The sequence below is a fragment of the Bos indicus genome, chromosome 24, assembly GCF_029378745.1.
Source record: "Bos indicus isolate NIAB-ARS_2022 breed Sahiwal x Tharparkar chromosome 24, NIAB-ARS_B.indTharparkar_mat_pri_1.0, whole genome shotgun sequence".
Taxonomy (NCBI): domain Eukaryota; kingdom Metazoa; phylum Chordata; class Mammalia; order Artiodactyla; family Bovidae; genus Bos; species Bos indicus.
In genome coordinates this window covers 4,399,425-4,469,024 of record NC_091783.1, presented here as the reverse complement: position 1 = coordinate 4,469,024, position 69,600 = coordinate 4,399,425, and the positions used below count along the sequence as shown (strand labels likewise).

Sequence of the window (69,600 nt, the reverse complement as noted above, 5' to 3'; positions counted from 1 at the left end):
GGAGGAGCCTGGTGCGCTGCAGTCCATGGGGTCGCTGGGAGTCAGACATGACTGAGCGACTTCACTTTCACTTTTCACTTTCATGCATTGGAGAAGGAAATGGCAACCCACTCCAGTGTTTTTGCCTGGAGAATCCCAGGGACGGGGGAGCCTGGTGGGCTGCCGTCTATAGGGTCGCACAGAGTCGGACACAACTGACTCAACTTAGCAGCAGCAGCAGCGTATTTAGTTATGAGGCTTCCCTGGTGGCTCAGTGGTAAAGAATCCACCTACCAATGCTGGCGACATGGGTTCGATCCCTGGGTCGGGAAGATCACACGCAGAAGGAAATAGCCACCCACTCCAGTAGTCTTGCCTGAAGAATCCCATGTACAGAAGAGGCTGTTGGGCTACAGTCCATGGGGACGCAGTGTCAGACATGACTGAGCAACTAAATAACAAATAACAACCTATTTAGGTGTGTAGTCTACTTGTCCCCACAAAATAAGACAGGTTAATTACTTCAGAAAACCACAGAACAATTTTTTTTAAAAGGCAATATCAGAAGTAAAGTCAAATTTCATCCAGGCAAAATATTTGAGTATAAACAATGCCTTGAATTTTAAAGCATTTCAAGAATGATCATTTCAAATGATGCAGTTTTCTCTCAAACTCCAAACCTAGCCTAGCATAGATGCTGTGTTTATGTGGGGTCGTCTTCATAAATATAAATGCTAAGTTTCATAAAGCATGAAATCAAACCCCTTGCATAAAAAAACATATCCACACCCCCTATATTATTCAAAGACAGGGAGCTCATATTTTGAGTGTGAGAACAGAGCTGCTTTGCATCCTAACTCACAGAACTATTCTGTACTAGGGATAGGAGCAAAAATAACCTTGATTTTTATAGACTTGTATTTTTTTCCAAGGCCTTGGCCCATAATCTTATTAAATGTAACAGTTCAAAATAAGCTTCCCTGGGAAACTTTGAAAACTGACTCTTAGAAAACTTTGAAAACCTTGACATATATGTTATTAATGTTTAACTATCAAAAATGATCATTACCCCAAAGTCAGAAATAATGCAGAAGGATATAAGAAGTGAATGCATGCATATTAAGTTATGTCTGAGTCTTTGTGACCCCGTGGACCCCTTTGTGAGCCCTGTCAGGCTCGTCTGTCCATGGGATTTTCCAGGCAAGGATATTGGAGTGGGTAGCCATTTCCTTCTCCAGGGGATCTTCCCCACTCAGAGATAGAACCCGCATCTCCTATGTCTTCTGCATTGGCAGGTGGATTCTTTACCACTGAGCCATCAGGGGAGCCCAAGAAGTGAATATATAAACATATATACATATGTATATATATAATGTATTTGGTTGCTCCAGGTCTTCATTGCAACATGCAGGATCTTTAGTGGCAGCATGAGCGATCTTTTTAGTTGTGGCCTGTAGGATGTAGTTCCTTGACCAGGGATCGAACCCCAGCCCCCTGCATTGGGAGTTTGGGGGTCTTAGACACTGGACCACCAGAGAAGCCCCAAGAAGTGAATACCTATCCTTCCTACCCTCTGTTGGAGATCATCACAATCTGTAGTTTTGTGTGTATATTTTCAGTTTTAGATAGATACATTTGTATACACACACACACACACACACATATATATACATGCACAAATATACATGTATACCCACATGTACACAGAGGTGCTTTTTTTTCTTTGGCAGAATTTGTTTGGTAAGAGACTAGATGTCAATTGTTCCCACCACAAAAAAGAAATGGTAACTATGTAATATGATGGAAGTGTTAGCTAGCACTATGATGGCGATCATAATGCAGTACATGCAAGCATCGAATCAACAAGTGGTATACCTTAAACGTGCCCATTGCTCTATGCCAGTTACATTTCAATTTTTCTTAAGTGAAAAGCAACTGGGGTGTAATATACCAACTGTTCTGCTGCTTGCTGTTGTCATGTAAGGGCCTGTCAAAGTGTCTCTCCCGGTTGGTGGTTGGCAGAAAGGTGATTCATATGGGCTGTGTGCTCTGTCCCCGGCTGTGTGCTCTGATGGGGCTGTGTGCTCTGTCTGGGGCTGTGTGCTCTGTTTGGGGCTGTGTGCTCTGATGGGGCTGTGTGCTCTGTATGGGGCTGTGTGCTCTGTCCGGGGCTGTGTGCTCTGTCCGGGGCTGTGTGTTCTGATGGGGCTGTGTGCTCTGATGGGGCTGTGTGCTCTGATGGGGCTGTGTGCTCTGTATGGGGCTGTGTGCTCTGATGGGGCTGTGTCCTCTGATGGGGCTGTGTGCTCTGTCTGGGGCTGTGTGCTCTGTTTGGGGCTGTGTGTTCTGATGGGGCTGTGTGCTCTGTATGAGGCTGTGTGCTCTAATGGGGCTGTGTGCTCTGATGGGGCTGTGTGCTCTGTCTGGGGCTGTGTGCTCTGTTTGGGGCTGTGTGTTCTGATGGGGCTGTGTGCTCTGTATGAAGCTGTGTGCTCTGATGGGGCTGTGTGCTCTATCTGGGGCTGTGTGCTCTGATGGGGCTGTGTGCTCTGTATGAGGCTGTGTGCTCTGTCCGGGACTGTGTGCTCTGTTTGGGGCTGTGTGTTCTGATCAGGCTGTGTGCTCTCTTTGGGGCTGTGTGCTTTGTTTGGGGCAGTGTGCTCTGTATGAGGCTCTGTCCTGCAATCTGAGCTCCCAGGCTGCAGTCCCGTCATCCTGACCTGGCATCCGGATCAGGGCACCCAACTGTGTCCTGTCCTTCCTGATCTCTCTCTGGACCAGGTTGTAGGTTCAGAGGCAACTGGTCCGCACTGGTGAGAGGGGCTGTGGCGGACAGCAGCAACATGAGAACCCCAGCCTCCAAACCACTCAGGGAGGCCCGAGAACTCAGCCTCGGCGGGAGAGGACTCGAGCCCAAGTTTTGGGCTCCATCACTGCAACGTCCGCTCCTCCTGGGTCCCTCTGGCCCCCTACCTCTGGGAGAGCAGGCAGCCCTCTGCAGGGAGTCCCCAGGCCTCACCCTGCCTATCACACTTAGGCCTGTGATCCCTCCATTTTCCAATGAGAAGGCCGAACTCCGTCGTGAACGATTGCTGCTCAGTCTGAGAGCTTTGGAGCTGAACCGCCCGGGGCCCAGGCACCAACCCCAGCATGTATGAGCCACGTGAGTCCAGACAAGCAATTGGCCTTTCTCTGCCCTGGGCTGCAGCTCTGCGTTACATGCACGTTAGTCATCCCTCCCTGTTAGAATCAAGAGGATTACACGGCATAGGACCCGTGAGGTGTTCACTTAACGCCCAGACTTGCAATTAGTGCTAAAACAGTGTCAGGCACTGTTGCTCCTATGACAGATCCTTCCTAAGAACCTGTGCTGCTGTAACTGAGATGCAGAGAACTTGGTAGACCAAACGGGATGAAAGGGGCGTGATTCGGCGAGGTCATATGTGGTCCTGCCTCCTACAGACACAGACCCCAGCCTCATACGCACTGGGCCATCCGCACAGGCCTGCTTCAAGGTCTTCACTCTTGGCCAGCCCCACCCTCCTCACCTGAGCCTGCATCCTAGACCTCCCTGGAGTTTGGGTTCATCAGCAGTGCTCCTAGCATCCTGCACCCCAAAGATACCAGAGCTGCAGAGAGAGGTCCCCCTGCAGGAGAGGCCCCTGGAGAAGCATTGACTCACAGTCCAGCTCAGGTGCACCCAGAGCTCTCTCAAGTCCTGGAATCGTGGCCACCGTCAGCCCCACACAGGACGTGTGGGTGGATTCTGACCGAGCATTTTTATCTCTGTCCAGTGGAACTGAAGGTCAAGAGACCGGGGTGTTCTGTCTTGGGCAGCATTCAGATCTGACCACACATGTTTTCTCATCTCTAACAGGAGCTCGTTCCAGCCTCAGTGTTGTGGTGAGAATTAAACAAACCCGCGTTCACAGAGCACTGGCCCTGTGCGGGAGCCTGCTCTGGGGTGGCTGATCGGGAGGGTTCCAGGGCACTGCCGTGTGGTGGGCACCCCCCCGCCCCCACAGCCAGGGGCCCAGCGGCCCAGCTGCCCGGCGGCCCCAGAGCCGGCTCCAGTCTCAGTGTGCAGACGCGCAGACCGGAAACGGGTGGTGTGATGGTCATCCAGCATAAAGCCCTGAACTATACACCGGAAAATGGTCAATTATTCATGTATTATTTACCACAAGTGAAAAACGCCATGGGGTGTGCTGCCTTGACCTGTCAAGTGCAAGCTACACGTCCCTGCCTGCTCCGCGCCTCTCTCTGTCTCGAGTGTTGCTAGAGAAATCGGCCCCTTTGTAGGAAAACATGCGGGTACAAGGCGAGGTCCCAGGTGCACAGAACACCACAAAACGTGTGTGAAAGAAACACAATAAATCAGAACCGCTTATGAAAGCTTGGTAGTTTGCCTTCTTAGAACTGAAAGCCCTCAATGTTAACACCCTCAGAGCAGGACGCCCGGCAAGAAAGAGGGACCGGAGGCCCCTCCGCTGCTCCTGGTGCCCTGATTCTGTGAAGCTGTGCTTGGGGGCACGGGGGTCGGGGGGCGTGCTGTCCCCCAGGGGACCCGGCCCCCACCGTCCGCAGGGAGGCCACTCTTCACTGGGCAGTGCCCAGGTCAACCCTGGCTTCTGCACAGCAGAGACACCACAGGGCCTGGGGTCCCAGTTTGCTCAGTCACTCAGCCGTGTCCAGCTCTTTGTTACCCACCCCACAGACTGTAACCCGCCAGGCTCCACCGTCCATGGAATTTTTCAGGCAAGTAACTGGAGTGGGTGGCCATTTCCTCCTCCAAGGGACCTTCCCAACCCAGGGATCAAACCCACGTTCCCTGCGTCTCCTGCATTGGCGGGTGGATTCTTTATCACTGAGCCACCTGGGAATACCCCGGTTTGCAGAGGGTTCAGCCAAATACTTTCAGAGGAAAGAGCAAAATTAAAGATGTGGCAGGAGAAGAGGTTAAGCAGGAAGCTTTTAATAGTAATTCAAAGTGCTGATTAAAAGCATTCATTCATTTTGTAGCTTTCTCAGAGAGACACGACTCCTGGTTAGACCGCTCCAGTTTCATCTTCCTGCCTTCAAAGGCCGGTCAGACGCTGGATAGGATAAAATAAAAAGTGATTAGGGAGAAGGAACGTAGTGGCAAAGAATGACGGTTTGAAGTGCTGAGAGTCTGGAGAAAAAAGGCTTGGGATGATACGCTGCCTCCAGCTCGGGGAAGCGGTGTGATGACGTGATAGGAAGCGGAACGAAATGACGGAGCCTCGCCTGCTCTTTCCAGGCTCCGAAACGGAGCGCGGGGCCTAGAAGACGCGGTGAGAAGGAAGGTGAGGATCCCAGCCAGTCAGGTTCCCCCCGAACCCCAGCTCGGCAGATAGTTCTAGAACGCCCACAGGGGTGCCCTGCTCAGAAGAGAAACAGGTGAGATGGGGTGGGGGTCCGTCTCATCATCGCCACTGGGAAACCAGGTCCAGAGGCCTGCAGCCTTCAGGAATGCGAGGGAGGGAGCGCACTCCTGCTGAGAAGGGGGGCAGGAGCCTCCAGGGAAGGCCTCCAGAGCCGCTGAAAATGGTCCTGCAGTTTCTTAAGACGTGTTTTCAAATGTGACGCCTGGTAAGTGGACTCTGGACTCTGCATCAGACCGAAGATTTCTTTCAAACTTTAGCAGCAAAGGTGGAGTGAGAGGAGTGAACAAGTTAGAACGGTCCCAGTGGGGTCGGGGGCACCTTTCTCACTAACACTCACACATCGAGTGGGTAACTGCATGTCTTCTGTTCTTGCCCTGGGCATTCTTGCTAAGGGCATTCTCTTAGGGCTGTGAAAGGGAGCAGCAAGGAGCCATTGCTGCTGCTGCTGCTGCTAAGTCGCTTCAGTTGTGTCCAATTCTGTGCGACCCCATAGACTGCAGCCCACCAGGCTCCCCCGTCCCTGGGATTCTCCAGGCAAGAACACTGGAGTGGCTTGCCATTTCCTTCTCTAATGCATGGAAGTGAAAAGTGAAAGTGAAGTCTCTCAGTCGTGTCCGACTCCTATCGACCCCATGGACTGCAGCCTACCAGGCTCCTCCGTCCATGGGATTTTCCAGGCAAGAGTACTGGAGTGGGTGCCATTGCCTTCTCCGCAAGGAGCCATAGGAGGGGGCAGTTCCCAGCGAAATGGGGACAGAGCGGCACTTTCTCTGCTAAGACAGGGGGCTGAAGGGTCATGGCAGAGACATCCCTGGACCACAAGTCGGAAGTTTGATAAACGGGCTGATGATGGCTGACTCTGACTACAGGGAATAGAAGTTGGGAGGACAGATGTCTCTCGGTGTCTACTATGCAGAACTGCTCCGTCAGCCATTCTTATGTAAAGATGATCCCTGATGGACAAACCGACTCAATGCCCTGCAGCTCAGAGGCGCTTACTTGAGGAAAGACCAGCTGGAGGCTTCACACCCCAGCCAAGGCCCCCGGGAGCCACGTGATAAGGGCCTTCTCTACTACAGACATAGATGCTGGCCTCCAGCTCTTGGAGTGCAGTCTCAGCCCCAGAGACTCTGACTCCACACCCGGGAACTTCTCACTTCATAGATGCTTCCAGATGCTTCCGGGACAACCCACGGAGGATCCCTGCTCCACCATTTTCTGTCAACCTGTCTTTTTCAGAGGGAGCTGCCATGACGGCAATGCTCCCAACATTTCTGCCAGCTCTGAGTTTGTGACTGAGACCCCTCTTTGTGCCAGACTGGATCCCAGTAGCATTCTTCCCTCCAGCATTGTCTGGGTCAATTCTCCATATTAGCTACAGCTTTTTGTTGTTGTTTAGTTGCTTAGTCATCTTCAAAGCTTTAAGATCCCATGTACTGTAGCCCTCCAGGCTCCTCTGTCCATGGGGATTCTCCAGGCAAGAATACTGGAGTGCATTGCCATGCCCTCCTACAGGGGATCTCCCCAACCCAAGGACTGAACCTGTGTCTCCTGCTTTGCAGGTGGATTCTTTACCTCTGAGCCACCTGGGAAGCCCTGTTAACTATAGTACGAGTGCCTTTTATAGAAGTTGTAATAAAGATTGAATCGTACTCGGAACCACTACATTTTAACGCATGTCTTCTATGAGCCAGGCCTTACTCTTGACACAAGAGAAAGGGTTCTTCAGTTGTAAAATGAAAAAATGAGAGAAAAACCTGACTTTGGGGAGTTTAAAAATTAGTGATAAGTAGAGATGTTTTATGTGCTGATCATGGAATATTCGTGAGCCTTTCCTAGCTCTGCTCTAGCCAGCCCCACCAAGGGCCATTCCAGAGACCCCACGGGCCCCCATCCCCTTCTGCTGTGTCCTTGCTCTTGGGAGAGCCCCCTTCAGTAGCATGGGCCAGAAGGGGATTGACTTAAATGGCTAAAGTGGATTAAAACGCACATATTTTGGAGGGAAACGTTTGCATCTGTGCATTAGTTCTCTGGACTACTCTAGCTCATTCGATTGCCAAGGAACATTTACATCACAGGTTGCAGGTGAGAAAACTGAGGCAGAGGTAATTGCCTGGTCTAAAGTTACACAATTAGCGTGAGAACCAGACCCTTAGCCCCAGGCTTCTGGCTCCAAGTTCGGGAGCCTTCCAATAAGTGCATACTTAACTATCATTCAAACCCCAGGCCAATCTGTATGTCCTGACATACAGCAGTAAAATAAAACTGGGACCAAAGAGAAAATAATTTAAGTGGTTAAGAGAAAATTCACCCTTCTTGTGAAACCCTATCCAGATGACAGGCTGCTTCGGAACAACATAAAAATGAAGAGCGGAGTGTTTCTCAAGGTGCTTTTCTCCAGAAAGTTCTCTGAATGTGCTGTGTTTCCTTGTTCTCCAGAAATGTGCTGACCAACCACCTGGCAGTCACCAAGGAAGTTGTAATTTCCAGTAAGTATATCCCTTTCCATAAATGGGGGCTTCGCTGATGGCTCAGTTGGTAAAGAATCCGCCTGCAATGCAGGAGACCCTGGTTTGATTCCTGGGTCAGGAAGATCCACTAGAGAAGGGATAGGCTACCCACTCCAATATTCTTGGGCTTCCCTTGTGTTTCAGCTGGTAAAGAATCTGCATGCAATGCAGGAGACCTGGGTTCAGTCCCTGAGTTGGGAAGCTCCCCTGGAGAAGGGAAAGGCTACCCACTCCAGTATTCTGGCCTGGAGAAGTCCATGGGGTCACAAAGAGTTGGACATGACTGAGCCACTTTCACTTTTCATAGATGACTCAGTAAATGCTTTACTTGTGTACTTTTTGTGTTAATACACTGTGAAAATTGGAACTGACCATTTGTCCTGACTCTTGCTTGGTAAGTATGGTGCATAACATTCTTCTCCTCTCTAGTCTGTGTTGGGGAAAATAAAGGACAAAGAAGTTGTGTGTGCTAAGTCGCTCAGTCATGTCGACTCTTGTGACTCATGGACTGCAGCCCACAATCCCTCTATCCATGGGATTCTCCAGGCAAAAATACTGGAGTGGGTTGCCATGCCCTCCTCCAGGGCATCTCCCCGACCCAGGGATCCAACGTGCATCTCTTATGTCTCCTGCATTGGCAGGCAGGTTCTTTACCTCCAGTGCCACTGTGGAGCCCACAAAGAAGTCAAGTCAGCCCAAATATTCCAACTTAGTTTTTCAAAAAAACTTTTATTGGAGTATGGGGCTTCCCCAGTGGCTCAGTGGTAAAGAATCCACCTGCCAATGCAGGAGACATGGGTTCGATCCCTGGGTCGGGAAGATCCCCTGGCAACCCACTCCAGTATTCTTGCCTGGAGAATCGCATGGACAGAGGATCCTGGCCGGCTACAGTCCATGGGGTCACAAAGAGTCGACATGACTTAGCGACTAAACAACAGTGATCTTTTAAAACTTCAGATTAACTAGTCTCCTATTTGTAAACCTTCAACAGAATCCCTTGTCCTCTCTTGGCGTCTTTCTGGATTAATCTTGAGGGTGGCCTGTGGTTGTTTGCTGAGCTCTCACAGTCCCCATATGTCTCCCCATAGACTAGAACTATGTCTCCCCAAGATGGACAGACGTCTGGCCTGGCTTCAGCTGCCCAACCAGGGAGAGACCGGGATGTGGTTCCCCCCATTTGGTCTCTTGCAACAGAGCACCGTGGTCAGGAGCCCACCAGAAGTAATTCTGCCCACAGATGCCAGACGTTAGGTCTGCGGCCTGGTCTCACCTGGCTCTCCTGCCCCCGAGCACACCGAGCCTGCAGGCCCTGCTCTGAGGGAAGACGGACTGAGATAAGAGGTGCTCCTGCTTTTACAATCCAGGAAAGCTATGCATTCCTCTAAACGAAAAGTAGAATAAACTGTGCTTCCACACGCTCAGAGTACAGACTACAGCGCCCAGACTTGTGTATTTTATTGTTTTCAATTCCAAAACAAAGGTGACTCTGCTCGGGAGGCCCAAGGCTCCAGGACCCGCCAGAGACAGCACCTTCCAGGCCCAGAGGAGCACAAGCCCCAGACACTCATCTGCTCACACGTACTTGCTCACACGCACTTGCTCACACACATCCACACACCTGCACAACTCTCACGGCCATGTGCTCACGCACACTTGTGCACATGCATGCGCACACTCCTGTACACGCTGTTGCACTGGGGGTCTGCAGGGCCCCGTGGACACTCCTGCTCCCGCACAGGGGAGACCCCGGCGCCAGACCCTTCCCTCATGTCACTCGAAGGGGTGATGGCTGAGGCCGGCTGGGGCCTTCCGAGCAGCGCCGGGGGTCCCATGGTGAGAGTCCCCGCGCGGATGGCTCCTCGCCCCGGGGCGCAGCTCCTCGCCGTCCCGCAGCTCCCGCAGCACAGCCTGGAGCAGGCTTCGCAGCCTCCCGAGCACGCGGGGCGCGCCTTGGGCCCCGGGGGCCGCGCACTCCTGCACTGCCGCCCGCAGCTGCCCCCGCAGCGGGCTGGACACCGCGGAGCTGCCGCGGGACGAGGAGAACCAGTGGCGGAAGATCTTGTCGCAGACCACCTGGGGGAGAGAGGCGGATGTCACAGCTCAGGGCTTGGCTGGGTTGGGGGGGGTCCCTCCCCGACCTGTCCCTCCCGGGGAACTCTCCCGGAACCCCAGCCGCGCAGCACCACTGGAGACTGGAAGTCTGCCCCGCTGGGGCGGAGATGTCGCGGGGGAAGCTGCAGGTGATGCTCAGAGACCATCGAGGAACTTGTAGCAGGAAATCAGAGCCGGGAACCCATGTTTAAGGAGTAGGCCCTGGGCGGCCCTAGGCTGCCAGCCCTGCGGTCACAGGCCTCACTTTCTAGTTCAAGGCTGATGACAGTGATAGTCATCACCACCTGGCAGGTGGTCCCCAGGGCCACAGGACACTCTGGTGACAAGGGATATATGAATGTGATAGTACTTTCCAGCTCCCTGGGAAAAAGGTATATTGGAAGGGAGAGGCTGCAGGTTCTTTAAAGGAGCCTTTGTGTGCTGTGCTGTGCTTAGTCACTCGGTTATGTCCGGACTCTTTTCCACCCCTTGGGCTGTAGCTTGTCAGGCTCCTCTGTCCATGGGGATTCTCTAGGCAAGAATACTGGAATGGGTTGCTATGCCCTCTTCCAGGGGATCTTCCCAGCCCAGGGATCGAACCCAGGTTTCCTGCATTTCAGGTGGATTCTTTACCATCTGAGCCACCAGGGAAGCCCATGAATACTGGAGTGGGTAGCCTATCCCTTCTCCAGGGGATCTTCCTGACCCAGGAAGCCCAAGAAGCCTTTAAGATGTTTTATTTTAGGAGAAGTAAAAGTGAAGTCTCTCTCTCATAGTCTTTAATTCTCCTTGGGTATGAAATTTACTGGGGCTGAAGATCTCTCTAAATTCTCAATTTAAACATGCTGTTTTGCTGTTTTACAGCCTTCCTGGTTTTCTCCCTGTTGGATGGAGCACAATTCATGCATAATTAATATTCTGCTCTATTTTTCTACATCACACTTTATATTAGACTCATTTAACAAATGCCTCAATTTTATAGATCTACTGTTTCATGGGAGACAAATAATTTTGACTTTTATTTATTAATCCCTGCAAGGATGAGGATTCTATTTAAAAACAAATGTTCTTATTTCTCTTTTGAATTGATAATGCATCTTCAGGTGCAAACATTGAAAATGTCCCACCAATTAGGCTTTAATCTTAAGCTCCATCCAATTCCTAAAAAACCAGACGCAGCTCTCGGCTCTGAGAGGCACCCACTCCCTTGAATGTCCTTCTGGTGAGTTATTTTTTCATGCATTTCCTTTTTCTTTTACTTTACATGGATGGGAGTATATCACACACACTGTTCTATAGCTTCCATTTAACCAAATATCAGAGAGACCTTCCAAATCACTATAAGGCTATTCCATTTGTTTTAATGACTGTATCTCAGATGCATGTCATAAATTATTTAGCTTGTTCCCTGCTGATAGAAATTTAGGTTGCTCACGAACTTTTGCTATTATGAAAAATGCTGCAATACATATCTTTCAGATGTCATTTTCATTTTAAATATGCCTAAAACTTCCAGAAACGAAATTTATGGGCCAAGGGGTATGCACATTTTTGTTCTGACCGATATTACCAGATTGACCCCATAAAAATTGCACCAAGTTACACTCTCACAGCAACATACACTAAGAACACCCTCAACAATGTGTGTTGTCTTTTATTTTTGTCAATTGAAAAATTATTTGATTTGTATCGCTCTTCTTATCAGTCAGGTTGAAAGTATTTATTCTTCCTTTCCAGTGACTGGTCAAGTTGATATACTTTGCCCACATTTCTGTTAGGTTGTTGGCCTTTTCATATTGATTTGTAAATGCTCTTTACATATTAAGGACATTGGCTCCTTGCTTAGGTTGGTTTCCTTCGGAGAAGACTGTAAGATGGAGGTTTGCATGCAGGGATTTATTGAGAGGCGTTCTCAGGAACCATCTTTCCATGAAACTGAGGGAGAAGGTGAACTTCTGATGCTGGGATGACCTATAGAGTTGTTCCTTATAGAGGCCAAAGGGGCTGGGTTTTGCATTTCCCCCCTCCCCCTCTGACCAGTCACTAGCTGATCCTAGGATGTGGGGTAACCACACTGGAGAATGTCTGGTGGGCCAAGGATGATCCTGGGGGACACTGAATCTCTGCAGCTGGGGGTAAAGGCCACCTCTGTCTTCTAGTCTCATCTGTGAGAGCAGTTGCAGACAGTTTGCCAGTTTTCTCATTTAACTTTTAAATTTCTCATATTTTTTGTAATTTTGCTTTTGCCATGGGGATTTTTGTAAGATGGTTAAATGTGTCAGTTGTTCCTCTTAGAGCCTCTGAGCTTTGTTCTGTACTTAGAAAGGCCTTCCAAACTCTAGGGTATCTTCAGTTTTCCTAGTTTTTTCTGGAACATTTAGGGTCTCATTTTTTAGGTTTAAGTATCTGAGCCATCTGGAGTTTAGTTTGATATAAGAAGTGCTCAGTGTGTGTGTGTGTGTGTGTGTGTGTGTGTGTGTGTGTGTAGATGTAGAAATTAGGCCCAGAGAGAACAGACACCCCCATGGTTGTGGGGGACCCAGTAATGGCCGTGCTGGGAGCACCATCCATTAGCCCCCTGGGGTCAATTGGCCCACAGCCCCTCCCCCAGGTAGACAACAAAGAACAAACGATCCCCATCTCCCCTATCCCGCCCTCACTGGACGCACTGAGCCCAGGTGGTGGGGAGAGGGTGACGACCTCCAGGTACATCAGCAGGAGCCATGGAGTGGGGGGCAGAGGACCCGAGGAGACAGGGGCCCTCCCTGCAGAGAGGACATAGCCCCCCCCAAGAGGGATAGGGGCCACCAGAGAGAACACGGTCCCCTCCCCCAGAGAGGATAGGGTAACCCCCAGAGGACAGGGTCCCCCCCAGAGGACAGGGTTCCCCAGAGGACAAGGTCCTCCCAGAGAGGACAGGGCCCCCCCAGGGACAGGGTCCCCCAGAGAACAAGGTCCCCCCTGAGAGGACAGGGCCCCCCCAGGGACAGGGTCCCCCAGAGGACAAGGACCCCCTGAGAGGACGGGCCACCCCAGAGAGGACAGGGCCCCCCAGAGAGGACAGGGCCTCCCGAGAGGATGGCCCCCCCCAGAGAGGACAGGGCCTCCCGAGAGGATGGCCCCCCCCCCAGAGAGGACAGGGCCCCCCAGAGAGGACAGGGCCTCCCGAGAGGATGGCCCCCCCCAGAGAGGACAGGGCCTCCCGAGAGGATGGCGCCCCCCAGAGAGGACAGGGCCCCTCCAAGAGGGACAGGGGCCACTGAAGAGAACATGGTCCCCACCCCTAGAGAGGACAGGATCCCTCAGAGAGGATAGGGTGACCCCCAGAGGACAAGGTCCCCCCAGAGAGGACAGGGTCCCCCAGAGGACAAGGTTTCCCCAGAGAGGACAAGGCCCCCCGAGAGGATGGCCCCCCAGAAAGGACAAGGCCCCCCCAAGAGGCCCCCTGAGAGGACAGGGTCCCCCCTGAGAGGATGGGCCCCCCCAGAGAGGACAAGGCCCCCCCAAGAGGACGGCACCCCCAGAGGATGGGCCCCCCCCCACGAGAGGACGGCCCACTTACCTGCAGGTTGCTGTTGGCTCTCTGGGCCCCGCACCTGTGCGCTCGCAGATCACACTTTGAAAAACAATCAAAGAAATTGCAGTCTTCATCCCTCGTGCAGTTCTGCTCAAGAATTTCCCTCATTTTAGGTTCGAAAAAAGCCATGTCCACATCGATAGCCACCACCTGCGAGTTAAACAGCACACGGCTATCAGGAGGATGCGGGGCGTGGGGTTCTGGCCGCAGGGAGGAGGGCCGGGCCGTGCTGGGGACGCACGGCTGCTGACACAGGCCGGACTGCAAGGCTTTAACTGCAGAAGGACTGCTGTGGTCACTGAGAGTTGGGAACGTGGGACCAGGATCGCTCTGCAGCTTTGAAAGTTTTCTCAGATCTTAATGTTGAATCTCTGAAAGTTCTTACAAATGAATTGACTTCCCCCTCCACTGCTTTATCACTTTGGCTTCTGACATTCAAGGCTCAGGAATATAAAAGCTACAAGACACAGGTCACTTATTCCTATGAATATAAGCAACAAACGAAAACTACATTCAAGGGGCAGGTGGAGGGCGTGATGGGGAGAATGAGGTGGGCAACAAGGACCTTGTCTATTTATGGCCTGTGACTGAGTTGGCTGGTTTCCAACTGACAGGGGCAAGTGGCAGGGCCAAAGTGGTCGAATCAGGATCAATACCTATGGTCCCAGATGCAACAGCATCAAAAACTAAGTCCCACTATCAGCATGAAAATGTGATGACCCCCTGCAATTTCAGATTTATCTTCCTGGCTTCAACCCAAAAGGCTTCAAAACCAGAAAAAAGAACATCTAAATTATGCAGATTTTCCTCCACCACCTGAATTAGGAAAAAAACAAAAAGATGAGCTCAAACCTGAGAAAACCTGGACTCTGCCCAAATCAGGCAATGTATAGCTTCAAGGTATTAAAGAGCTATTAGAAGACTGGATGAGTTTGATGGAGTCTGTGGCATTTCACAAGCCTTCACAGGTCAGCCTCAACATACCAGCTTTCTCCCTTTGGTAGCATCTCAAAAAAGGGTTCATTTTCTCCTCAAATCTATGCAAAGTCAGAAGGTACATTCCCAGCTTGTTGCTTCTGTTCTTCCTTCAAGATTGATGCCAGAAGGCAGTAAAGTTTCGTGGGGATTATTCCGTAAAACAGAGGAGGGAAAATAATTTATTTCAAGATATGTGGAGAATAAGGGAAAAAATGAACAGGGAACTTTTCCCTATTTGAGAGCTTTGCCTAATTACTAATTCAGGCACTGCAACAGAAATTATCATTTTAATTGATTTTCTCTATCTCCTTAGCCAAAAGAATAGCTCGTTTCATTATTTATCCTGGTTAATACACTAAAAATATATCAGTGGTGGTTTAGTCACTAAGTTGTGTCCGACTCTTTGCGACCCCATGGACTGCATCCCTTTAGGCTCCTCTGTCCATGGAATTCCCCAGGCAAGAATACTAGAGTGGGATGTCACTTCCTTCTCCAGGGGATCTACCTGACCCAGGGACCGAACCCAGGTCTCCTGCACTGCAGGCAGATTCTTTACCAATAATGAGTCTACTGTCTTTCATAATTTATTTTTGGAGCTGCAAGACCCTTCTCTTCTTTTGATAATCCCTGGTCATCTCCTCAGCTTCCTCCGGGACCCTGGTGGAATTTCCACTCTCTGATACTTCTCTCTTCCAGCTCTGATTCCGTCTCATTTCCCAACAAGAGCCAGATGTATTTTCTAATTTTTAGTGTAATCGTAGAATGGATTACAACTATTGGAAGCATAACTCTATGCTCCTACAATAAGAATAGTAACAAAATGAGCAGAAAAACCTGTGCAAGGCTTTTTAGATCACATCAGGATGAATCTTAAAGTTCTTCCTGCACAAAATTACCTAACTTGCATCATCATCAGACTCCATCCTAGCATCAGACTGGAAAGGACTGGTGAGAATTACTTCCTTCTCTACTTAAGACTGTGGAAATCTGTTTGAAAAGCGTGCTTTCTGGCAGCAGTTTGAGAGCAAGAAGTAAAGAGGGGTTCCTAGTTCATTTGCAACCACTGGACAAATTCTCAAGACCCGAAAGGGAGGACCTGAAAAAAGTGAATGACTGTGGGTCATCGTTCTTACAGGTTACCTGGGAGACACACCCTCCACCCACCTGGGCAACACTGCAACATGGGCCAAAGGGGAGCCCATCTGCCCGTCCCCTAGCTCACTAGTTCTCACACTGAGCACATCAGTAATCGCCTGGAGGGCTTGGCTTCCAAACCCAGATGGCTACATCCCACCGCCAGAGTCTGAGTCTTCCTGCTGCTTCCACACCTTGGTTAATTCTTGGCACACCTGCACTGCTTGGAGTGGGGGCGTCCCTGCTGGCTCAGCGGTAAAGAATCCGCCTGCCAACGCAGGAGACACGGGTTGGATTCCTGACTTGGGAAGATGCCCTGGAGAAGAGCATGGCAACCCACTCCATTATTTTTTGCCTGGGAAATCCCATGGACACAGGACCCTGGATGGCTACAGTCCACGAGGTTGCAAAAGAGTCTGACAGGACTTTGTGACTAAACTGCACAGCCTGGAGTGGGACATAAAATTCACCTGCCACTTGCAGAGCAGCACGGAGGCTGCCGTGTCCACGGGGGGTCGAATCTTCTCTTGCATAAAGAAGCAAACTTTCAGCTGTCCCTCTGGAAGAAGTCTTACCCAGGGAAGGGGAACAGACTAGAACCTCTCCAGAAGAAAGAACTAGAGACCGAACTAGAGACCGTGGCCTGTGGTGATGGAGTGTGCATGGCTGGAAACCAGTGTCTCCCCCCCTGGACCTTTGTTCCCAAGCCCCCAAAGGCCAGCCTTCCCCCATCTCCTCAAAGTGCAGTTGCTCAGTCGTGTCCGATTATTTTGCGACCCCATGGACTCCAAGCTCCTCTGTCCATGGGATTTCCCAGGCGAGAACACTGGACTGGGTTGCCATTTCCTTGTCCCGGGGATTTTCCCGACTCAGGGATCGAACCTGGGTCTCCCGCATTGTAGGCGGATTCTTCACCGCCTGAAGCCGCATTAGCCCCAAGAAGGAAGGGGCTAAGCTACTTGGGAGAAACCAGGGCGGCAGTAGAGGAAGACGCACTGAGCCCCTGCTGTGGCGGCTTGCCTTACCATTTCCTTCCCGGGTGCCAGGCGCCTTCCTCCTTTAAATGAGCTGGTTCCCACCCCCAAAGGTCCGGCAGGTAGGAGCTGTCCAGGCCAGAAGGTGGCATCACGCCGCAGGGTTTCCCGGGGGCTTCAGATCCCTCTGGTCTAGGATCCCCTCCCCACCCCGGACCGAAGTCCGCCTCCCGCGGACCCCCCAGCCGCCCCCAGCCGCCCCTCACCGTGAAGTCGTTCCGGATGGCGAAGTTCTCGGGCTTGACGTCGCAGAGGTGCAGGCGGTGGGCGAAGTCGTGGTCGAAGTGGCGGACCATGTCCAGGAAGCTGAGCGCCACGCCGCTGACCGCGCGCGCCTGGCCGCGGCGCCCGCCGTCCGGGCCGAGCGGGAAGAGGGCGCGGTGGCCGGGGCTGCCGGCCGCCAGGTGCTCCAAGGCGTAGAAGTGGCCGCAGGAGCCCAGCACGGGCGGGGCGTGCGGGCTGCGGCCGCGGAGCAGGCTGAGCAGCACGAACTCCTCCTGCTGCAGCAGCGCCCACAGGCTGGCCAGCTGGCCCCGCCGCGGGGGGCCCCGCCGCACCAGCTCCAGCCGGCCCAGGCCGCCCTCGGCCGGCTCCAGGCCCAGCGCGCTCCGGGCCTCCCCGGCCGCCAGCACCAGCAGCTCAGCCTCCGGCAAGTCCTGGCCGCCGGCCTCGGGCTGCCCGTCCAGGAGGCCGAGCGGCGGGAAGCTGGAGAAGGCCTCCTCCTTGGACTTGAGGACCACGGGCCGGCCGCGCCAGTCGGCTTGCAGCACCTTCTTGCCGCGCTCGTAGTACAGGCAGCGCCGGTACCGCAGCTGCCCCGCCTCGCACAGGTCCTCGCACAGGTCTCCGCCCAGCGCGCCGCCCCGGTAGTCCTGGCACTGGAAGGAAGGGACACGGGTCACCCCACGGAGGCTGGACCCCACGCCAGGATGCTCCTGACAGTCCCGGAGAGAACCCTCAGGCATGCGGACCACAGGGCTACTCGGGGCAGAAAGGAATTATGAAGTGAAAGGTTTGTGATAGAATCTCACGTTTGTTATTTTCTCCATCAGGCCCAGGACCAGGTCTTAGGAAGCAGGTGCCCCCCACTGACCCGCCCCTGCCCCATCCTTCCTGCTGAGCTGGGTGATGCTGGCAAAGGCCGTCTGCCTCTCGGCTCGGTGTCCTGGACTGTCAGTGGAAGGACAGAACCAGGCCAGTGGTTCCCGGTTCTTGGGCTCACATAGGGGTCACCTGGAGAGCTTTTAATTGCCCCCTGCCAAGAACAGCACAGCCAGCCCTGGAGAGTGACTCCAGGAACGACCCCTCAGCTGGGACCGCTCAACAGAGGCTGCTGCAGGAAGCAGGACTTAGAACAGGCCTGGAGGCTGGCAGGGTCCGCAGGCCTACGCGGAGGCCGCGGCGCCTTCAGAAGATCAGCCCGCGGGGTGAGTTCTGCAAGCAGAGGGTGTTGGATTCCTGGTGGTGGTGAGGAAGGCACTCAGGGGCCCTCAGAAGGGGAGTTTCTCCTAAGCTTTGGGGCTCACAGGCCCTCCTGCCCCGTAGGGGGGAAGTGGTGACACCCCAATCCTACCACACTGTAAACACCTCTCCTAAGAAGATGGTCCATCCAGGCCCTGCCCTTCAGACCTAGTAGAGGAGCAGGAGACACTGCTGTGAGACTGGTTCAAAGGAGAACGTGTGACTCTGTTCTCTTATCTTTTTAAGGAAACCTAAACCTCTGGACCCACTTTTATGAGGGATTGAGCATATTTTCTGAGCCCACCTGTTCCCCAAATGCATCTTCCTTCCACATGGGCAAAGGCGGGTCAGACTTTCTGGTTGTTCTGTGCTGCTTGGCTTTATTAACCCAATGGATTATAACAGATCCTTCAAGTCAGGTAATGCACCTCCAATCATGCCTGGATATGTGAACAATCCCAAAGTCCAAAAGACCCTGAAAACAAGTTTTTCATGACTCATTCACTCTCATGGAGTGTCAAACCTGACCCAGAAGATGAGGCTACCTATAGTCTGAATGTATTTGACATGTGACTTTGCATACACTTTGCTACAGAATTATTTAGTTGGATCTGTTTGATTACTGGCATATCCTCATGCTCACCAGAAGGTATAAATATATATTCTGCATATTATCTAACACCCAAAACCGTATGAATTCCAAAACAGGCCTGGCTGCAGAGCATTGGCCAAGGGATGGTGGATCTTTATAACTACTCTCAGAGAACTGTTCATATGACCAAAATGTTTATTAAAAAGCTATACTCCTGGTTCTTAAAACAAGTATCTGGATTTTAGGGACCCTTTCAGGCAGTAACTGGACAACAGTCCAAAAGGCCCAAGCCACGCTGTCTGACCTGACCCCCAGCTTCCTGCTGAGGGCACTCCTGCACGCTGGTGCTCCTTTGCCCGGCATTAGATCTCCAAACACTGTATTAGGCGGCGGGGGTGTCACACTTGCCAAACTCAAAGGTGCAAGTGATGGAGTCCTGATCCTGGAGCTTGGGAACAACGCCACCCTGTTTGCCGGCTTTTCGTCTTTGGAACACCAACAGCCGTAATGCAGCTGTATTCATAAACACCCACGAAACTGTTCTAAATATGCTTAATGCAGTGTTCATCTTGCAATTTAATGTAACACAACTTTGGTCAAATGCCTTCCTTTTACTCTTCATCCTGGTCCCTCTTTCCAGGTTTGGGGTCCTGAGAGGAGCAGCTGAGGATCAGGACCCTGTGAGTGGCAGACTCTCTCTGTTTGGAATCGCTTCCATATTGCAGTGCCTTGCAGGAAAGCACCTGCCCATCCCAGCTCCTCTGAGCCCTTTCAGGATAATCTTAGAGGGAAGGTGGGGATGGAGCTGCCCTGGTGGCTCAGTGGTAAAGAATCTTCCTGGGATGCCGAAGATGCAGGAGATGAGGGTCAATCTCTGGGTCAGGAAGACCCCCTGGAGGAGAGCATGGAAACCCACTCCAGTATTCTTGCCTGGAAAGGCCCATAGACAGAGGAGCCTTACAGGCTATAGTCCATGGGGTCGCAAAGCGTCGGACACGACTGATGTGACTGAGAATGCGTGCAAAGTGGGGATGAAAGGTTTAAACGATGGAGAGTCTCAGGAGTAGAAAGACGTGAAAGAAATAATACGGGGTGTTCATGTTACTCATTGCAGCTTCTTCCTACTTTATCTGGTGTTTACAGTTTCATACCTCTGTAATAAGCCTGATAAGAAAAGGCAACACTTTTTTTTCTCGATTGTCTTATAAGGCCCCCATCCCCTTTGAGTAGCTCCAAAATGGTTTAATGCAATCCCATAGTCATCTTTAGGTTGTCATCAAAGTTGTAGTGTCATCAAAGGTGCTTTTCTACGAGGGACAGAGCAGAACTGTTAAAAAAGAAAGAAAAGTGGGTGATAGAACCGAGTTGGGCAAGAGGTGGGTCCTGACCATCAGAATCCTGCAGGGGGGCGGGACCTGGGGGAGGAGACACACGTGGCCTGGCCCAGCAACAGCGCCTCGAGTGGAAGCCCGGAAGGTCAGGTGTGACCCCTGGGGCCTTCATTCTCTGCATCTGGAACCGCGAACAAAATTGTCACTGCCCGCAAAAGATACCCTTGGCAGGGAGTGGCCATGGGCAAGCTGCTTCAGCCGCCGCTGGTCACCCTCCAGTTAGCAGTGCTGTGTATGAGCTGGGCCACGATCCGGTGACAGACCCGGGCTCAGGAGTCACAGCGAGGTCACGGCCTCCAGGACTCCCGAATGACAGCAGGTTGAAGCACAAAAGGAAGGAGGCCAGGCTCGGCTCTGGGGCAGACCGGGTTTGCCTCCAGGCTGTACCTGGGGCTGGCACGTGGCTCATTTCTAAGTCTGTAATGTTGGGAGGATGATGCTGTGTCACGGGAGACCTGTGAAGGTCAACCAAGGTCACAGGTGCAGAGGCCCTGGCAGTTTGCGTGAAAGGCTCCCCCCTGTCCTTTCTGGCCCTGGTCATTAGAAGGCAGGAGGCCGGGGATGCATCTTTCTGGGGGACGCACCTGAGCCCAGTGTTGAAAGGTGAGCTGCAGTCTGCTTAGCACACGAGGAGGGAGAGCTCAGGGAAGCACCTCCATGGGGGCCCAGACGTGCAAAGTCGCTTGTGTGTTCAGAGGACCAGGCAGTTGGGCAAGGTTAGAGCAAGTGCCAGTGTGTGTCCTGCCAAGAGGCCACAGCGGACAAAATGCCTCCCCCCGCAAGGGTCAACTCCGCCTTCCCCAGGAGGCCGCCTCACCTGCCGCTCAGAGTCCTTCCCCCCCTCCACCCGGGTTCCATCCAGTAAGCCCCCCATGCCCTGAGTCTCTATGCCATCCCCACCACCGGCTCCCCACAGCACCGCGTCCATGAAACTGAATTCTAATCGAATCTATATGAGATTCACCCCTGCACATTTAGAAGGCAATTCCACACAAGCGTTGCAGGAAATGTGGCATGTCGTCTACTGGTGACGATGGCATCCCTGACTCAAAGGACAAGAGTTTGAGTAAACTCCAGGAGATGGTGAAGGGCAGGGAGGCCTGGCGTGCTACAGTCCATGGGGTGGCAAAGAGTCGAATGCAACTGAGCGACTGAACAATGGTAACAGCTACTGATTTGTGGAGGGCTACATTAATTTTGGCTGGTTTTCTGAAGATCAGCATGTTGAGGTATAAGCCTGCCTCCCAGATGCCTGGGGGATGCTCTGAATCAGGAAGGGAAGAGGCTGGGCTGGGTGCCTAGAACCCTGCCAGGTCCGCCAACTACTAGAGGTGATGAACTGGGTTCCCCCTCATTTGTCGTAGGAGAGAATCTGCACTGAAGCAAAGTGTACATGAGGTGGCTAGCACAGAGCAGCTCTGTGTCTTCCTCCTTTATGGTGAAGTGCTTTGGGCACATCAGTCCCTGCTGTTCAGAAACAGAATGTAAGATTCATCTCTTCTGTGGCCCGTGTGGTTACCAGTGTTCAGTGAGTCTGTAGCATCAGGATACATGCCTGTGCTTACTAAACCCAGAGAAAGACTGCACTCAGCACTTAAAAAACAGTAAACTTACAGATTACAAGTTTACAGGCTAACTAAAAGTGATCATCATGTTAGAGAAGAGAAATTATTTTCTTGGCAGCATGCCCTACTGAGATAGCTAATTTTATAACTCAACAGAAGTACTTTATATACTTTGACTCCATTAAAAAAAAAATCACTTTCCTCTGAATAGATGGAGTTCCTAAGAACCAGCTTGAACAGGTACACTTCTGTACTGAAATGTGTGAGCACACAAAATTTGCAGGTATCAGATTTTAAGATAAGCTGGGAAAAAAACAAGTTAATAAAGTCTCATTGTACTTAACTGGCATTTTTTTAAAAATTAATGAAACAATGAATTCGTATTTATTATAGTGTTAGTCACTCAGTCATGTCCAACTCTTTGTGGCCCCATGGACTGTAGCCTGCCAGGCTCCTCTGTTCATGGGATTCTCCAGGTGAGAATACTGCAGAGGGTAGCCATTCCCTTCTCCAGGGGATCTTCCTGACCCAGGGATCAAACCTGGGTGTCCTAGGTTGCAGGCAGATTCTTTACATCTGAACCGCCAGGGAAGCCCATATTTCTCATAGATTGTGTGCAACTGTGAGAATGCACACTCCTAACAGCCCCAGTTCTTGTAGGAAGCGTTGTTTTGGTGGTGGATAGTGTTCTTGCCTGGAGAATCCCAGGGACGGAGGAGCCTGGTGGGCTGCCGTCTGTGGGGTCGGACAGAGTCGGACATGACTGAAGCAACTTAGCAGCAGCAGCAGCAGCAGTAGAATCTCTCTAGCTTGTATCACGGTTCTCAGGCAAAAACAAAACCTGTCCTCTCTAGTCTGAGAAACCGGTGACAGGGTATCAGAGGTCACGCCTAAGGGCTGGGTTTTCTTTTGTGTGTTTGCTTTTTTGTTTTTCAGGAACATTGAGTTCCTATGTGGTTAGCAGCATTCATGTCTCACAGTGGATTTCCCCAGCGGAACAGTTACGCTGTGCAATTAGCCAGACCACTCTGCAACCCCTCTTGACCCCTGGACAGCTTAGAAGACAGACGTTACAGACATGGCCAGAGTGCTCAGGGAAGCTGGCTCAGTCCCTGCGATACAATCTTTCTCGGTGAGTGCCCTGGATGCGGCAGTCCCGCTGGGCCAGGGTTTTTATCAGAGCAAAGACAGATAAGCCAGTCCTGTTGAAAAGAAATCCCACATGCAGGCAACTAAACGAAAGCACATCAAGACCTAACTAGCCGAAAGGGACATAAAACCTTCTGAATAACAGAGTCTGTGGGAAACTTTTTGAGATGCTTTGAAAGTGACGTGCTGCGGGAGGGTTGTTGTTGCTGCTTGGCCGCTATGTAGCGTCCATCTCTTCTGTGACCCCATGGACTATAACCCGCCAGGCTCCTCTGTGCATGGGACTCTACAGGCAAGAATACTGGAGTGGGTTGCCATTCCCTTCTCCAGGGGATCATTCCCAACCCAGGGATCAAACCCAGCTCTCCTGCATTGACAGGCAGACTCTTTACCACTGAGCCGGTGGGGAAGCCCAGGCCCAACTGTTCCTTAGGGTTTTCAGTGCTGGAGAAGCCAATGGTGTCACCGTGTCTCTACTATCAGAGTCACGTGCTGGCTCCACGACACAGTCACTGTGTGATTCGGAACAAGTTACTTCACCTCTCTGGGGCTCGATTTCACCATCTGTGAAATGGGGGAATAAAAGCACTTGGCTCCCAGGGGTTGAGATTAGACGAAATATTACGTGTGAAAGGACTGAGCGCGGAGCCCGGCCCTTGTGAGCATCCGCGGCTCCCACTGCTCACATCCCCACCGCCCCAGGAAGTGTTTCCCCACAGAACCAGAAGCCAGGCCTATCAACCGTCAGACCCAACGCTCCGGCACAGCCTCCTGACACAGTTCCCTGGGAAAGCGGGGCTCTAGAAACCTCACAGAGATGTTTTGATTATGCGATGTGCTGAAAAGCTGCAGTAAAAAGGAGGGCTGCCCTCTGCCTAGAAAATTCCAAAGCTGGAGGACCCAAGATCAGCTCTGGAAGCACTCCAGTTGGCTCTTCCAAAACTCCCTCTTGAGAGTGGTGTGTGGGGGCCCCCCTCCAGAGATGGGGTGCGGCTCAGGGGCACAGCACCTAGGGGCCTCAGCCCCTCAGCTTCATCCACAGCCTCCAGCCTGCCACAAGCCAGCAGGTACACCTGCCTGGCCGGAGGGCCCAGAACTGCTCAGGGGTTCACAAGGCCCTTGGCTCTGCCCCAGAAAAGGGGGCTCCCACTGGCTCAGCCGCAGCCATTCCTTTGGTGTCCTGGGACTCAGCATGAAAGCTAATGAGAGTCTGGAGGGTCGTGAGAAAAATAACAGCCAGTTTATTATGAAGGATAAAAGGCAGGCAGGGCGAATTGAAAGGGCTGGGAGAACCGAGAGACAGAGGCTCAATTCAGTCCTGGGAGAGCACGGTGCCACAATGCCCGCCTCTGCGTGGCAGCCAGGGCCCGGCGGAATCTACAATGTGGAAAGCGGGGTCCTGTTCAAACCCCAGCATGCTGGGCAAAAGGGAGCTCCAGTGCTCCACTCAGCAAACCTAGGATGGAGAGGGGAGAGAGCAAGTCGGACCCTGAGAACAGCAGCCTCAAAGGGGGCCTCCTGGTGGGGCACCCCTCAAATCAGGCCCCTGATGTGAGAGCAGGGCAGGTGAACTTTAATCAGACAGCCAGACATGCTACTTCAATTTGTTTTTTTTGGCAGCTGGAAAGATTGCCAGCCTTCAGAGGCAGAGATGAGAGCTTGTTGCTGCAAGCCATGTGTTCATGACCTCCGCAGGAGAGGATTTCCATCTGGGGTCAGAGGCGAGGCTTGACCCCTGGCCTTAAAACAATTGACATGATAATGGTTTGTTGAGCCATTATCAGCCCAAAGTTTGAGAAAAGAAAATAAAAGGTTAGTGTTAGGCAGAATGGGTTTCTTCAACAGAGAAGGGAATAAAACGTCTGCCACTTGAATTTTATTTCCTCCTACCGCTTGGGACCCTCTGGCCTTCCTACCTGTTACCCTCTCCTTACCCATCTCTTGGGAATAAAAAAGACCCATCTGGCTGCCACGGGAGATATACTGGTTCAGCCTCCAAACAGAATTGGTTTTAATTTATGAGCTGAAATGCTGGGAAAGTTATGATTAGTGATTACTAAAGTTATACTAGGCTATTTAATTTCCATTAGGCCTTCTCTCACTTAACCAAACATAAAGAAATGAAAAAAGTGTTTGCTTTTTATTTTAACATAAAAAGACTGCTATATTGTTTTTGTAAATGACTGTTCCATCCTGGCTAGACTATTAATTTTTTACTGTAATTAGTCAATCTGTCTCCCCAAAAAGGAGGGGGAAAAAATCTTTACCAGTGAAAGGAATTTTTAGATGAGTTACTGAGAAAACTAATGAGCTCTTGTAACTTAAAGAAAACTTGATAGAATGCCAGTGTATAGGTGAACAGATAATTTGATAGATGATAGATTATTGATAGGTAGGATGGAGGGAATCAGCGAGTTATCTCACCTCTCACCAACGTGAGATGATCCATTCATGAGGACACGTCAGACTTAATCAGGGAAAATGATTCGGTTCAGCCTGCCCATTTCACCTCATTTCTTTAGTTTTTACAATTTCACTTTTAAAACGTCATTTACTTCAGGACTTCCCTGGTGGTCCAGGGGCTAAGACACTGCGCTCCCAATGCAGGGGACCTGGGTTTGATCCCTGGTCAGGGAATTATATCCCACAAGCCTCAACTAGGAGTTCACCTGCCAAGCAACCAAAGATCCTGCATAGCAGGTGGTTATTTCCTGAAATATAGCTGCTGCTGTTTTCTAAAAGAAAGAAAAACAATCCTGCATGCCCCAACTAAGGCCTGGCACAACCATAAATAAAATAAAATTTAAAAATTACTTCAAAGCCTTTATGCTACCACGTTCTGAAATCCTACAGTCCCCAAAGGCTCACCCATATGTACACAACTGGGCTGGAAGCTTCCCATGCGTTTCTTGAAATTTTCTTAGAAAATAGATCCCTTTTCCCACCAGATACTTAGATGGTCACTGTTCTGGGAAGTGAATAATCAATCAATACAACAATAGTTGCCCGTTACCTTCACCTTTTATGGCTTTCCTTCTAGGGATTCGTAGTTTTATCCAAGTCTCCTAATGCGCTTAATCTTCCCAACCAAACAGAGAAACCAAGGAGGAGCCAACGTTTGGAATCAACCAAGAGCGCAACCGGGGCCCGGTGAGTGCTGCCGCCCGCCAGCGGGGGCGTTTCTTTCTTTCTCTAATTGCGAATCTCGTCTAAAGGGCGCCCCCGCCCTCACCTCTTAGTAGATGGCAGGCAGGACCCCAGCACCGAGGTCTACGGGGGTCCGAGCCGCCTCCCTCGCGCTCCCGCTCGCCGGACTGCGCTCTGCCTTGGGTCCCGCAGATCGCGCCGGGGAGAGCCTTGGCTCTGGGGCGCGCGGAGGAAGGGGCCCCACTGGCCGTTTGCAGGGGGCTCGGCGAGGTGCAGCCCAGGTCGGAATCACAGAACGGCAGTTGAGCGAGAGAACCGGGACCCCGGGGCCTAGGCGTGGTCCCCGCCCGACCCAAGCGCCGCGGTCCGAGTCGGAAGGCTGGGAGCGGACCCGTAAACTTGCTTAGGAGCGGAGTCTCGGGGCCGGCGGGAGAACAGTCGGGCAGGAAGAGCATCTTTGGACAAAGGACCAGTTGGGCGACAGAGGGGAAGACGTCCCCCCAGGCGCTCAGAGGACTCCCGGACAGAGTCCGGGGCTGGAGACCGGGTGGGGCGCGTCGGGCATTCCACGCTCGGTGTCCGATTCCCCTCCCAGTGGATCCACGGCCGCGCCCGAGTCCCCGGCTCCCAGGACCCTCAGAAGGCGTCCCACCCCGGCCCCGGGGCGCGCGGCGCGGGGCAGTGCGGCCACGGCACCTACCAGCGCGGCCAGGATGCGCCGGCTCTTCTCGTCGGTGCAGCGCTCGGAGGGGACGCCCGGGTGCGCGCGGAGCAGCAGCGCGGCCGCCAGCACCCAGCCCGCGGTCCACGCGGCGCAGGCTAGCAGCGCGCGGCGCCCGCACCTCCCGCCCAGCCCGCAGCGCCCAGGCCGGCCCCGCGCGCCCGCCGCCCGCGCCCGCGCCATGGCCCGCCCGCAGCGCCCGCCCCGCGCCGCCTGCGCCCCGCGCCCGCGTCCGGGCTCCGCGGCTCCACCGCCCGGCGGGGGAGGGGGCGCGGGGGAGAGGCAGCGCGAGGGGAGGGAGGGGAGACGGCCGGGTGGCCGGCGCCCGGCCCGTCATGGGGGTGGGTGGGGTGGGGAGTCCCGCCGGCACAAGCCGCGCTGGCCAGAGCACCAGGGGGCCATGGGGTGTCCGCGCGCCCTGCTCCGCGCCGCACCCCGCCACCATTTCCACTTTTTCTTACTTTGCACCTTTTCCCCAAGAAGACCGATCCCTTCTTGAGCAGAATTCATGCTCTCCCGGGTTTAGACTCCCGGCTCCTCTGTCCACACCGGCGACTAGTTCTTTTTACGGATTCCCCCACCGCTTAGACCCCTGGTTGCTGTGGCTGCACCCACTTTTACCTCTCTACTAGACTTCTCCATTCCCTCTACTTGGGTCTCCTCCGAGCACTCCCCGGGGTGAGGTTCCGAATCGGGAGTCCAGGACAGACTGCGAACGTCGTGGAGACCCCCGCCCACCCTTTCTAGGCAGCTCCTGAATCCCACGGCCGCCCGGCAAGGCTGCCCAGAACTCCAGGACCGCCTTTCCTGGGGTGAAAAAAGCACCGCACTCTCTAACCGATTCCCTTAGCCAGTGGAGAAGAAAGTGTTCCCCGAGTGTGTATCTAAGTCTGCATGTATGTGTATTTGCGGCGGCCTTTGGGGAGCAAGCTTCGACGTCCAGCGGCAGTGGTTTACATAGAGTGGGCAGGAGCCCCGGCCTGCAGAACTGTCCTTGGTTCTTGCCAGCCCGCCCCTACCCCTCCCCAGCGGCTCTACGCTCCCTGTAAGCGTTTCTCCCCTAAAGAGACAGAGTCCTGGGCGGGTCAGCTGTCACAGCTGAAGGCCCGTGAAAGCCGCCCCGCCCCAGAAGTTCAACAAAAGCTTATTCACCGCCTGTTGTACAGGCAACGCGTCCTGGTAGGTCAGACCCCACCCGACGGCGCTGCGCCTGAATTTCACCAATTCCCCACCCCACCCGCAGCAAGGAGCTAAGAGAATTGCTTTCACCCTTATGAAGCATCCTGTAATTACCCCTGAGAAGCTGGCTTCTTAACATAGTCTGTTCTGCAACTCTCTGGTTTCGCTCTGAGTTTCGTGGCTCACTGGTGGAGTCTCCAGGAATTATGAAACATCCAATTAAATGTTCAGCCCTAAGGAACACTTTGGGTACACAGCAACTATTCCCTAATGCAATAGACACTTGGCATTTGGGTTCACTCCCCTGGTCGCAGTAGTGCCTGTTCGAGTTCCTTCTTGTTTTTGTCCAGCTGTTTGTGACCCCATGGACTGTAGCCTGCGGGGCTCCTCTGTCCATGGGATTTCCCAGGCAAAAATACTGGAGTGGGTTTCCATACCCTTCTCCGGGGGATCTTCCCAACGCAGGGATCGAACCCACATCTCCTGCATTGGCAGGCATATTCTTCACCACTGAGCCACCTGGGAAACCCATCCACCAGAAGAACCCCATGGGGATATTTCTCTAGGCCGCTGTGTCAGAACTTGGTCTTTTCTTTCAAAACAGTCATGGAGCAAAGGAGGCATCCTTTAAAATCTCTTTGATGATGTAAAGCTGATTCTCTTTCCCAGGAATTTTATGGGCAAGGATAGGAAGAAGATTCAGATAAAGAAATGTTAACACTTATCCTTTAAAATCTAGGAATGAAAACCACGGGGAAAAGCAAAACATGAAATCAAAACTAACATAGGATTTTCAAGGTAAGTTCTACTTTGGTACGTTTTTAAGATACATTTTTAATAATACTTCTTTGGGAATTTTATAAAGAAAAGTATACTGAAAAAAGAAAAAGATAATCCCACAGTAAAGAGAGCATTTAAACATTCAGCATTCTTTCAATTGAAATATAGTTGACGTACATGAGTGTTGTTTTAATACAGAAGTGATGGTTCTCTCTAGAGCCTACAATACAGAACCTAAGCTGGCTGCCTCTCTGTTGTTCAGTCTGCACACTGCACAAAGCCAAGGAGGGCTGGATGGGGCTGGGGTCACCAGAGCTCAGGCCACCGGGCCTGGGGGCTCCATCCGCCCACAGGGGGTGCCTTTTTAAATGACCTGGGCAAAGAGGGCTTTTCTGGGGATTCGCATGATGGTGCCTTACAGGCCAGCTGTCCCCTTGGTACTAGATATTCCGCTAGAGCAGCAGACAACTAAAATAATTACACTAACAATAAAACATGAAGCTTTGGCTTAACCAACAAGGAAAAACGAGTCTGGTCTCCTCTCCCCTGAGTCCTGCCTGCCCGGCGCACCAGCAGGAATTCCCAGCTCCTGGCAGCCTGGGGGGGCCTGGTGGGGGCGCTGCAGGTCAGGATTAGGTTCAGGCAGAGTCATGCTGGGAATGGCTTGGCCCAGTGCAGGCTTCACTTCCAGTTGATCTGAATAATGTTTGACTCCTAAAAAAAAAAACAACAATGAAATCCAAGAGCTGCTTTCCCAAACTATGAAAACTGAAGTCATAACTTTAGAACAGGCTTGAGGGCAATGATCCCGCCAGTCACGCTCTGCTCACAGAGAAATGCACAAGGTGGTTTTCCTTTGTCTTGAAGGAGGTGGAAGCGTGGCTCTTTATAACCAGATGAGGCAAGGAGTCCTTTGAGCCGAAGAAAGGGACCCGGGCCGCAGGGCCCTGTGCCCACACTCAGGCAGCACTAAAGCAAGCCCGTGTAACCAGGGTGTGTCTGTTCTCCCTCTGCAGTTAGACGGCACTGTATGTGTTCATTTAATCTCCATTATACCAGAGGCTACTTGAGGGTAAGGGCTGTGTCTCCCAGCATCTAATCGGGTACCTTAGTCACAGGAGGTGCTTAAAGAACTGCTAAAAAGTGAGTGGAATATGCCTCCAAGCTTTTCCTCTGAAATATCAGAAAACTTTGAGCTCCCCGTGGAATTTTTCTTGAGAAAGTGCTTTTAACACAGAAGTATATCTTTCTGATTTCCCTAGGCTAAATGGAGAGATCCAGACACGTCATGGGGTTAGGAATGTGTTTGAACATATCCTCTGGGTTCTGAACTCATCTACTGACGGTTGAACTTGTCACTGAGAACAGAGTATGAATATTTTGCTTACAGGCCTTTCCTGGAAGAAAGAGTAAAATTCTATAGATTTGGCTATAATTGTACTAGATATATAGGTTTATTAACCCACTCCAGTGCTCTTGCCTGGAAAATCCCATGGATGGAGGAGCCTGGTAGGCTGCAGTCCATGGGGTCACTGAGGGTCGGACATGACTGAGTGACTTCACTTTCACTTTTCACTTTCATGCATTGGAGAAGGAAATGGTAACCCACTCCAGTGTTCTTGCCTGGAGAATCCCAGGGATGGGGGAGCCTGGTGGGCTGCCATCTATGGGGTCGCACAGAGTTGGTCACGGCTGAAGTGACTTAGCAGCAGTGCTCAATTCTGGAAGTTGGTGATGGACAGGGAAACCTGGCGTCCATAGGGTCACAGAATTGGACACGACTGAGCAACTGAACTGAACTGAGCTGAGTGCTCAATTCTACTACATTTTGGGGGCTTCCCTTGTGGCTCAGCTGGTAAAGAATCCTCCTGCAATACAGGAGACCTGGGTTCGATCCCTGAGTTGGGAAGATCCACTGGAGAAGGGAAAGGCTACCCACTCCAGTATTCTGGCCTGGAGAATTCCATGGACTGTATAGTCCATGGGGTCGCAAAGGGTCAGCCACGACTGAGCAACTTTCACTTTTCATAAATGACTCGACTGAGCGGCTTTCCCTACTACATTTGTATGACCTTATTAAAGTACTTTTTTTCCTAAAAGGACTTTGACAACAACAAATAGACCTCAGTGTGTATAATACGTGATATGTTCCCACATATTAACTCATACAGTTCTCCCAGCAACCTGGCAGCGTGTGAATGTTATCTAATACTTTACAGAAGAGAGTAATACACTTAAAAAAAAAAAAAAAACTGTTAGTGGGAGTACAGGGTTGGAGGCCAACTTACCTGCTTCTAGGTGTGATATTCCTTTTTTAAACAACATTTATGGATTCATATTTGGCTCTTCGCTGCTGCACGAGGCTTTCTCTAGTTGCGGCGAGCAGGGCCGCCCTGCCTTGCAGCGCACGGGCTTCTCGTGGGGGTGGCTTCTCTTATCGTGACCACAGGCTCTAGACGCGTGGGCTTCGGCGGTGGCAGCATGCAGGCTCAGTATTTGTGGCGCGTGGGCTTAGTTGCCCTGTGGCATGTGGAAGCTGCCCAGACCAGGGACTGAACTCTGTCCCCTGCATTCGCAGGTAGATCTTATCCGCTGTTCCACCAGGGAAGTCCCTAAGCATGATTTTCTAATTCCTGTTTCCATGTTGGAATTGCCCACTTTGGGAGTAAGCAGGTGGAGTGTTTGAACATCTCACAATCATTTATTGTCGTATCCTGCCTCAGGCCAGGAACATTTCAGATATTTATCTGCTTTACCAGCCCTTTGCAAAACTACAGGTTTTAGCTCATGCCTAGCTTGGCCTGAAATGCAGTTCTATCATTAAAAAGACCAAACTGCAGGACAGGAAAGAATTACCACAGAACCTGCGGGGCCACTTCTGGCCTTTGGAAGTGAAATGATAGCTCTTCACGAGGAAAATGCACTCTCAGGGCCCTGATTGCGACTCCTTGCCCCGTGGTCTGGGGCACCAGTGACGCTGGTTAGGGTCTGTGAGCTGGAGACCTGCATGCTCGCGGCTCGATTTCCTGTGCAGTACTGAATAGGAGACTCTACAACCACTCTCTGCAGCCTTCGCTGTGCTGTTCTCCTGATGCCTTTGCTGTGTGTTGAGTTTAGCCTGAAATCTTCACACAGAACGCATCACCATGTTCCTTGCAGGGTTCGCCTTGGTGTATAAAGACCCTGGGGTCTCCTGACCACCCACACACTTGCACTGCATTGTTTGAGACAAGCTTGAGGAGCTCTCCAACCATTTTTGGCCTCCTTTCTTGCATTTTCATTTTGGTTGGGGACACAGCTGCTCGTGGGGATTTCCCGCCAGTACGAGAGGAGAGATGGGGGTGATCACAGCTCCTCCCCCTCTGCGGGCGCCCCTGCTCCAGCCTGCACCCCGGGTGCGGGGCAGTCATCACGGAGCTCTCGGGAAAGACGGGATCCAGCCCATTCCGTTCCTGTGAGAGCGCCTCTCGGGGAAAGGATGCATCCTGCGACTTGGCCTTGGACTCCTACCCCCGGGCTCTTAGGAAAGAGTGATGTGCCAGAATACTTCCTTTTGGCACATGACGAGCTGCTCTGCGTGGAGTGTGCTGAGACAGTAAACCGTGCCTGGCGTCGTCTGCTGCTCAGCGAGCATGGAGCTGTGTCCTGCTGGTGGGTCTCCATCACCAGCAGGTGAAAGGAGAAGGCCGTTGGCTCTGGAGGGCCTGGGTCCCTGAAGTCAGAAGAGCCTGAAACCTCAGCTGCTGCTGCTTTGCCAAATACACATCCTGAAAATACCGATGGTTCTGGAATCAGGGTCTTCTCAGCAGGTTATTGGGTGTCAGCCTATGAGAAACCGTAGTGTCGTTCATCACCCTGTTCCCCTCCCGCGCTGTGAACCTTGGCTCTCCAAGAGCTGATGACAGACAGGGGTGGCCTTGTGAGAGAGAAGACCGCGCAATTGCATCCAGGCGGATGTATGCCCCGAGCCCGCGGCCCAGACAGCGTCTCCCAGCATTAACCCCCTCAGACAGCTTTCAGCTCCTTGGGGCAGTGGGCTGGACGCCGAGGAATTCAAGAGGAGGAGACACTGCTCTTTCCAGTCAGAGAGAAGCAGGTCTGTGAGATGCGCATGTACTCCGGCGCTCAGACACTGGCAGGTGGAGCCCGGGGAGGGGCGTCGGGCGACACCCTGAGGGGGGCCGTCCTGGAGGGGAATCTAGATGGCTGGGCAGGTGCCACAAGCAGTGAGGGGGTCTCGGGGCTCCAGGGGGAGGACTCGGAGGTGCAGAGGGGGGGAGCAGGGGCCCTGTGTCAGAGGGCACAGGGCGACCCAGCACGGAGCCGTTGAAGGGCCCGGGACCCAGAGCGCGGCAGTCGGCTTCCTTGCCCGAAAAGACAGCTGTCAGCTCCGTGCGGTGGGGCTGGATGCCGCTGTGGAGCTAGGATGGGCCGTCGTCCTGGAAGCTGGCTGAGAGGCCTGAAGGGCCCGCTGAGGCCTGTAGTGACCCGAGACTGGAAGCGAGGTGCCCTCCCCCAGCTACGGGATTGTAAAGATCACCCTTGGCCCTAAGTTAACTGCATGGAAGCCTAAGAGATTTAGCTTTCCCAGTGATGAGTATTCCCCTGCTTCTCACGAACTAGCCAAAAGAAAATTAAATCACATTCGACAAATATCTTGAGTTTTCGTGCCATTCAAGTATGTGCTCACAAACCTCACTAAAAAAAAAATTCACTCAGCATCACGTGTCCTCAGGGGACTGCAAGCTAAAACATAGGTGAGATATCACTGCACACCTATGAGAATGGCCAAAATCCGAAACACGGACAAAGCCCAGTGCTGGTGAGACGTGGGGCAATGGGAGCGCTCATGCCTTGCTGGCGGGGATGCAAAGCGGCTCCATCCACTCGCATGACAGTTTGGCAGTTTCTTACAAGAGTAAACATATTCTGACCACATGATCCAGCAGTTGCACTTCTTGGTATCTACCCAAAGGATTTGTTTCCACACAGAAATCTGCACGAGGATGTTTACGGCAGCTTTATTCTTGGTGGCCAACACTTAGAAGCAACCAGTACGTGAAAAATAAACTGAAACGTACATAATTCCCAATTGGAAACAAAATTTTGTGTGGTAAAATATACGTAACATTAAAATTTACCATTTTAATGGTTTAAAGGTTTTTGAGTGTTTAGTTCAGTGGCATTAACGACATTCATTTTGTTGCGCAAATAATACCACTATCCATCTCCAGAACTTTTTATTTTCCTAAACTGAAACTCTGTCCCCATTAAACAATAAAATCCCATCCCTCCCTGTCCCCAGCCCCTGGCAACCACTGTTCTACATTCTGTCTCTAAGAGTTTGACTACTCCATGTACCCTATAGATGGAATGCTGCAGCGTCTTTCCTTTGGTGCTGGCGGATTTCGCTGAGTGTAATGTCTTCAAGGATCATCCCTGTTGCAGCAGGTGGCACGACTGAGTCATGTTCTATTGGATGGCTAGACCACATTTTGCTTGTCCATTCATCTCTCCACAGACACCTGGACTGATTCCACGAATCAGTGGCTGTCGCGAATAATCCTGCTGTGAACACGGGTGGACTAACATCTGTGTGAGTCCCCGCTAAAATGCATGATTGTTAATAACGGAAAACATCAAACGACAATGAAAGTGAGCCTGCTGATAAAGCACGGTGGCTTCTGTGAAATCAGAAAACGGATTCTCTCCAAAGCACAGTTAAGGGCTGTTCTGATTGCAGCTAACAGATACCAGCAATGTTTTTTCTTAAGTTACAAAAACTATGTTTCACATGCTTGCCAAGGTACAGGATTACTCAGAAAGAAAATCTCATACAACAAATGCCAGTTGATGCAAATACTCGAGTGACTCTAGCCAGAGGGAGAGGAAAGTTGTCTTTCATCATGCAGACCAGTTAACTCACCTCGTTCCCTCACCAGCAGCTTCTGCGGCATCTTGGCTCCCTGTTCAGTCTCATGTCAAGGTCCTCTCGTTCTCTCATGTCCTTTTCTTCCCTTATTCGCTCGCTCCTTCTGCTCCTTTGCTTTTACGGGTCTCGGTTTTAATGGGGAAGATCTAGGCTCTGAGACTCTCCCGCCCTTCACATCACAGTGGTCTCAGATTGTAAATTCCAAGGAGGAAGGGAAGGCACTGGTCTTATTTACTGTGAGCTGGGAAGTTGCAGCATTTCATGTCTCTCTCTCAGCCGGTGGAAGGTGGATGTAGTGAAGGTGTCCAGGGTGGGGCGGTCTCAAGTCCTGGCCCCAAGCTTTTGTTGCTTCCACATCTCCTCACCATCTCCTCACCATAATGAATAGGCTTGTCCCCGTTCAGAGCAATCAGCAAGCTGATTTCCTGGTCTTTTTTTTTCCCATAACGTGGTGTTTTCGATGCTTCTGGCTCCTGACGGTTGTCTGGCAATTCTCACAGCTTAGTCAGTTTCGGTGTTAAAACAATATCCTGTTCAACACGACAGTCCAGAGGTCATCCACAGATGCCCTCCTTTCTTGGCTCAGGTCAGCCTTGGTCCAGAACATCTGCACTGAGGAGGGGTGCAATCCCTTTACTGTGTGTTTCTTAGCCTCCCTCCCCCCGACTTGCAAATACGATGATTTGCTTTCTTCCCTTCCAGGAATCCTTCTGTCTTCTATTTTTTAATCTTCCTGTCGATGTTGTTTAGAATTAATAGTAATAAGCATCCATGTCTTGGGTTCACCCCGTCGTGTCCGATTCTTTGTGACCCACGGACTGTAGACCTCCAGGCTCCTCTGTCCACGGGATTCTCCAGGCAACAATTGTGGGGTGTGTTGCCATTTCCTATTCCAATCCATGTCTGACTCCTACATTATTTTTTTCCCTGTGAATAAATCAAATTTGTATAAATGAAGAAAATGGATAACTGGTATCGGGCACTTTAAGGAATTCTGCTATAATGAGGACTTTGAAAATACTTATCATTGAAAGTACATGGGAATAATCATCGGTGCATGTTCCAACTGATCTTAGCTTCTAGTGTTTGATTTTTAAACCAACATACAGCAGAACTGACTTTTGCGTGGGCGTGTGTACCAGTCTGGGAATTTTCACACGTGTGTGGAGTCATGTAACTGTGTACGTGGGATAGTTCCACCACCCAACAGCCCCCTTATGCTGCGCTTCCCCTCCCTCCTCCCCTGGGAATTGCTGAACTTTATCCTTTTGCTCCAAAATTACTGCAGATGGTGACTGCAGCCATGAAATTAAAAGACCCTTGCTCCTTGGAAGGAAAGTTATGACCAACCTAGATAGCATATTAAAAAGCAGAGACATTACTTTGCCAACAAAGGTCCGTCTAGTCAAGGCTATGGTTTTTTCCAGTGGTCATGTATGGATGTGAGAGTTGGACTATAAAGAAAGCTGAGCGCCAAAGAATTGATGCTTTTGAACTGTGGTATTGGAGAAGACTCTTGAGAGTCCCTTGGACTGCAAGGAGATCCAACCAGTCCATCCTAAACGAGATCAGTCCTGGGTGTTCATTGCAGGGACTGATGTTGAAGCTGAAACTCCAATCCTTTGGCCACCTGATGCGAAGAACTGACTCATTTGAAAAGACCCTGATGCTGGGAAAGATTGGGGGCAGGAGGAGAAGGGGACGATAGAGGATGAGATGGTTGGATGGCATCACCGACTCAATGGACATGGGTTTGGGTGGACTCTAGGAGTGGAGATGGACAGGGAGGCCTGGCATGCTGCAGTTCATGGGGTCGCAAAGAGTCAGACACAACTGAGCGACTGAACTGAACTGAACTGATCCTTTTGAGACAGTCATGGAAGTGGAACCATGGATTTTTGAGACCAGCTTCTCCCATGCAACATAATGCTTTTGAGGTTCATACAAGTAGTTGCTTGTATCAGCAATTTATTCTTTTTGTTGTTGTTATTCAACCTCATGGGGACTGAATGGACAAGCCATCTTGGCTCATATTTCAGGCTGGCGTTTACTTTATTTTAAATTTTTTTATTACTTATTTTTGGCTGTGCTGGGTCTTCATTGCTGCGTGGGCTCTTCTCTCGTTTCAGGGATCGGGCGCTATGTCTAGTGGCTGTGCACAGACTTAGCGGCTGTGAAAAGCGATAGCTTCTCTTGCTGTAGAGCACGGGCTCCAGCGCGCTCAGACTTGGGCTCAGCAATTGCAGTTCCTGGGAATCCCAGGCGGATTCCTCACCACTGAGTCACCAGGAAGCCCAGTGACTTATACCTGTATATTATTGAGTCATATTTCACTGTGTGGATATATCGATGCTTATCTGTCCACCTGTGGAAGAACATCTGAGTTGTTTTCCAGTTTGGGGTGAATATGAATAGACCTGCTATGAATAGTCATGTCCAGGATTTTGTGTGAACGTGCATTTCTCTAGGAAAGTCATACCTAGGATTGGGATTGCTTAACTTTATAAAGTGAAGTGAAAGTCACTCAGTCATGTCCGACTCTTTGCGACTCCATGGACTATATGGTCCATGGAATTCTCCAAGCCAGAGTACTTGGAGTGGGTAGCCTTTTTCTTCTCCAGTAACTTTATAAGAAGCTGTCTGAATCCTCTCCCGAGGTGGCTGCACCATTTCCCATCTCCTCCAGCAGTGCCAAGAGTTCTGGGGGCTCTGCATCCCCGCTCAGACCTGCTGTGGTAAGGATTCCTGTATTCCAGCCGTTGTAGAGGGAACAAGTCCCCTGCCCTCTGGGAGTTTACAGTCCGAGATGACCTTGCCGTGAAGAGGCCTGCAAGGCTTGTAGACAATGCACAAGACCTCAGTTTGCATGTCCCTAAAATCTTGCGATGTCAAGCATGTTTTTATGTGCTTATTTGCTGTCTGTGGATCCTCTTTAGGGACGTGTCTGCTCAGAGTCTTTTCCTAATTTTTAGAGTTTTCTGACTGTTGAAGTTGAGGGTTCCTTATGTATTCTGGATAAAAGTTCTTTAACAGATATGTGGCAGGTATTTTCCCGCAGTGAGGAGCTAGTCTCTCATTCTCCTAACAGCCAATTTCAGTCTTGCAGTTAATTTTGTAATAAAGCCCCGGGATAAGGTCCTTTTTCTGCATGTGGACGTCCGATTTTCTAACACTGGTTTTTGGAAAAGACTATCTTAGTTCCATTGAACTGCAGCTTTGCCATTGTCAGAAATTAACGTGGCTGTATTTATGTGGGTCTAATTCTAGACTCTGTTCTCTTCCGTTGATTTATGTGCTTATCCCTATGCTGATATACACTGGTGTGATTTATTACTGTTGTCTTTACAGTAAGTCATAAAGTTGAGAAATGTGATTCCTCCAATTTTCTTCTTTTTCAAAACTGACTTTTCTAATTCTTTTGCCTGTCTATATAAATTTAAAAATTAGATTGTCTATATCCACAAAATAATCCTTCTGCAGTCTTGCTTGGAATTGCATTAAATCTGAAGGCTGTTTTGGGAAGATTTGACACCTATACTGTTTTCAGTCTTCCAATCCATGTACATAAAACATTTCATCATTTATTTGGTATTCTATGATTTCTTTCATCACATTTTTAGTTTGCAGCCTACAGATTCTGTATTTTCAGCACACACGTCCTGTTGTTTCCGACTTTGTTGTTTCTGCCTTTAAAAGGAATAATTCCATTAGTTTCCCATTTATAGTGACTTATGTTGTAAGGGGTTTTTTTAAGATTATTTTTTGTCTATGGTGGGTGTTCGTTGCTGCACAGGGCGGCTTCTCCAGTCGTGGTGAGCGTGGGCTTCTCACTGCAGCCACTCCTCTTACTGTGGAGCACAGGCTCTACGCTCACAGGCTCAGGGGTTGTGAGGCACCGGTTTAGTTGCTCCACAGCACATGGGATCTTCCTGGACCACGGATTGAACTGGTGTCCCTTACACTGCAAGACAGATTCTTAACCACTGGACCACCAGGGAAGCCCCTGTTGTATGTTTTTATACATATTCTTTATCAAGTTAAGGCGCCTTTTTATCATAAATGGATGTTGAATTTTATCATGCCCTTTTTCTGCTCCTGTTGATATGATCATACATGGTTTTATATATATGTACATATAGCTATATATATATGTATAACCACTTACGATCATTTGATCTCTTAATGTAATAGATCAAATGTATAGATATGAAAATATTAAAGAGCCTTTGAATTCATTGACTCCAACTTGATCATAGCATGTTATCCTTTTTCATGTGCAGTTAGATTCAGTTAATATTTTATTAGAACTCATCCATATTAATGAGTAAAAGAAGGCTCTAATTTCTCTTTTGCACGCTGTTTTTATCTGGTGTTGGTATCAAAATTATACTGGCCTCCTAGAATGATTTGGAGAGCATTTCTTCTGGGAGAGCTTCTATAAGATTGGAATGATCTGTTTCTTGAAAATTTGGCAGAATTTTTTGGATCTGCCAAAAAATTTTTTGTATTCTCTTGGGGAAATTTTTAAATTACTCCTACTTTTCTATAATGGCTTTAGGATTATTTGAGCTTTCTATTTTTCTTGCCACATGTAGTAAATTTTTATAGTTTCTAACAGCTCCCCTGTTCAGTCTTGTCCTCTTCTTCATTTATAATATATTTATTCACTATTACTCTTCTTTTTCTTTAAGGAATTTACCAGAAGTTTTAAATGACCAATATTTGGCTTGATCAGCCTTCTTATACCTTATGGTGATATATGGTTTTTCTTTTTTTCTCTTCCTTTTTAGATTTTTTTTGGAGTTCTCTTGTTCTTTTCCTGACATCTATTTTTTTTTTCAGTTGATCTATAGATAATTTTTCCTAATGTCTTAAGTCTGAAACTTAGTTCACTGATTTTCCACTTTCTTCTTTTTAAAAGATGCAAGTATTTCAGGCAATAAATATTTGTATAAATGCATATTATAGTATACATATAAAGGCTCTGAAGCATCTTGTTCATTCTACCCACAACCTTGCTTGGATAAATCCCACTCAGTCATGTTATGTAATTCTTTTTATGTATTGCTAGATTTAGCTGGCTAGCATTTCAAGGGTTCTTGTGTTAATATGCCTTATTGTATCATAAGCTATATTGGTCTGTAGTTTCCTTTTCTTGTGATCTTTGGTTTTGGTGTCAAGGTAATACTGGCTTATGATGCTGGAAGTACTTCCTCCTCTTCTGTTTTTTTTTGCAAGAGCTATGAAGTGTTGGTATTCGTCTTTTAACACATGGTTGAAATCACCAGTGCAACCAACTTGGGCTTGTCTTTGTGGGAAGTTTTAAAATCACTGATTCAATCTCTTTACTTTGTATCAGCATATTCAGATCTTCTATTTCTTCTAGGGTCATTTTCAGCGGCTTCTGCCTGCCTAGGAGTTTATCCGTTCAATTTAGGTTGTCTGATCTGTTTGCGTATGGTGGTTCATGGCATCCCCTGTGGTCCTTTTTATTTCTGTAGAGTTGGCCGTGGTGTCCCCTCTTTTATTCCCAACGTTAATAGTTTACATCATCTCTTTTTATCTTGGTCAGTCTAACTAAAGGTTGTTGATTATACTGGTCTTTCCAAAGAACCAGCTTTTGGTTTTGTTGATTTTCTCTGTTGTTATTCTATTCTTTATTTCATTTATTATACTCTAACCTCTAATTGCTTCCTTTCTTCTGCTTGATTTGGATTTTGTTTGCTTTTCTTATTCTTATTTCTTAATGTAGAAGATTAGGTTATTCATTAGAGATCTTTTTTCTTTTTTAATATAGACATTTGCATCTATACATTTCACTCCTTCCATTGCTTTATTTCAGTGCTTAAGTTGCAGCCTGTAAGTTTTGGCATGTTGTGGTTTTGTTCTAATTCATCTCAGAGTGTTTTATAACTCTCTGTGACTCCTTCTTTGATTAATAAGAAGTGTGTTGTTTAATTTCTACATATTTGTGACTTCCCCAAATTGTCTTCTCTTATTCATTTCACCCCATTGTGGAAGAAAGGTGAGAACCGTGGCTCAGGTTGTGCACTGCACAACTCCTTGGGGTGGCTTTCACACATAAATGGCAGCCATGGGAGGAAGAGGGCTCCCTGGATGAGGAAGGCTGTCATCTGACACTGGGGCCATCTCCCGGGGCTGGTCTCTGACCCACGATTTCCTCCGTCGTCTGAGACTCCATCTGGCACTCACACTCCATCCTCTGCCCTCACCTTCAAGCTCTTCCTTCTCTCCTTCCCATGGAGAAGCAAGTCCACCTGGCCTGGCCCTTGGCCTGCTCCCCGCCGGTGCTCAGAGCACATCCACACTCAGCACCCTCCATACCCTGCCCTGTGCCCCCACCTGCTCCAAATCCTCTCTGGATCCACAGCTCCCAAGGAAGAAGAGCCTTCCCTAGGGATCTCAGCAAGGAGGAGGAGGATGAGAACATCCCCGTTACCTCCCCGCCATCACCCTCCCCAAGAAGACAGAACCCCACTCCCTCCCAACTGCCTCTCCTGAGGACACAGCCACACCAGATAAACTAGCCTGGATCCTGTCAGTGGTCCTCAAGCTGGTAGCCTGGGGCCTTTGGGAGTCTTGGGGCTCCCATCCCAGCCTCCACCCTCTGTGTGAGGACCGTCCCCCACCCCCGGGAGCCCCTAGGGAGACAGCTGTGTTTTCTAAGGTTTCCCAGGGGATGTTCCATAGGCTGAGATGGTTCTCAAGGATAATCGAGAAGCCAAGCTAAATGCAATAGTGGAACTATGGGTACATGTGGTTTCTTCCTTTCTATTTTCTGTAAAATTAAGTAGAGTGAGAAGATAAATGAGTTTTTTTATTTTTATTTTTTACTTGGAGGATAATTGCTTTACAATGTTGTATTGGTTTCCACAATACATCAACATGAATCAGCCATAGGTATCCATACATGACCTCCCTCTTGAACCTGAGAAAGTCTTTATCAATTTAAAATTACACTTCAAGGTTACCGTTTTGTTTAGGCGTTTTTTTTTTTTTTTTTTAATTTTATTTTAAAACAGACAGGACAACTTGAGTCAGGAGGAGCTGGCAGATGCCTCCGGAATGAAGCCCACGTGTCGTCCGAGTGGGGATTCGAGGCAGCAGCTGGGATCCAGGCTGGGGGCCCGAGCATGTTGGCTGGTGGGTCTGGGCAGCTCTGTTGTCAGTCCTTTGCCCAGCCTGGGCCCAGGTTTGTACGCCCTGAGGTCTTAGAATTTAGGGGATCTCTTTAGGGAAAGGAACACAAAACTGTGAATAAAAACTCAGCACACAGTGGATACTTATTTATTTAGCAGGGGCTTGTGGGAGAGGAGCCCTGGGCTTTGCATGTCATTAACTCCAAGGGGATTATCTTCTCCAGTTTGGCCTGGACGTCGCATCACGGCTCTGCTGGTGGCAGCCAGCCAGGCGCGGGCACGGGGTCCAGCCCTGGCTGCCTCCTCGCCGTGATGCCCCGCAGGGTGGCCTTAGCCCTCTGGGGAGGGACTGACGTGTTCTGTGTTCACTGGGTTCTAGAAAGCGGGCGGCGAGAGGCTTATCTTCTAGGAGCTCCTGGGGCTGTTCCCAGCACATGTAGGGGGATGTGAGGAGGAGCCAAAGACCCTGCTGGACAGATGCCCCCATCTGACTCAAAGCTCCACCCGTCATTCGTTCTGCACGTCTGGGCTCCAGCGGTGTGCGCAGGCCCAGGGGTTGACCAGGCCTCCCACCCAGACACTGCGGCCACTGCACGCCCTGCTCTACATTCTCCTGCCTCCATGCCTCCTCTCCATTAGACAGTCCCTTTTCCCCTGTTTTTCTTCCTCTTTCTATTTCTCTTCTTCCTTCTGGAGGTGCCAGCATGGGTCAGAGACTGCTTGAAACCCGGACTGTCGGGGTGTCTGTGGGATGACTCGGTGCATGGAGGCCTGGCAGGATGGCGTCGGGGGGCCACGGGCCATGGCGGCTTCCTGAAGAAGGGGACTTGCCAGTGGGGGTGTCCAGCCTGCGCGCAGCCCGTGATGATGAAACACACACTCACTGGCTGGAGTCGTGTCCCCCCAAACTCATGTCCGCCTGGACCCTCTGAGTGGGGCCTTCCTTGGGAACATGGCTTTTGCAGATGTAATTAATGAAGATGAGGTCTTAACTGAACTGGCAGGGTGGGGGGAGCCTAAATCGGTGACTGGGGTCCAGATGAGGAAAGGAGAGGCCGTGGCGGGGCAGGGCACAGGCAGAGGCAGACCCTGGAGGCTGTGGCTCCAAGCCTGGGCCCCCAAGGGCCACCATAGCGGGAGGGGCAGGAGGGGTCCTCCCCATGCCTTCAAAGAGATCATGTCCCTGCCGAGGCCTTGATGCCTTGATCCCCGACTTCTCACCTCCAGAACTGGGAGATGACCCATTTCTGCTATTTGTTAAGCACCCCATTTGCTGCAGCAGCCCCAGAACCTAACAGGCACGTATGTGTAAGTCACTTTGAGAAACAGTCTCGGGGCGGCCGAGTACTCATGCAGCAGTGCAAGAGGAAAAGCCCCGCCTGTGTCAGTGCCTGAAGCTCAGCGACACAGCGTGTGTCACTGTCAGAGGTGAGACTCGAGAGCCCGTGAGCCCAGGAGAGGTGCGCACGACTCACTCCGGCTAAAACCCTGTTCTGCCCAAGCAGCCAGCTGACCTCTGCCTGCAGGCACCGCAGGAGGCAAGTGTCTGAACATGAGCAGAAATGTCGGTCACGGATCTGGACGCTTCTCTGCACGTTTGGTTATTCTGCTTTTCCCGAGGAAGAAACAGAATTTCAGTCTGTGTTTGCAGAGTTTGTGCATTAGATACAGAACTATTTAGCGGGCTTCACCTCTCCCGCATCATCTATTCTTCCAGCTTTGGACAAATTGCAGTTGTCCAAAACACGCAGAATTCTTGGTATTTGCTAGAATATTAGATCAGACTTCTTGATATTTGCTGGAACGTTCAATTTCCCTTTGCTTGTCTAGGGGCTTTAAAACTGCTTATATTCTGAAATAGAACAGGTTTTGTTGCTTTGTTTCCCCTCTCACTTAAAAAATAAGCTGGGAAAATAGCCTCAAACTGCCAATAAAGTGTAAACAAATCATGAATTTTTACAACTCCCCAAGTACATGTTTTGCTTCTCAAATAAGAAACCAAAAGGTAAATGGAGAATCAGTCTAACAAAACAAAACAAAAAAAAATGGAAAATGGAAACCCTTATCACCTAACTGCACTTACTTAGAAACAGGTGAAAATGTAACAGATCACGGACCACAAGATAGAACATGTATTTAGAGAACTGTTTTGGCAGAAATCTACTGTGAATTATTGATAAATGGGTATACTTTCTGGTGAGCAAACATGTTTCTATCATGCTTAATACTCTTTATTTTAAATCTGAAGTTACAACAAGTGTTGTATGCTTTTAATTAGACTCAGCATCTGGATCCTTTCTAGGTAATCAGTGCAAGATGGGGAGTGCTGGAGCAGGCTTAAACATTAAAAAGTTTTTTCTTGATTAATTAGTAAATGTAATCCTTAAATATTTGGGTACTTTAAAACTATGATTCAGAAGTTCACACTAGTCTTCTTTCAGCCTAGAGAGATGATATAAACCCAGAAGACTCATCACCAGTTCACAGGTGAGTCCTGACAATTTGTCATTGTATCAATGATGACAAATCTCAGTTAGCATTATTAGTGGCAAATCTCTGAAGTCAGTTTGAAATTGCCACAGTGGTGTGGAAATTGACACACCTGGAGTGGAATAGATGCAAAAGACTAAAGTGAAAAATAGATCGTTTTTATTGAGGTTAGTGTCATAATAAAGGTAGAGGTGTAAATAGAGCCCAGGCAGGTAAACTTGATGAGCAGTCCTCCCAATTCCTTTTCCAGACCTTTACACCCTGACCTGCTGTGGCCCGGACACCCTGAGTCTCTAAGCTCATCCCTGTGCTGGAGTGTGGGGCTGGCAAGTGCTGCTTACACGTACGTGCCAGTCGCTCAGTCGTGTCCGACTCTTTGCAACCGCGGGCTATATCCCGCCAGGCTCCTCTGTCCAAGGAATTCTTAAGGCAAGAATACTGGAGTGGGTTACCATTCCCTTTTCCAGGGGACCTTCCTGACCCAGGAATCGAACCCGGGTCTCTTGCAGGCAGATTGTTTACCAGTTGAGCCACCAGGGAGGCCTGGTGCTGCTTAGCGTTCCCCTTTCAGACCTCCAAGTGTTTTCAAAAATTTCCCTCCATGTGATGGACCGCAATGACTTCAATTTTCTTTTTTCTTCTCCAGATATCTACTTACAAATGCTGGGCCATTGTTTCTCTCTACTGGATAAGAAGTTAATGTTTTTCTCTGAAGTATAAAAAAGCAAACAACTTTGTGAAGTTTATTTTTAAAAAGTGCCAAATGGAAATTGAAATGCTTTTTGAATTGTTTCCATGTCTTGGCTGTTGGGATTAATGCCGCAGCGAACATGTGAGTACAAATATCTTTCCAAGATCCTAATTTCAGTTCTTTTGAATAAAATACCCAGAAGTGAGCTTGCTGGATCATATGGTAACTCTACTTTTAATTTTTTGAAACAAGCTAAATGACAGATGAACAGATAAAGAAAATGTGGTGTATATATATATATATATATATATATATATGGGAATATTATTTAGTCACTAAGTCATGTCCAACTCTTTGCAACTGCATGGACTGTAGCCCACCAGGCTCCTCTGTCCATGGAATTCTCCAGGCAAGAATACTGGAGTGGGTTGCCATGCCCTCTTCCAGATCTTCCCAACCGAGGGATCGGACCCCTGTCTCCTGCATTAGCAGGCAGGTTCTTTACCACTGAGCCACCGGGGAAACCCATAAGGGAATATTATTCAGCCATTAAAAAGGAAGGAATCTTTTTTATGTATGCAACAAAGGATGACCCTTGAGGACATTATGCTAAGGGAAAGAAGCCAGATGCAGGACAAATGCTATGTGATTCCACTTACCTGAGGCATCTGAAATAGTCAGACCCGTTGAGAGCAGATGGGTGTCGGGCAGGGGCTGGGGAGGGGGAAGTATGGAGCTAGAATTCAGGGGGTGTGAGATTTCAGTTGTGCAAGATTAATCAGCCCTAGACATCAACGTGGTACCTATTTGTGTTCTTACAAATCTGTCCAGAGATTAGACTTCATGTTAAATGTTCTTACAAGTGAAAAAGGAACTTTTTGGAAATTCTGGCAGTTAACTTTTTTGTATATTAAGAGTCATACTTAAAAAAAAAAAAAAAAAGGTGAAGTCCTGGATTCCCTTGTCTTTCAGGGTTTCGATAAGAATCAAGGTGATGCTATCATTACTGTAGACAGAGAAATCCCTTCCCCCCGCCCCCACCAGCATAGTCATTATAAAGGTTGAATGAAAGAAAATAAGCAGAAAGGTAGCAGGACATAGAGGGAAACAAAAACCGCCTCCATGTCTGCTCTGAGGAGCAGACATCCAATCAAGAATGGAACTGTGCTTTGTGAGCGTGTAAGTATTACATGCTTTAGAAATAGCGCTTCTAAATGAATGTTTATGTACTTTTCCTAGATTTAATTAATGCAAGACCTGAAGGGATATTACTACCACTGAGGTTTAGACTAAACCTGGAGATTTCATTCAAGGATTCCTGATAATGTAAAACCATTTGGAGACTCCAAATAAACGTCACATACCAAGCTGGTAACAATTCATAGCATCTGAAAATCTGTAAAAGAATTGAGGAGGAGGCTTTTTCCCCTTCTGTCCAAGGACCATATGTATGGCAGAGATTTTGGTTTGTGTTGAAATTTTGTTGGAGGGTGAAGCGGGGGTGGAGGGAGTCATATTTTTTAATTTTTTTTTTTACTTTGGATGGAGTTTCCAAGGCATTCGATTGCCTGTGGACATTTGTAACTTTTAAAAGTAGGATTTTATACATTTACTCAGAGGCCTAGCCTCAGATGATGAGTAAGACTGAGTATTCAGTGCTCTGCATGTATAATTTGGTGTATGTATAATTTTGCTGCCGATGCAGGGTATCTGGGGGGAGGGACGGCACTGTGAATTTCCTTCCAGGTCACTCCACCTGTAAGATACACCTGTTCAAGAGTACCACCCGAGGCAGGGGAGGACAGAACCAAAGGAAGAATAGCTTAACCCGTCCATCCCTCTGTCCACTCACTCTCCATGTTTAGTGAGCACCTGCTGCATGCCAGGCACTAGACTAATTCGGGACTTGCGGCCCACGTTCAGCGTTCTCAGTTACAGCTTTGTGTGCTTATGACACAACTGTGATTTTCAGAACACTCCTTCCAAAAGTGTTACAACGTGAAGATCTGTGTGGCAATTGAGATCATCAACAAAACCATCTCTCTGAAAAGGCAAGCGTTAAAAAAGAAAATTCAGGGCTTCCCTGGTGGCTCAGTGGTAAAGAAACCGCCTGCCAATGCAGGAGACACAGGTTTGATCTCTGATCTGGGGAGATCCCACATGCCATGGAGCCACTAAGCCCGAGCAACTACTGAGCCTGTGCTCTGAAGCCCATGAGCTGGAACTTCTGAAGCCCGCGTGCCCCAGAGCCTGTGCTCTGCAGCAAGAGAAGCCACCGTGATGAGGAGCCCGCGTGTCTCCACTAGAGAGCAGCCGGCACTCGCTGCAGCTGGAGGAAAGGCCACGCAGCAAGGAAGACCCGGCACAGCCAGAAAGTAAGTTAGATCATTTAAAAGAAAACAGAAAATTCAGCCCTAAACTGACACACCGACAGCCGAACTCGGTCTCCAGTGAGAACCATGTGGCTCAGAAAACCTTCCAGAAAGCAGAGGAGACTGCCCTGAATATCTGTACACGACAGCACGAGGCAGGAGCCAGAACCATGGCATCTAAATGTAAATGTGGCACATGGGCACGTATTCCAGTTCCCCACAGTGATTTTATTGTAGAAAGCTCGTAAACACTAGTGGGAACAGCAGAGCCTTACATCTTGAAGCTCTTTCAAGCTCTTTGACCTTGAAAATCTTTGGCATAGTCAACGTAGATTTCATTGGGTTAGAAGAGCAAATGGCAGGGGTTTTTATGAATTCATTAAAATGACATTCTTAAATATACTCGTAGTTAAGGTTTCATATCGTTGCAGGCCAGAGAGCCGGAAATGCTGATTTAAAAAGTGAAGACCAGGCTTAGCCACTGCTGCTGCTGTTCTAGTTGTTGTTCACTTTGGGCTGGAGTCACCAGAGTAATTCAGAGAAGGCAATGGCAACCCACTCCAGTACTCTTGCCTGGAAAATCCCATGGACGGAGGGGCCTAGTGGGCTGCAGTCCATGGGGTCGCTAGGAGTCGGACACGACTGAGCGACTTCACTTTCACTTTCATGCATTGGAGAAGGAAATGGCAACCCACTCCGGTGTTCTTGCCTGGAGAATCCCAGGGATGGGGAAGCCTGGTGGGCTGCCGTCTATGGGGTCGCACAGAGTCGGATACAACTGAAGTGACTTAGCAGCACCAGAGTAATTGGAGTTTTCTTCAAAGCAGTGACTTAAAAGCTCTCGTTTCCACCTCTGCTCACACCTCTCTACCCAGGTTGGCACCTCTAGATTCTTGGATGAAAGTGCCTTCCTGAAAACCACTAAGTCAGGAAGTTGATGCTAAGTCAGGGGGAGCTTTTGTCTTGAAGAGAAGGGCAGTTCTGTGTTCTCAGATACAGAAATGGCATCCTGACCTGACCCCACATGGGATGGAAACTGCTGCCACTTCTGCCGGAGTCACCGGAGAGCTGGAGCAAACTGCCCCAGAGTTCCACCCGCTAAAAGATTCTCCTATTCCGTGCCTTTGCGCTGGGAGCAGGACAGGCTGGCGGGGCCCGTGGTCATGCCCCGTCCACAGTCCAGGGCAGACCGCATCCATCTCAGACCCCTGCAGCACAGAGTGCCCCGCTGAGCTGTGACGTCACCCCCTTGGCCAGGCTGGGGTTGCACCGGGGGTGCATGACCCGGAAGCAGCCATCAGCATGTGGGCCGCTGGCCTGGAGAGAACCTGGCCAGGCCTTCTTCCTGGCAGAGGAATTGACTCCTCGTGGTGGCTTGCTAAACTAATCAAATGCTGTCTTTTGAGAAATTTTAACTTGAGACAAAGGAAGTGAATTCTCAGAGTCCAAGTAGAGAGTGGAAGCAGACTCACCTAAAGCAGGAACCAAAGCCACCAGTACTGTGGCTCTGAGGTAACTGCTGGGCCATCAGGGTGGATACCAGCGTCCAGGGGCCGTGGCCGTGCGTGGCACCCAGCTGTCTGTGGGCGGCCCCATCTACAAAGCACCTTACGTCTTAGCATCTGCTTGTTCTCCCTCCCCCTCAAGCTAAAGGCCTAACCCAGGGCTCAGAAGACACACCGGGCATGGCCCTTACCCTGGAGTGATGTCACTGGTGGGTCAACAGAAAATCGCAGTGACTGGAAGCAGGATCTAATGTTTTATCCAAGGATCTGTAATCGACAGTAACTTTCATAATGCTTGTACTCCCTAAGTTCTCAGAAGCCACATCATTTCTCTTCAGGAAGTATCCCTCCACACACCTCATTCTTTGTCTTCTCTTAGCGTCCCTGTTCCCCAAAAAAATCCGGCAGAGAAGAGAAACCTGCTTACTTAGCTCCTTAAAGGAAGATCAGAGTTGTCCGGACCAAGCAGGCCGCAAAGCATCCTTTACCAAGGGCGGGATTGCAGCGCCACCTGCTGGAAATTCCTAGCTGTGCTTCCCTTAGCTTGAAATACTAGCTCATCGCAGAGTAAGTCAGCGGTCTTCAGACTGAGACCCCCACGGGCACAAAAAGACTTTGAAAGGAGGGTTCAGAAAGATTTAAGGGCACGAATTCCCAGCTGCCCCAATTCCACATGTTGTCTCTCCTAGAGCAGGTAAACCTGGGACCCCGCCGGCAGTGGAGCCCTCTGCTGGCCTTCCTTCATGTCTTCCTGCTCTCCTTTACAAGACACTCAGAGGGACCCAGACCAAAGGTTTGCATGCCCCCAAAATTCATGAGTTAAGACCTAACACCCCAAGGTATGGTATTCGGAGGTATTTGGGCCTTTTGTAAAGTGATAAGGTCATCATGAATGGGTTTAGTGTCCTTAATAAAAGACCCCAGTGAGCTTTCTGCCATGTGAGGTTTTATCGAAAAGATGGCATCTATGAACTGGCATAGGCTTCCCAGGTGGCGCAAGTGGTAAAGAACCTGCCTGCCAACGTGGGGGACATAAGAGACGAAGTCCGGAAAATCCCCTGGAGGAGGGCATGGCAACCCACTCCAGTATTCTTGCCTGGAGAAGACCGCGGACAGAGGACCCTGGCGGGCTACCCTGGGGTTGCAAAGAATTGGACATGACTGAATGGGAAATAGATGGGGAAACAGTGGAAACAGTGTCAGACTTTATTTTTGGGGGCTCCAAAATCACTGCAGATGGTGACTGCAGCCATGAAATTAAAAGACACTTACTCCTTGGAAGGAAAGTTATGACCAACCTAGATAGCATATTCAAAAGCAGAGACATTACTTTGCCAACAAAGGTCCGTCTAGTCAAGGCTATGGTTTTTCCTGTGGTCATGTATGGATGTGAGAGTTGGACAGTGAAGAAAGCTGAGCGCCGAAGAATTGATGCTTTTGAACTGTGGTATTGGAGAAGACTCTTGAGAGTCCCTTGGACTGCAAGGAGATCCAACCAGTCCATTCTGAAGGAGATCAGCCCTGGGATTTCTTGGGAAGGAATGATGCTAAAGCTGAAACTGTAGTACTTTGGCCACCTCATGCAAAGAGTTGACTCATTGGAAAAGACTGATGCTGGGAGGGATTCTGGGCAGGAGGAGAAGGGGACGACAGAGGATGAGATGGCTGGATGGCATCACTGACTCGATGGACGTGAGTCTCAGTGAACTCCGGGAGTTGGTGATGGACAGGAAGGCCTGATGTGCTGCGATTCATGGGGTCACAAAGAGTCAGACACGACTGAGCGACTGAACTGAACTGAACTGAAGAGACTTAGCACACACATGAACCAGGAAGTGGGCTGTCACCAGACACAGAACCTGGTGACACCTAGAGCTGGGACTTCCAGCCTCCAGAACTATGTGAAATAAATTCTTCTTGTTTATAAGCCACCCAGCCTGTGGCATTCTGTTATAGCAGGCAGAACAGACCCAGACACTCAACACCAGGCACTGTTCTAAGTGCTAAATTGCTCCAAGCAAAGGGACAGTTTGAAATACAGTTTGAAAGTATGTTATTGGGGAATGCCTCCTCATTCAAGACCACCTGTCTGTTGCATAGTTTGCTTTATTTCTAGGGGCAAGAGGTAGAAAGTTCCACCTCTGACAATTAACATTGTATTTCCCAGTAAAAGAGTTCAATATCAAGAGTAAAATTTGCATTTTCTTAACTTTTATTCAGATTTTCAGGATAAACATTTTCATTAACTCTTGCCAAATGATTTTTAGGTACTGTAAATGCATATTCATTTTTTACTTCCTCTTTGACCTTATTAATTTTCACCACATGCCCATAAAATTTTAGTAAACAGGTAATGTGTTATGGATTCTACTCTAAATCACCTTTTTGCTGTATTTTCACCTAATCCTGTCTCATTCTAGCAATGATCTCATTTATAGATACCTGAATTAATTTTTAAAAAACTCAATAGATATGAGTAAAGGATTCATTTCCAATAAATTACTTTAAGTTGCTAAAAATTCTTTACCAAAGCACATATATAGGAGTTTTATCAATCGTGTATTACTAATAATTGTAATGAGAATTTGTTGTTGTTGTTGTTCAGTCGCTAAGTCACGTCTGACTCTTTGCGAGCCCATGGACTACAGCACACCAGCAGGCTTCCCTGTGCTGTGAATCACTATCTCCTGGAGTTTGCTTAGATTCATGTCCAATGAAGTCGGTGATGCCAACCAACCATCTCATCCTCTGCTGCCCTCTTCTCCTTTTGTCTTCAGTCCTTCCCAGCATCAGGTCTTTTCCAGTAAGTCAGTTCTTCGCATCAGATGGCTACAGTATTGGAGCTTCAGCTTCAGCATCAGTCCTTCCAGTGAATATTCAGGATTGATTTCCTTTAGGATTGACTGTTTTGATCTCCTTGCAGTGCAAGGGAATCTTAAGAGTCTTCTCCAGCACCGCAATTCAAAGGCATCAGTTCTTTGGATCTCAGCCTTTTTTATGGTCCAACTCTCACATCCATACATGACTACTGGAAAAATCATAGCTTTGACTACACGGACCTTTGTTGACAAAGCATTGTCTTTGCTTTTAAACACACTGCCTAGATTGGTCATAGCTTTCCTTCCAAGGAGCAACCGTCTTTTAATTTCATGGCTGTAGTCACTGTCTGGAGTGATTTAACCCAGAGGAAAAAGTTTAACACTTAGAACTTTCTAGTTATAGGGAAGTAAATACTAATTTAAATTTTATACATATTCTGTTGCAAAGTATGATAGGATTATCAATAAAAAACTCAAGTATAAATGTGTTACAACTTGACAAAATTCTGTGAGAGATATGGATGGAATCAGGATTTTGAAGGAAAAACAAATCATGTGAAAATTTAGGTAAAATTTCTAATAAGATTTTATAACATATTTACAGGATATGGGAAACTACATCTCTTGCAACTATTAAACTTGTTATTACAACAACAATACAGAATGTAGGGGCGGTAAAAGTTTTGCCAAACATGAGGGGTAACTCTAACAGAAGGAAAAGAAGGCGTCAGAGGATAAGATGGTTGAATGGCATCACCGATGCAATGGACATGAACTTGGGCAAACTCTGGGAGGTCGTGAAGGACAGGGAGGCCTAGCGTGCTCAGTCTGCTGCTGCTGCTGCTAAGTCGCTTCAGTCGTGTCCGACTCTGTGCGACCCCATAGACGGCAGCCTGCCAGGCTCAGCCATCCCTGGGATTCTTCAGGCAAGAACACCAGAGTGGGTTGCCATTTCCTTCTCCAATGCATGAAAGTGAAAGGTGAAAGTGAAGTCGCTCAGTCGTGTCTGACTCTTAGCGACCCCATGGACTGCAGCCTACCAGGCTCCTCCGTCCATGGGATTTTCCAAGCAAGAGTACTGGAGTGGGGTGCCATTGCCTTCTCCCATGCTCAGTCTATGGGCTCTCAAAGAGTCAGACACGACTGGACGACTGAACACCACCACCACTCTAACAGATAATCGTACCCCCAAGGATCCTTGGAAGGGTTAAAAAGATGATAGCAGACGCTCAATAAGTAAAAGTGGCTCTACTTCCTTCATTGAAGTGAAGTCGCTCAGTCGTGTTCGACTCTTTGTGACCCCATGGACTGTAGCCTATTATGCTCCTCCGTCCATGGGATTTTCCAGGCAAGAGTACTGGAATGGGTTGCAATTTCCTTCTCCAGAGGATCTCCCTGACCCAGGGATCGAACCGAGGTCTTCCGCACTGCAGGCAGACAGTTTACCATCTGAGCCACCAGGGAAGTCAGTCCTTGTGATTACTGGATTTAAATACTAAAATATTTCCTCTCTCAGTCATGGTGCTGGTGAAGGACTGGCGAACCAAGTGGCAAAGCGTGAAACTGCTGCACATCCCGCACGCCCCGTAGGAGCTGCGCCGCGGGGATGAGACTGTCGGCGGGAGGTCTGGGTTTTTTTTTTTCCTCCCCCAAAGCCTGAGGGTTCGGGGGTGTGTGGGCGACCCAACTTCAGACCCCCCCCTGCACCAAAGACCACCTCTCAAACCTCATAGAGAGGGAGGTAGAGGGAGGTCACCACCTGGGCAGGTGCTCTGGAGCCCCGCCTCCCTGGCTTCCGCCCCGCCCCCCCGGTTTCAGCCCCGCCTCCCCGGTTTCAGCCCCGCCTCCCCAGTTTCAGCCCCGCCCCATCCCTGCCCCGCCTCCCCGGCTTCAGCCCCGCCCCATCCCTGCCCCGCCTCCCCGGCTTCAGCCCCGCCCCGCCGAACTCACGTACCGCGCGGTGAAGAGCGGGGAGACGGTGGGGCGGGGCGACGCTATCCCCAGAAAGGCCCAGGATTGGTGGACGGCACGGCGGCGGGGGCGGGGCGACGCCGGCTCTTCCGGAAGGGACCCCTGATTGGTGGGCGGGGTGGGCGGGGCGGGGGCGTGCCCGTCCCGGGGGCGTGGCCTGAGCACGTGGTGCGGAACTGGCGCTGCAGCTGCGGGCGGGTGAGCGGCCTTCCCCGGGTGGAGAGGTCCCCGAGGGCGGCGGGAGCGGGAGGCGAGGCTAGCAATGTGGGGCCGCGGGCCGCCTCCGGAGGAGCAAGGGAGAACGGGCGCGGTTGGGGAGCCGCTGATGCCGGCCCGCCCCATGGCCGTCCCAAATGGCAGGAGAGTGTGTTGGGTCAAAAGACAGCCCGTTCCGCTCGGAGGTCGGAGCTCTGGGGTTGCGGGTGGCGCGCCGGCCTGCCGACCCTCCCGCGGCGAGGCCCGCAGAGAACGAAAGCCTGGCTCTTCCCGCGGAGCCCTTGGCGGAGGCCGAAGGTTGGTGCTGCGCCCGCGGGGCGGAGGCCCGGGGTCGGGGGTCTCTAACCCCCCGTCCTCACTTGAGGCCGGGAGGTTGCTCTGAGGCAGCGTCCACCTTCCCACCGGTCAGGTGCGGTGATGCTTGGTCCCCGGTCGGCCTGCACTGAGTCCTTGAGACCCTGGGCCTCGCGGGCAGGGCCTTCGACCCGCCGCCGCCGCACGCACGGGATCCTGGTGCTGACTCAGCGGTCTGGTGGAGGTTTCTTCATGCCTTTGTCGTCCCTGGTGTTGGCAGGGAGGAGTGGCCGAGAGTCATTTTGTAGACCTGTATGTTTGCGATTGGACAAACTAGAGGGTTCCGCCCCTATTTTAGTGGCTTTTACGCAGACTTGAAGCCACGATTCTGGTGTGTGTTTAGTCTCTTCCTGTGTCTTGAGTTAATGAGGGACAGGATGGGGCACTCATAACTGGAGGAACCTTTTGTAGGTGTCACTGGATGGTCCCGGGTACTCCCCTGTCACTCCTTCCTCTCACACTAATTCACTGCCAAGGCTGTTACTCCCTGGAACCTTAGGTTTCAAGAGTGCCGTCTGCCTAGCGCTCTTCGATTTGGTAATACTTGCTTTTATTCCCTCCAGCTCAACACTTTTACCCTCGTCACTGGGGTTCACCAGGACATATAAAAGTGGTCCTATCTAATGGATTTGGTGCTGGCAGTAGTGAAACAGGAAAAACCCGACTGTGAGTGGGAGGGAGAAATGGACCTGGCCCCACCTCTCTGGGTGAGCAGTTCAGAACAGCAGTAGCTTTTCTCTGGCCCTGGTGAGGTGGCAGGCCATGCTGAACAATCTGCTCTCTGTTTACTCTCCTTTGGTTAAAAAAAAAAAAAAAAATGCAACTTTGATTGTTCTATCTTTGACTTTAGCTGGAAGGCCATTGCTTAATCGGGCCACAAAGAACATGGTATTAATGAGAATTTATCACAATGAGCGTGGGATCTGTGCTATTTAATGACCAGAAACTCAAATGAAAAGTACCTGACTTAGTGTAGTTTCCTGCTAAATAGAGTTTCTTTTGTGATTGAAAACTTTGACTTATGTGCAGTGCCTCTGCATTTATGACCCCGTCATTGAGATAAAGGAGAAGGAAATGGCACCCCACTCCAGTACTCTTGCCTGAAAAGTCCCATGGATGGAGGAGCCTGGTAGGCTGCAGTCCATGGGGTCGATAGGAGTTGGACAGGACTGAGAGACTTCACTTTCATTTTTCACTTTCACTTTTCACTTTCATGTATTGGAGAAGGAAATGGCAACCCACTCCAATATTCTTGCCTGGAGAATCCCAGGGACCCTGGAGCCTGGTGAGCTGCCGTCTATGGGGTCACACAGAGTCGGACACAACTGAAGCAACTTAGCAGCAGCGGCATTAAGATAAGGCCCTCAGCTGAAACAACCTGAGCTGGCTGGGAGGTCTGTGTACTCTGTCGCTGATGTTGGAAGAGGATTTTCCTTACTGAACTCTCACTGCACATCCACGGTCTGCTGCCAGGCTTCATGACTCTGAATTAAGTCCCTCGTCTGTTGGAGCTCCTCGTGGCTCTGACAGTAAAGAATCTGCCTATGGTGCAGTAGACCAGGGTTCAATTTCTGGGCCAGGAAGATCCCCTAGAGAAGGGCCACCTACTCCAGTATTCTTGCCTGGAGAATCCCATAGACAGAGGAGCCTGGTGGGCTACAGTCCATGGAGTCACAAAGAGTCAGACAGGACTGAGCAGCTAATATTTTCACTTCTTTCTGTTTAGATGTGACTTCAAAGTCCTAAACCGAGAAAAAGATACTCTTTAACTGCAGCGTGTCCATACATGGGTGCTTGTCTGGTGTCTCGCTCCAGAGATCAGTTAGCAGGATCTTGTGACTCTGAGCTGCAGTTCTAAAATACTTCCCTTCACTGTGGTGCTGAGTTTGCTCCCAGTCCCTGAGCTCTTCTCAGTCGCTGCTGAGGCTTGAATCTTACCATGTGATGGAAGATGAGTTGTCACTTGGAAGAATCGGGGGGAGCTCCTTCTGAAAGTCCCAGTTCTGAGATTTTCTTTATCTCGTGTGAGTTCCAGTTTTTAAAGATGCTGACTCAAATGGCACCTTCTCCCCTGTTTCGGTAAGGTGGAGCAGGATGTGTTTGGTCTCCAGCAGGAGAAGCTGGGTGTTAGACAATGCACTTGGGGAGGTGGACGCTTGTGTTCCCTCATCCCAGTGGACTTTCACACGCTGTCCTAGCCGTTTCTGGACCTGGGTTGTCAGTTTCCTTAACCTGAACCCACGTTCCTCTCCTTGGATCTTGGGTGCTGTGCTGGTTGGTTTGCAGTATAGGGACACATGTGACATTTTTGCTGAGAGCCTTGGAGTGATTATTTCCTCTGTGGTAGTAGTAAGTGGGAAGTTCTCTGTGTGCTTTGAGGGTAAAATTAAATTTTTTTTAAAAGTGTTAAGAACAGTGGTGCATCAGTACTCCTGGAAAGTACCTGCTTTTAATTATATCAGATTGTCTTCAACTCAGGCCCTTGCTTCAGTTACCTGCCATTCTGTCACACAATTCCTGGGTACTTTTCTTTCTGAAAAAAAAAAAAAAGAAAAGAAAGAATGGTGATCAGCCTGAGCCTCTGACTGCTTTCCCAAGACGTTGTCTCTACTGAGGTCACTTCCTGGAGCCCTCGTGACGGCCGTGTCCTGTGCTATCGGGGCGGGGTGCAATTTATGATCCTGAACAAGTGCCTCCGGGGCCTGAGGATCAGTCAGGCCCTGTCTTGAGGCAGCACTGACAGGTTCTTCTTCTTCCCCGGAGTCTCCAGGATCTGTGGTCTGGTTGAAAGATGTCGGCCCTCACCACCCTGTTTAAGTACGTGGACGAAAATCAGGATCGGTATGTTAAGGTAAGGGAGCATGTAGTGACTGTTCGCATTCAGTTTAATCCCGTAGGACCCAGGGAAACTTCAAGGAGCTAATATGATTGATGATGTTCTAATCAAGTATTAACAATGCTGTCTAGGCAGAGAAAGACAAATGCTAGTGTGATCTCACTTATATGTGGAATCTGAAAAAGGTGAACTCAGAGAAGCGGAGAGTCGAACCCTGGTTGCCAGGGACCGAGGGGTGGGGAGATGGGGGTTTGGCCTAAGGGTACTGACCTGTTACGAGATGAATAAGTTCTGGGGATCCAGTGCACTGTGTGGTGAATATAGTTACCAGTACTCTGTTGTGTGTTTGAATAGATGTTAAGTCTTGCCCCCCCAAACCAAAAAAAAAGGTAACTTAAATTGTGTATTGTCGAGAGGTCTTTTCCTCTGCTTTCTCATTACAATATGTAAGTTACTCTTTTGACTTTTGATAGAAACTCTTAATACATGTTTCTAGAAAGCAAAGTTAATTCAGGATTTTTGTCTGGTCTTGTGATAGATGTAAAGAACTATCTTACATTGCATGTTTTAAATGATTCAGTAATCTTATATGTTAATCTGTTTCTTGATGTTAACGTAAAGAGCCATGCATTAAAGTCACCTTTGGTAGACATATTTCAGGTGAAATCTTTCCAGTTCTCATTTGAAAAATTATATTTTAGAGAGCATGGCCATTCTCAGGATGATAAATAAGGGAACTTGGACTTTGAAGATATTGGGTATTTTCTGTATCTTTCAGTTTCAATTTTGTCAGAACCAGATATAAACATGTTCATGAAACTTACACATTTCATAAAAAAAACTTACACGTCTTGCAACCACATCGTGTTTGGTGGTTAACGAGTCTCCTGTCATTTTGTATAGTTCTTGGTATGGGGTCAGTGCAAAGCGTCCTTATATCTTAAACAGAAAGCAGATGTCACAGATCTCTTCCCCCATGTCTGGGCAGCAGGATCCAGACGGAGCAGACAGCTCTGTGGGCCTGAAAATGGCCCACCCGTGAGCGCCTTCGTCCCTCCCAGAGCAGCTTTTCCAAATCCCTTTTGCTTGTTCTCCACCCACAGAAGCTTGCGGAATGGGTGGCCATCCAGAGCGTGTCAGCGTGGCCAGAGAAGAGAGGCGAGATCCGCAGGATGATGGAGGTGGCGGCCGCCGACATCAAGCAGCTGGGCGGCTCTGTGCAGCTGGTGGACATCGGGACCCAGAAGGTGGGCGGGATGGGGGCTTTCCTGGGCGGCTCCGTGGGGCTGGTGGGCATCGGGACCCAGAAGGTGGGCCGTGGGGCCGGATGGGAGCTTTATTGAGGGGTTGGCAGGGCTCGGCAGGTCCTCACAAGTTCTGAAGGCTTTGCTGCAGATAAATCACTGGTGTTTATTGTGTCTTAGTGACTTATGTATTTGTTTATTTTCGATTGCGCTGGGCCTTGGTTGCTGTGCGGGCTCTTCTCTCGTTGAGGCGAGCAGGGTTGCTCTCTAGTCGAGGTGCACAGGCTTCTTACCGCGGTGGCTTCTCTGGTTGCAGAGCACGGGCTTTAGGGTGCACAGGCTTCAGTGGTTTCGGCTCCCAGACTCTGGGCACAGGCTCGGTAGTTGTGGCACACGGGCTTGGTTGCTCCATGACATGTGGGATCTTGCAGGACCAGGGATCAAACCCGTGTCTCCCGCATTAGCAGGCAGGTTCTTTTACCACTGAGCCACCAGGGAAGCCCAACTTGCTGGTCTTTCAAACAAGCACAGGTGGCCTGATTTGGATGCTAAACCGGGTGGCTTCTTGAGTCCGAGTGCACCAAGCTTCACAGTACCCATCGTGTTCCTCCAGGGAGGGGAACTGTTGAGGGTTAGCCAAGAGGAAGCAAACAGAATGGCCCTTCCTACATGAGCTGAGGTTCCTCCCCCGAAGCCAGGCGGCCTTCAGATCAGGAAGGTACACTCTGCCCATTAGATGCAAAGCTAATGAAGACGCCCACTCACTCACAGCCACTGTGTCCCCAGTGTCAGGATTGATAAAACAGCGCTTTTTTCATGACTCAGTTCCTGGGAAAGAGCGACTTTAGGTGTGGGGCACTGGGCTCAGTTGCCTTCTAATGCAGGAATCTGACAGACTCCAACTTGAATGAGTGATCTCGCTGTGCGCTCCCTTATTCTGCTGTTTTCGTTTCAGATGATGTCAGCCCCGTGTTAACTACATGTTTCGTGCCATGCATTGTCAGCAGTTGTAATACTCCTTTATGTTGCAGGGCTGACTGGGTTTGGCTTATCTTGGTTCTCTTGTCTGATGATTTAGGTGTTGGTTGAAATCACAGTCCTGGGATTTTAGAAGTGGGCGTTCAGCCCGGTCTGTTCTTCTCATAAATGGAAGGACCCAGAGGCTCAGACAGGCTCTGTCTCCCTGGGAAGCAGTAGTAGGTCCATGGCAAAGGAGGTTACAGTCTGGGCCTTCCGATTCCAGTCCAGTTTGCATATGAGACTTCTGCTGACCACAGACTGAATAGTTGATTTAAGGTTACTTAAGATATGTTGCAACTTCCTGGCGCTTTCCCCACTCCTCACTGTGAGAGGACAGACCAGTATTCCTGGAGTTGTTTTCTGTTAGGAGCATACTTGTCATGCTTCCTCTCCCTTTTTCCTAATATGCTAAAAAAAAAAAAAAATCTAGGTGGCAAATAACTTTTAAGAGTTGTTACTTTAAAATAGGTGAAACTATTCCGACTGAGCACTCACACCTTAGCAATGTATTTTTCCTGGAGAAGGAAATGGCAGCCCACTCCAGTGTCCTTGCCTGGAGAATCCCATGGACAGAGGAGCCTGGCGGGCTATGGTCTGTTGGGTTGCAAAGAGTCCGACACAACTGAGCATTTTTAAAGATCATCTTTTAAAAATTGAGCAAGCTGCCTGCAGTTATAAACATGATTGTCTCTGTGCTCTGGATTATGGGAACATATATTCTTGTTAATTATTGACTCAGTGGAACAATGTGATACTGAGCTCTGCGATAGAGGGTGATTGATGAGAACAGATAACTTGCCCAGGGCGTGCTGATAGCACCTGCTGTAAACACCACTCTCTTCTTTTTTTTTTTTTTAATTGGTGTAGAGTTGTTTTCCAACATTGTGTTGGTTCCTCCTGTACAGCAAAGTGAATCAGCTATACGTACACATATGTCCCTTCCAGTCACCACAGAGCACTGAGTTCTCTGCACTCTACAGTGGGTTCTCATGCGTTACCTTGTCTGTATGGGAGACTGGGGTTAGCACCGCGCTTCTTGACCAAGGACCATCCTCCATGGCCTCCCCTCCTCCCCCAGCTCCCTGATGGCTCCGAGATCCCACTTCCGCCCATTTTACTCGGCAAGCTGGGCTCTGACCCACAGAAGAAGACGGTGTGCATCTACGGCCACCTGGACGTGCAGCCGGCGGCCCTGGAGGACGGCTGGGACAGCGAGCCCTTCACCCTGGTGGAGCGAGACGGTAGGCTGCTCCCTGGAGGAGGGGGACCTGTATCACGCTGGCTTTAGGAAGTGTGGCCCAGCCTCTCAGGTGCCATCTTTCTAGAACCAGCTGTTTTCACAGAGCCTAGAAACTGGGTTCTGGAAACTTCACGTCTGTGCTCTATCCCTGAAATCCCAGGAAGCCTTCCTTTCCCAGCAGAGCCTGGTCTCCGTGGCCTTGGGCACGCTGGGCTTCCCACACCTGCTGCCACTTCCCCAGGAAGCCTGGCCTGAGCCAGCATGGCCCCCAACCTGGGACCTGAATCCAGCCCGACTCTAGGAGAAGCGTCAGCATTTCCCTGACCCCCACCCCCGCCCCACCTTCATCTCTGAACACTGACTTTTCCACATGGGACGTGGCCTTTGGCCCTGTGGAGCAGCCCCCTCATGTGTACCTTGTCCCCTTGGGCCGAGTCCAGGCTGTCTTTAATGGAAACTTTTCCTCGGGACATGTTGAGTTTCTGTTGAAGCCTCCCTGGCGGCGCAGGGGCAGTCAGGTCATCACGGCTCACGTGGTCCCTATGGTGCACTTGCCGTCTTGTCCCCTCTGCCCACCCCTCCCCTCATCCCCTCCCAGCCACTCCCAGTGGCACCCTGCTCCCCACCCTGCCCCGGGCACCCAGAGATCACTCTCATCTCACCCTGCTCATCTGCCTTCCCCACACTGATCCTCCCCCTCCGCCTGTGACCATCACCCAGCGAACGTGCTGATTGCTATTCCAGGCAAACTGTTTGGGAGAGGAGCCACCGACGACAAGGGGCCGGTGGCCGGCTGGATCAATGCCCTGGAAGCCTTCCAGAAAACCAAGCAGGTACGCGGCCTGCGCCCCGCCACCCCCTTCACCTGTTCCACCTGGTGGTGCACAGTGGGGCTTTGTGTTCCCGGAACAGCAGTAAAGATCAAAGATCACACTCCCCAACCCCCCCACCGAGCGGGATCAGCACAGCAGGGCCACGTTCTGCTTCATAGCCTGTTTTCTAGTTTTAGGAAACACTGAAGATGCAGTGGTTTATGGTTGTTCTAAGGTCACCCTGTTGGTGACTCAGCAGAGACCCAGCCAGCAGGGGAGGCGAGAGCTCTGGGCACGGACCGCACCTGGGGAGGGGGTACTCACCAGCAGGGGACCCAGGCTGTGATGGAACCCAGGCTGTGATAGTGGGCAGATCCTTTACTTCATGTTATTCTCTTAATCTAGTACTCTTGCCTGGAGAATCCCATAGATGGAGGAGCCTGGTAGGCTGCAGTCCAGGGGTCGAAAAGAGTCAGACACGACTGAAGTGACTTAGCAGCAGCAGCAGCAGTTTTGATGATAACGTATAGACAGTTTCTGCATCTTGCTCTTACCTTGAGATGAGATAAGAAAAGCGTTTTTGTCAGGACGTGGAGGGGTAGATCTGAAAAGGGTCCAAGTGTGCTGTGCTCAGGGGCCCTGGGGTCTGCGGTGGCGGAGGGGAGGGGCGTCCGTTCACAGACCCAGCCCCCAGCCACCTCTTTTCCCCTAGAGAGGTGGAGGGGCGGGGCGTGTGGTGAGCCGCGCTTCCGGGGGCGGCTCTGAACTGGGACCCCACAGACGTGAGTGCATGTGGGCCGGCCACCCATGGCCTTTGGCCTCAGATCACTCAGGTGCAGCTCCATGGTCTCACCTGTGGAAGGGGGCCACCCACCTCAGGGCACAACGCTGGGGAGAACTGGAAACCCCCGAGTAGGAGGCTGCGGCCTCTCAAATTCACTGTCAGCTCTGGAAGAGGAGGGCCCGCGGTGGGTGGAGGGCCCGGCCCTGAGGGAAGACGGCGCCCACTCACTCCTTCCAGGGATGCACTGCGTGGCCATCACAGTGCGGACGGAGGCTCCGGCCGGGTTTGTGTCCCGGCCTCTGTCTTCAAGCAGCTCAGCTTTGCCAGAGACGCCTGATCTGTGCTGGGTGCTCACAGAAACCCTGCAAGTGGGCCGCGCGATTAGGCTGGGGGCCCCTGGGAGCAGTCCTTCCAGGTGACCGGCCGGAGCCGGGCCGTGTCCCGGCAGCCCGGCGCTGGGGCGGAGGGTCTCTGCCAGCCCCCACTGCCCGCCCCGCGGTCAGTGCAGGGAAAGTCAGTAGGGTATTTGAAATGCACGATCTCACAACACTTGGTGGCTTCCTGTCCGTTGTTCTAAGAAATAAAATTCCGTGTACGCTGACTACCTTCTTCACCACCCCCTCCCAGGAAGTCCCCGTCAACGTCCGCTTCTGCCTGGAGGGCATGGAGGAGTCGGGCTCCGAGGGCCTGGACGCGCTGATCTTCGCGCAGAAAGACGCATTCTTCAAGGATGTGGACTACGTGTGCATCTCCGACAACTACTGGCTGGGCAAGAACAAGCCCTGCATCACCTACGGGCTGCGGGGCATCTGCTACTTCTTCATCGAGGTGCGCGGGGGCCGCGCCTCCCCCAGGAGGGTCTCTGGTTGCAGCCAGAGCCTTGTGATTTAGGGAGTGCCTGGCCGGGCCTGGGGGGCAGCAAACCGATTTCGGAGTGTGCACTGTGAGCGTCCTCTGTCGGCTTTCCCGCCGCGGGGTGAGGACGAGCTCCCGGGAGCAGCCCGCAGAGTGGCCGTGTGTCCACAGGTGGAATGCAGCGACAAGGACCTGCACTCGGGCGTGTACGGCGGCTCGGTGCACGAGGCCATGACCGACCTCATCATGCTGATGGGTGAGCGCGGGTGGGCCCCTGCAGCGATTCGGGGGTCTTCTCTCCCTCCCTCCCTCTCTGGCTGCTCCCTCTAACAGGCCCACTTGGTTCATGTCTGCCTCCCCTTCACTCCCCACCACCTTCCCCCGGTCACCAGACCCCACCTCGGGTCCCTAGAATCACGGCCATCCTTGCCCTGGCCGCGGTGGTGTCTCACCTTCCTGCAGGGGGTTGCTCTGGTCCAGTTGGCTGTCACTGGCCACAGCGGGTCTCCTGTGAGGCTCTCTCACGGCCCCACCTGGCACCCGGCCCACTCACCGTGTGCTGAGTCCCATTTTCCTCCCAGGTGGGCAGTGTGTGCTGTACATGAAGCCGACTTTCCTGGGCCTGGAGTCGGCTCTGTCTCACTGGGTTTTCCCTCCTAGGCGTGGGAGTAGGTGGCTTCTTAGGGAACATGCATTAGAAAGGAAACACGGGCCTGACGGTGGGCGGGCCACAGGAGCCAGTTTGCTGTGTGTCTTGTCCTGTGACCGTGGGTGGTTCCCCTGCCCTCCCTGTAGTCCTCTCCTACCTTAAACAGGAGGCATCGCCACGCCCTCCCGGGTTGTCACGGTAACGGATGACAGGCGGCCCAGGTGCTTCTGCCGGGCCTGGGGCTGCCGCGGGCTCCCACTAACCCCTGCTTGCCCACCGCCCAGGCTGCCTGATGGACAAGAAGGGGAAGATCCTCATCCCGGGCATCAGTGAGGCCGTGGCCCCCGTGACCGAGGAGGAGCTGGAGCTCTACGACAAGATCGATTTTGACCTGGAGGAGTACGCCCGGGACGTGGGCGCTGGGACCCTCCTGCATGGCTGCAAGGTGCCCCCCACCTGCCAGGCTCACAGTGCGTGTGGCCCTGGGGCCCCAGAGAGGGGGCTGCAGGCTGGACAGACCCGGGCATACCCCGGGCACATGAGCGCCAGATGCTGCCGACATCAGTGGGCAACATGTGCCAGGCTGGGAGCTCTGTGAGTTGTCAGACCACTGTGCCACCCCGGGGACCGGGCCGCCTGCAGTGGGGGAGCTTCTCCTGGTTTGCACATGCTGGGAAATGGCCCATCTGCCCAGGGGTGTCTCACTGTTCCCTGGAGAGCTGGGTACCAAGGTGGAGGCTGATTGCACAGAACATTTACTTACCTGTTTGTTGGCAGAATCAGGTCTGGATATAAATTCCAGCTCTTAAGTACCTGCAGCCACAGGCCCTGGGGAAGCAAGAGGAGCTCGCCAGGCGCCTTGGGGGCCAGCTCACCCAGCGGCCCCACTGGGTCGGTGCCGCCTCCTTCTGGGCGTGCGGTCCCCCAGCCGCCTGGTCTCCCCTGCAAGCAGCTGGTGCTGACCCCCAACCCACAGTGCTGACTGCTGTTGGCAGTGCTGTCCCCTGACAAGCTGGTGCTGACCCCCGAGCCGCAGTGGGGAATCCCCCAACCCACAGTGGGGACCCCTGACCCGCAGTGGGGACCCCTGACCAGCCAGTGGGGATGCCTGACCAGCGAGTGCTGACCCCTGACCCACGGTGCTGACCCCTGACCTGCAGTGCTGACCCCTGACCGCTGGCCGTCTCTCTGCAGAAGGACATCCTGATGCACAGATGGCGTTACCCATCCCTGTCTCTTCACGGCATCGAAGGTGCCTTCTCCGGGTCAGGGGCCAAGACCGTGATTCCACGAAAGGTGGTCGGCAAGTTCTCCATCCGACTCGTCCCGAACATGACTCCGGAAGTGGTCAGCGAGCAGGCACGTGGACGCGGGGGTGCGAGGAGGGCTGCTGTGCCTGAGGAGATGGTCACTGAGAGCCCCAGGGGCACCCCCAACAGGGAAGGGTGCTCGCCTCCCCCACACAGCCCCGCCCTTGGCACTCCTCAGCTCAGCCATCACTAGAATAAGCAGGTCAGATCCTAATCAGAGATAAAGGCCAAATAAAACAGCATCCCCTGTGCACGACCTTTGTCCCTGCTGAGGTGTGCTAAAATCTGACCTCTGACCTCATTCTAAGGCTTTGAAGCAAAGGCTGACTTTGGGCTGAATGTGTTGTGGTGAGAGTCCAGGGTCTGGTCTGTGGTGAGCAACAGAGGGGGCTGGGGGTTCCAGAGGGGAGAGGACTGGGGGAGAACATGAGACCCAGTGTTCACCCATAGACTCACTGTAGACCCCGTGTAGACCCTCACAGACCCAGTGTAGACCCCTCATAGACCCAGTGTAGACCCCTCATAGACATAGTGTAGACTCTCATAGACCCACTGTAGACCCTCATATACCCAGTGTAGATCCTCATAGACCCCATGTCGACCCCTCATAGACCCAGTGTTGACCCTCATAGACCCCATGTCGACCCCTCATAGACCCAGTGTTGACCCTCATAGACCCCATGTAGACCCCTCATAGACCCAGTGTGGACCCCCTCGTAGACCCCGTGTGGACCCCTCATAGACATAGTGTAGATCCCTCATAGACCCCATGTGGATCCCTCATAGACCCAGTGTAGACCCTCATAGACCCCGTGTAGACCCCTCACAGACCCCGTTGTAGACCCCTCACAGACCCAGTGTAGACCCTCAGACCCCGTGTAGACCCTCATAGACCCAGTGTTGACCCTCATAGACCCCATGTCGACCCCTCATAGACCCAGTGTTGACCCTCATAGACCCCATGTAGACCCTTCATAGACCCAGTGTGGACCCCCTCATAGACCCCACGTAGACCCCGTGTGGACCCCTCATAGACATAGTGTAGATCCCTCATAGACCCCATGTAGACCCCTCATAGACCTCGTGTAGACCCCTTATAGACCCCGTGTAGACCCCTCACAGACCCAGTGTAGACCCTCATAGACCCAGTGTAGACCCTCATAGACCCAGTGTAGACCCTCATAGACCCCGTGGAGACCCGCCCCCCAGACACTTGTCTTGGAGTGAACCCCCAGCCCTGGACCAGAGGCCAGGCTTGTGAGACGTTGTTCCTCCCGTCTGTGGTTCAGGTTACAAGCTACTTGACCAAGAAGTTTGCTGAGCTTCACAGTCCCAACAAGTTCAAGGTGTACATGGGCCACGGCGGGAAGCCCTGGGTGTCCGACTTCAACCACCCTCACTACCTGGCTGGGAGGAGGGCCCTGAAGACAGGTGGGACGCAGCCCTGGGGGCGGGCGGGCGCTGCGGGTCCCTGTGCTGCCTGGGCCATGCCGCCTCCCACCATGGGAGTGGAGCCGCTCGCAGAGGGCCTGAGTTCAGGGTTGCCGGGCAGTGGATGTGTGGTGGGCCCCTAAAGCTCGGTTTCTTTTCTTCTGTCCTCCTCAGTGTTTGGTGTCGAGCCGGACTTGACCAGGGAAGGCGGCAGCATCCCAGTGACACTGACGTTCCAGGAGGCCACAGGCAAGAACGTCATGCTGCTGCCCGTGGGCTCGGCGGACGACGGAGCGCACTCCCAGAACGAGAAGCTCAACCGGTGAGCCTGGAAGAGGGGCTGACTGCAGGGCAGGGGCTGCTGAGAGCAGAGACAGACCCTGCCAGAGGGCTGGGGGCGAGGCCAGAGCCCAGGGTGTTAGGACGCAATGTGGAGACCTCGGCCCAGACACGGGGGGCCTGTGGTCGCAGAGAGGCGCTGCACTGAGTCCCGGTGGGAGCCCGCACGTCCAGGAGGCCAGGATCAGGGCTGGTCCCTATGGGGCGCTGGGCTGGGCTTGGGAACCAACCGGGCCAGAGCATTCAGGGCCAGCAAGCCAGGGTGCCAGGCATCCGCTCCCAGAAGGAATGCACGCATGGGCCCAGAGCTCGGGCGTGTCACTGACCCCCATTCCTCCTGGCCAGGCGCAACTACATTGAGGGGACCAAGATGCTGGCCGCGTACCTGTACGAAGTCTCCCAGCTGAAGGACTGAGCACCGCCCTGCCATCCCCACACGCTCCCCCTCCTCTCGGGACCGCCCGCCACTCCTCCCCTCTGTCAGGTTCTGCAGACTTCCAACGCGGATGTGAGAGCCCCCGCCCCGTCTCAGGATGGGGTAGCCTCCACTGGCCACGATAAGCGGTCAGGCCCAGGGCCTGTCAGCAACCCTGGATAAGCTGACTGCTCCCCGGTGGTCAGCGTGACATGGTTTCCAGAAGATAGCACACGTTCCTCCATAGAAAGTGCTAGATGGCGTCCATGAGGGCTGAAGAGGGGACTCAGGGTCTCCTGGCCCTGCCTGTGTCCCCAGGTCATGGTCGTACCCGCTTGGAGTGTCCCGTCCCAGCACCTGGGGCCTCGAGGGCAGCCTTCCCAATCCGTGCTGTCTCGGGCACATCCTGTCCTATTCTCAAGACCTTACCCATTACAATGTTCCATCTCCGTATTAAAATCCTTCAAAACCTAAACCTGAGCCGGAGGGTTATTTGGTCTCAGTCTGTGTTGCCAGTTCAGTTCAGTCGCTCAGTCGTGTCCGACTCTTTGCAACCCCATGAATCACAGCACACCAGGCCTCCCTGTCCATCACCAACTCCCAGAGTTCACTGAGACTCACGTCCATCGAGTCAGTGATGCCATCCAGCCATCTCATCCTCTGTCGTCCCCTTCTCCTCCTGCCCCCAATCCCTCCCAGCATCAGAGTCTTTTCCAATGAGTCAACTCTTCACATAAGGTGGCCAAAGTACTGGAGTTTCAGCTTCAGCATCATTCCCTCCAAAGAAATCCCAGGGCTGATCTCCTTCAGAATGGACTGGTTGGATCTCCTTGCAGTCCAAGTGACTCTCAAGAGTCTTCTCCCAACACCACAGTTCAAAAGCATCAATTCTTCAGCGCTCAGCTTTCTTCACAATCCAACTCCTACATCCATACATGACCACAGGAAAAACCATAGCCTTGACTAGATGGACCTTTGTTGGCAAAGTAATGTCCCTGCTTTTGAATATGCTATCTAGGTTGGTCATAACTTTTCTTCCAAGGAGTAAGTGTCTTTTAATTTCATGGCTGCAGTCACCATCTGCCCTGATTTTGGAGCCCAAAAAAATAAAGTCTGACACTGTTTCCACTGTTTCCCCATATATTTCCCATGAAGTGATGGGACCGGATGCCATGATCTTCTTTTTCTGAATGTTGAGCTTTATCACTTTCACTTTCATCAAGAGGCTTTTTAGTTCCTCTTCACTTTTTGCCATAAGGATGGTGTCATCTGCACATCTGAGGTTATTGATATTTCTCCCGGCAATCTTGATTCCAGCTTGTGCTTCTTCCAGCCCGGCGTTTCTCATGATGTACTCTGCATAGAAGTTAAATAAGCAGGGTGACAATATACAGCCTTGACGTACTCCTTTTCCTATTTAGAACCAGTCTGTTGTTCCATGTCCAGTTCTAACTGTTGCTTCCTGACCTGTATATAGGTTTCTCAAGAGGCAGGTCAGGTGGTCTGGTATTCCCATCTCTTTCAGAATTTTCCACAGTTTATTGTGATCCACACAGTCAAAGGCCTTGGCATAGTCAATAAAGCACAAATAGATGTTTTTCTGGAACTCTCTTGCTTTTTCCATGATCCAGCGGATGTTGGCAATTTGTTCTCTGGTTCCTCTGCCTTTTCTAAAACCAGCTTGAACATCTGGAAGTTCACGGTTCACATATTACTGAAGCCTGGCTTGGAGAATTTTGAGCATTACTTTATTAGCATGTGAGATGAGTGCAATTGTGCGGTAGTTTGAGCATTCTTTGGCATTGCCTTTCTTAGGGATTGGAATGAAAACGGACCTTTTCCAGTCCTGTGGCCACTGCTGAGTTTCCCAAATTTGCTGGCATATTGAGTGTAGCACTTTCACAGCATCATCTTTCAGGATTTGAAAGAGCTCAACTAGAATTCCATCACCTCCACTAGCTTTGTTCATAGTGATGCTTTCTAAGGCCCACTTGACTTCACATTCCAGGATGTCTGGCTCTAGGTCAGTGATCACACCATCATGATTATCTTGGTCATGAAGATCTTTTTTGTGCAGTTCTTCTGTGTATTCTTGCCATCTCTTCTTAATATCTTCTGCTTCTGTTAGGTCCATACCATTTCTGTCCTTTATCGAGCCCATTTTTGCATGAAATGTTCCCTTGGTATCTCTAATTTTCTTGAGGAGATCTCTGGTCTTTCCCATTCTGTTGTTTTCCTCTATTTGCATTAATCACTGAGGAAGGCTTTCTTATCTCTTCTTGCTATTCTTTGGAACTCTGCATTCAGATGCTTATATCTTTCCTTTTCTCCTTTGCTTTTCACTTCTCTTCTTTTCACAGCTATTTGTAAGGCCTCCCCAGACAGCCATTTTGCTTTTTTGCATTTCTTTTCCATGGGGATGGTCTTGATCCCTGTCTCCTGTACAATGTCACGAACCT

General features: G+C 50.8%; 2 protein-coding genes and 1 long non-coding RNA gene across 6 annotated transcripts; 2 read left to right on the top strand and 1 right to left on the bottom strand.

The window, feature by feature from the left end:
* Positions 1–9,321: 9,321 nt before the first annotated feature.
* On the bottom strand, positions 9,322–26,920 carry DIPK1C (divergent protein kinase domain 1C). Its single transcript, XM_070778519.1, has 4 exons — positions 26,717–26,920; positions 16,918–17,589; positions 13,551–13,715; positions 9,322–9,970 (listed from the first exon to the last, which is right to left on the bottom strand). Exons 1-4 carry the CDS (start codon positions 26,918–26,920, stop codon positions 9,668–9,670), a joined length of 1,344 nt encoding a protein of 447 aa, XP_070634620.1. The 3' UTR covers positions 9,322–9,667.
* A 188-nt stretch (positions 26,921–27,108) lies between these two features.
* Positions 27,109–50,981, top strand: LOC109577950 (uncharacterized). Of its 2 annotated transcripts, XR_011563760.1 has the most exons (5): positions 27,109–28,714; positions 41,672–41,841; positions 44,230–44,275; positions 44,925–45,110; positions 46,209–50,981. It is a non-coding gene; the product is annotated as an uncharacterized lncRNA (long non-coding RNA). The 2 variants fall into 2 exon arrangements; XR_011563759.1 differs by lacking the exon at positions 41,672–41,841 and having other exon boundaries at positions 46,209–50,155.
* A 2,782-nt stretch (positions 50,982–53,763) lies between these two features.
* CNDP2 (carnosine dipeptidase 2) lies at positions 53,764–67,616 on the top strand. 3 transcript variants are annotated; one of them, XM_019986826.2, is made up of 12 exons: positions 53,764–53,834; positions 56,977–57,057; positions 58,146–58,289; positions 60,385–60,547; positions 61,291–61,379; positions 62,770–62,970; positions 63,169–63,253; positions 63,931–64,091; positions 64,841–65,005; positions 66,246–66,387; positions 66,562–66,709; positions 67,072–67,616. In XM_019986826.2, the coding sequence occupies exons 2-12, from the start codon at positions 56,998–57,000 to the stop codon at positions 67,139–67,141; spliced, it is 1,428 nt and encodes a 475-aa protein (XP_019842385.2). In that variant the 5' UTR covers positions 53,764–53,834; positions 56,977–56,997; the 3' UTR covers positions 67,142–67,616. The 3 variants fall into 3 exon arrangements, with proteins under 3 accessions (XP_019842385.2, XP_070634751.1, XP_019842383.2); XM_070778650.1 differs by having other exon boundaries at positions 53,816–53,834; positions 56,970–57,057; XM_019986824.2 differs by lacking the exon at positions 53,764–53,834 and adding an exon at positions 53,953–54,149.
* The last annotated feature ends 1,984 nt before the right edge of the window (positions 67,617–69,600 follow it).

Excerpts from the sequence above, each read along its gene's own strand:
- DIPK1C (XM_070778519.1), bottom strand. The coding sequence starts at position 26,920 with ATGGCGCGGGCGCGGGCGGCGGGCGCGCGGGGCCGGCCTGGGCGCTGC. Across the intron at positions 17,590-26,716 it reads GGCGCATCCTGGCCGCGCTG|TGCCAGGACTACCGGGGCGG; the intron begins GTAGGTGCCGTG and ends CCTTCCTTCCAG. Across the intron at positions 13,716-16,917 it reads CCATCCGGAACGACTTCACG|GTGGTGGCTATCGATGTGGA; the intron begins GTGAGGGGCGGC and ends TTTAACTCGCAG.
- CNDP2 (XM_019986826.2), top strand. The coding sequence starts at position 56,998 with ATGTCGGCCCTCACCACCCTGTTTAAGTACGTGGACGAAAATCAGGAT. Across the intron at positions 64,092-64,840 it reads CCCTCCTGCATGGCTGCAAG|AAGGACATCCTGATGCACAG; the intron begins GTGCCCCCCACC and ends GTCTCTCTGCAG. Across the intron at positions 66,388-66,561 it reads GAGGAGGGCCCTGAAGACAG|TGTTTGGTGTCGAGCCGGAC; the intron begins GTGGGACGCAGC and ends TGTCCTCCTCAG.